Source organism: Amblyomma maculatum, chromosome 3, assembly GCF_055883805.1.
Source record: "Amblyomma maculatum isolate TAMU_Amacu chromosome 3, ASM5588380v1, whole genome shotgun sequence".
Taxonomy (NCBI): Eukaryota; Metazoa; Arthropoda; class Arachnida; order Ixodida; family Ixodidae; genus Amblyomma; species Amblyomma maculatum.
The window spans coordinates 88,093,085-88,165,173 of NC_139346.1; the positions used below are offsets into that span (position 1 = coordinate 88,093,085).

General features: G+C 43.9%; 1 protein-coding gene across 1 annotated transcript; it reads right to left on the minus strand.

Moving 5' to 3' along the window:
• Positions 1–9,533: 9,533 nt before the first annotated feature.
• Positions 9,534–53,067, minus strand: LOC146195210 (uncharacterized). The gene is made up of 4 exons (XM_084596754.1): positions 50,985–53,067; positions 38,350–38,481; positions 12,560–13,010; positions 9,534–9,804 (listed from the first exon to the last, which is right to left on the minus strand). The coding sequence occupies exons 1-4, from the start codon at positions 51,688–51,690 to the stop codon at positions 9,666–9,668; spliced, it is 1,428 nt and encodes a 475-aa protein (XP_084452880.1). The 5' UTR covers positions 51,691–53,067; the 3' UTR covers positions 9,534–9,665.
• Positions 53,068–72,089: the final 19,022 nt, after the last annotated feature.

The following is a 72,089-nucleotide window of genomic DNA, read 5'->3' on the forward strand; positions in this document are numbered from 1 at the left end:
GCGCTTTAAAATCTGACGTGTACTAGTATATGCTGTGCAGGATCGAGTGGCATTGTCACTTTAAAGGACGTAACGTCCAGAAAAGCAACAAAGTCGCGCAGCCACAGCATCGAATTCCAGCCGCGTTTCATCGGAGGCGAAATTAAAAAAAAAAAATGCTCGTGGATCTGTGAACCGGATTTCTAATGCGGTGTCTATTAGGAACCTCAAAGCCAAAATAGTTCAAAACTTCCAATTACAGATTTGGATAAGCATATTTATCTGTAAAAAAGTTCATAAGGTGCTGAAAAAGTCGACGTGGCGGAGTGTGGAGGCCCGTGATACAGTGTACGCGGAGCATGGAGCTTCATTCTATCGTTCCGCACCAAACATTTCTTGCACCAACTGCTCAAGCTGCTGAAGAGTTTCTTGTTCCAGACGATAGACCGTTCCATCATTAACAGCAACAGTAAAAAATCCTAACTCTAACGACTTCATTTACGGAAGCTTTGCCGTTGAGTACCAGCATTTCCCGCCGGCTTTCCCCAAGCTTGTGGTACGGAGGTATAAAATGCATGCCAGTTGTTGTTGTTGTTGTCAAGAACTTTATTTTTCCACTGAAGTAGGAGGCCCCCTACCCCCGCCCCCGACACGCAGGGCTATGGGACGGAGGCCGGGGCCTCCGTGACCAAATGCCAGTTTTCGTTGATGACGCTCGCTACAACCGCACAGTGCTAGCAATCGCTACGACATCATGCCTCCTGTAATTACCTCCGCGGCGCTGTCTAAAGGTGCACCGCGAACAAACGTGTTCGTCATGGCATTAAACTGTAAAGCGCAACCGCGAGAAAATTGTTATGCTGCTGTAATCAAACAGCAAGAACAAAAAAAAGAAGAAACGGCGATTAATCTATTCTCAGGTTCTCCCTGCACTTTCAAGGTTTTCATTCATTTATTCATTTCTTAATTCATCATCACATATCCGACTGATGCCTTAAGGCAATGAATTTCATTACAAAAAAAAAAAAAAAATCTCCGTCTACTCACGCGAAATTCAAAGTTGTGCGCGCGGCTGTTCCGTCGTTCCGTCGCGAGCGGCGCACACTTCCCGGTGACGTCGACACCACGTTCTAAACATGACCATTCTCGAACAGGCGGTGTCCTTTTGCCAGTATTGGTTTTCGGAAGTAGCTCTGAAGGCATTCGATTGCCTTAAAACCGCATAAAATGAGAGCCGAGATGCTTCCCGCCGTACAACGGCGAACGCAACCCGACCGCGCCGGCCGCCTCAGATTAGTCGGCGCCGCCGTTGGCGGCGCTGAACGCTGCACTCCACTAGCGCCGCCTGGCCACTGCAGGTTGCCCATAACGCAGCGCCGAGTTTGAAAGTTGTCGGCACGATTTCTTGAAAGTATTGATGGAACTTTTTAGCGTTAATCTGTTTTTGAATGTTGTGCGCACTGTGTTCAAGTGGCAGAATGGCAGAACCTGTGGTGAGGCGCAAGACGGAATGTTGGTAGGCACTATAGTTCAGCAGATACCTCGGCGTTCAATAATGGCGGCGCGTCCCCTATCTGCCTCCGCACGAATACGCGCGCAATCGCGATTGCCGGTATATATGTGTGCCGATTTTTTGAAGTTGTGGTGGTGTAGCGCTCTTGAAATCGCTTATTTTTCAAGCTGTACCGCATTTTTTTATTTCTTTCAGGTGCCTTAGTATTGGACAGACTACATCATCGGGCCGAAGTCCGCAATTTTGGAATCGAGGACTACCTGCTACCTGGATGCAGTCATTGTTTGGATTATGTGTGCCAGTATGCGTTGCCGCTGTCATTGCGGAATAAAATGTGTATACATGCACCTGCTGCGTAACTCATCCCTAGAAAATGGAACATAGCTGCCCTCTCCCTTCAAGTGTCTGGAGAGGTAAACACACGCAGGTACTCGATGAGACTAATATTCCATAGGGCCTACAAAACCAATAGGAAGCCTACTGGTTGTGTAGGTCTATCAGATTATTGACAGCTACGGGTGTACTAGCATTACAGACCTATCTGTTTTATCGGATGCCATAGGACCGATAAAACCATACCCTATACGACCAGTAAACAATTGACCTATAAAACCAATACTCCAGCAGACCTGTAAAACCAATAGGCTAGGATACCCATACGACGAATACTCTGGCAGACCGATAAAACCAATATCAATAATCTGATAGGCTATTAGTTTTCTATTGGATTTTTTTGCTAGGGTATGTACAAGAGTGACATCACGTCTAGTCTGCCAGCCAAACTGCCACAGCTGGCTATGATATCACGTCATCAGATATGTGGTCTCACTGCAAGGTATACTGCACCATTTTTCTACTGCAGCTCGATGCTTGACCACCACGTGAAGCTGCAAGCAAGTCGACAAGAAGCAAGAGCGGCATCTAATTCAGCTATTGTAAAGGGCACGTCGTATTGATCATTCGGCGCAAAAACCTCTGAAATTGGTAACTGTGCCTGGTTTGTGCCCACAACCATTTTACAAAAATCTTCAGCTACGTCAAATTCATTGCGGCGTTGATAAAGGGCCAGGGCACGAAAAGGGTGCCTTTCTCGCGGAGGTGTGCGCAACCTTCTCGCAACATGCCAGATACGCGACAAGAGCTTACGGGGATCCAGTGACGAGCAGAACTGTCTCCAGCGTTGTCGTCCTAACCTCTCCAGGTGGCGCAAAACTTGTCATTTAGCTCGGCGAGAAAGTGCGAGATCTTGCACGGATTTCATTCTTCTATACTTCCTTTCAGCCCGCCGACGGATCGCGCGAAGCCGCTCGAATTCCACGTCGATGCTTGACACTGACACCGGCGCACAAACATAGCGAGTGTTCTCACAGAGATAGGAAGTAATGAGGCCCTCTATTTGAGATGGTGACTGGACGTCCACGCTGGAAGTCTCCACCGATGCCCTAAAGGCGGGCCAGTCTGTGTATTGCACACGAGGCAAGTGGCAGCTGCAAACCACTTGATGCATATACGTATGTTGGTATGTGATCACTCCCATGTGTTTCAACATCACTACACCAATAAACGGAGGGATAGAGGCTTCTGGAAACAAACGCCACATCCAAGCAGCTGCTGTAGGTTGTTTCGCGTAGAAACGTCGGTCAGTCGTCGTTTATATTGACGAGATCTTGCGTATGCATAAAGTCTGCCAGGTCTCTTCCTCGATCGCTCATTTGGCGCTACCCCACTGAGGGTAGTGAGCATTAAAGTTCCCCACAATAGTACGAGGGGCTGCGCAACACTGGATTGTTGAAACTATAGATATGTGTCGTCCAAGCCATCCCTCGGTGGAATATAAGCGCCAATTACAGAACATACTCGTCCTTTCAGGGTTAATGTCAAACAAATGTAGTGGTGATCGTTTTGTGGGGCTGCAGATCATGACGGACGTGCCCAATGTCTTGGCGTACACACACCAGCACTTTGCTTGTTTCGTCTGCTTCTCGAGACCATAGCAGAACATATCCAGAAAGGCGGAAAGCAGCCGGCATGTTGGGCTCACAGATCACAATCACAGGAAAGCGGTACTTCTGTACCCGCTTCATTCATCTGCACCTGGTCCTGACGGGATTACTTATTCAACCTTATCAAACCTAGGCAAGGATGGTAGAACTGCACTACTTATTTATTTCAATGATATATGGGCTTCTATAGTACTGTTCTTGAACACTGGAAGATTAGCAACCTGGTTGCTTTTCTGAAGCCTGGAAAGCCTCCTCTCGAACTCACCCCATACCGGCCAGTTGCCCTAGCAAGCTGTGTTGGAAAAGTTATGGAGCGCATGGTGCTGGCAAGACTTGAGTGATATCTAGAGAGTAATGATCTTTATCCGAATATGATGACTGGATTTCGCCGCGGACGCTCTTCATTAACAGCGTCATCGACCTTGTGGCTACAGTAGAACACGAAAAGCGTCACCGTCGACTAGTAGTGCTGTCTTTTTAGATATAAAGGGAGCTTACGACAACGTCTTCCATGATGCTATTCTTGATGGACTTGACGACGTGGGAGTTGGTGGCCGGCTGTACTTGTGGATTGTAAGCTATCTCAGTGACCGTTCTGTTTACATGACTACGCCTGAAGGAGGTACTACCCGCTTTCAGGTCGGTCGCGGAGTTCCACAGTGAGGAGTCTTCAGCCCAACTTTATTTAATGTTGCGCTAATTGGCCTGGCGAGTGAGCTGCCAACTAACATCCACATAAGTGCATATGCTGACGACCTCTGCATCTGGGCCTCTGGTTACGCGCCCACAACTACGTGCGAGATTGCAACGAGCTGTGTAATCGACATCCATGTATACTTACGGCGTCAAGGGTTACTTTTAGCGGCAGAAAAGTGTGCAGTGATCGCGTTTACGGGAAAATGTGTCAGCCGCTGCCCGATTACCCTTCATGGAGTCGTAATACCATACGTCTCCAGGCACAGATTCCTGGGAGTAATTATTGACCACCGACTATCTTTGTCCAAACATATTACTATGGTGAAGAAAAGGCTAATTAATATTTGCCATGTACTTCGTTACATAGCTGGCATCAAATGGGGTCCAACTGAGCGCTCCTTAATACGGCTTTACGAGACTCTGTTTGTTGGCTACATCCGGTAAAGTCTCCCAGTACTCTCTAGTATGAGCATTTCATGCTTGCGGACTTTAGAGAGCGTGCAATCGCAGGCACTGAAAATATGCCTTGGACTGCCCAGATGCACCTCTAACAAAGGCACAATTGAAGAGGCACACTCTCGCCCAATATCCATACACTTGTCACACGAACCACTTCGTGTATATTTACGAGCACTTACAAGACACCGTTTTCACCCACTCAGCAAGATTCTGGATAAGAGGCCGGACTCCGCTGCCATCAGTCGCAAGTACCAACAGGATATGCCTTCCCATATCGTCCCGCCCAACCACCATGGACGATGGATAAACCTTTGGTGCACCTTCGTGTTCCCGGAACACTAAAGAAATCAATGGTACCAACTAGTGAACTCAACTTACTCTGGCGCACATCTAGTCAGAATATCCTAATTATATTCACGTATACACCTATGGATCTGTGTCAGCACAGGCATCCGCTGCAGCTGTGGTCATACCAGCTCAGAAAACGACTCTGCATTTCCTTTTGGGGCATACCTCTACATCAACCGCTGCTGAACTTGTGGCCATTCAGGAATCTTCGGGTGGTCCCCACATATGTGGGGAACCACCTCAAAAATGGTGTATATTCACGGACTCAAAGACTGCATTACAAATTTTGGAAAACTTCTTACGCCACACTGCCTATCAGTCGCTGGCACTAAACATTATGGAGCTCCTCACATCTGCCCAGCTGCAAGGCCACAGGATAATGTTTCAATGGATCCTTTTCTACTGCGGGCTCCATGGGAATGAACAGGCCTATGTTGAAGCGAAAAGTGCACTCATCAATGGTTTCCAAACAGATGAGTCTTTTTCAAGAGCGGATACGACGTGCCTTCTTACGAGTTGAATGAATAATGCTACAGCAGGTTACTTGGCCCAGCCAGACGACCGACACATTCGTCTAAGAATTGGCTCGATCGAACATCGAAATTTTATGTTCCGCGTGATATTCCGCGTCATCTGGCATGCTTGCTACATAGACTTCGTTTAAACGTGGCTTTCACGCAAGTACTTACATTTAATTGTACAGATAGACTCGCCGGAATGTTCAACTTGTGGCATCCCAGAAACTGTGGACCATATATTATTGGTGTGCCTAGCGTATGCGTGCGAAAGAAGTGTGCTAGCCACTTCCTTGAAGCGTTTGGAGAAGAGGCCTCTGTCGCAGGAACTACTGCTGGGCGCTTGGCAGTACAAGGGGAAGGGTGTCCAGGCAGTGCGGGCTCCTTGCCGTTTTTTATGCGCCAGCGGACTTGATTCGCGCTTGTAAAACAAGCCACTGTGCCTGTATATGTATTTCATATGCCTTCTCCCACATCGTAACCCATCATGACCTTCTTTCTTCTCTCCTTCCCCTTCCCCAGTGCAGAGTAGCAGGCCAGATTTGAATTATTCCTGCCAACCTCTCTGCCTTTTCCTTTCAATAAATCCATCTCTATCTATGCAAGCAAGTCATATAAACAATTTCCACATTTATAATGCATTTTCATTACCAGGCTACTCAAGAACAAAGATTCTACTGGGGGGACATGAAGTCTAAACTTTTGAAAAGTACACCTCTTGTAATGGCTCAACAGGCTTTGCACATCAAGGCAAAATGAGATGGGTCTGTGCCCGTTTTTTCAGGTCAGCCAAAGCAAATCATCCACTTGAAATAATGTGGCCAATGGCAAAGTTCAGTATCAGGTTTAACGTCTACAAAACGACTCGCGCTATGAGAAACACCCCAACTGAGGACTGTGGAAATTTCAATCACGCGGGGTTATTTATTGTGCACTCATATCGTATAGCACATGAGCGCCTTGCTTTTTGCGTTCCATGAAAAAGCGGCCGACGCGGCCTGGATTCCTTTCGAAATTCTCAGGCACATCAGCCGAGCGCCCCAACCACTGCGTGGCACCCTCTACAGTCGAACAAGATTTATCGAACTCGAAGGAGATCGCGAAATAATTCGATATATCGATAATTCGATATACAGAAATCGACTTGTGACAGCACTTACGAAACGAAAAAACGATACCGTATTTGTCGAGTAATCAACCCACTCGCATAATGAACCCACCCTCTACTTTCGCACCCGAGAATTTGGGGAAAAAAAGCATTAAGGCCAGTTCGCTCACATGTAAGCGATTGAGCGATCTCAGCGACGAGCGGCGGCGACAAAGCGAAAAATTTCCAACTAGTTAGAACTGCGTTCCTCTCGCCGCTCGAGCTACCGCGGCAGTTCAAAACAAGCTTTCTCTGTCGCAGCGGCAGAAATCGTGTGCATTTTCGCTTGCATGTCGATGGCGCGCGCCACTCCGTTTCGGTCGTCTCATCCACAGCTCATTGGCAGCGTGCCAAGATGCTGCGCAGCGATAACGTCGGGCGCGTTTATCTTTTGATAGCTCCTGCGGTGGCGGGGAGCGAACTTGACAGAGTGGCTTGATTGCACAAGCCTGGATCGATTTATTACGCCGCGCTTGGGACGGGCGTAGTTCACTGCCACAAAATCATTGGAAAGCGTGATAGCTGCAAATGCTCTTTGAAGCGGAAAATGCTAAAAGCCGGTGTCATGATCGCAGCTGACCGCGTGCTTTCGTTGATTCGTACATGCAAGGATAAACGACTCCTGTAAAAAAAAAAAAAAAAATGCTTCTTAACGTCCGCAGCCGCCATATCTTACGCTACGCTGCGCGTACAGCACAACGATAAACATTAACAACTGTTGCAAAAGAAATTCTTAACGTCCGCAGGCGCCATAGCCACGTCAGCCGCCGCGCGCAGAGGGTTCGCAACCCACGCTGGAGAAAGCGATCCACGTTCTGTCTGAAAACAGACTAAGCTGGCTTGACGCATGCTACTGCGAACGAAGGCCGGGAGCATGTGGCCGGGAGCACGGTGAGCCGGGAGTGAGGAAGGAGAGATTGCTCGGCAAAAGAATAGACACACACTTGCGCTTCGCTCTATCGCGTTCTTCCCTCTCTTTCCCACCTGTTCTCTCTGGTTCATTCACGCACATGGCTTGCAAACGTTACGTGCTGGCGCGCGGTAAAAGATAACCGCAGATGCGCGCGGGCGCTGCCCTAGAGCAGCCGTCGCCGAACTGTCCCTTCTCATTCCTTCCGCGCGTGGCTTGAAAACTTGCGGCAAACGGCCGAGGGTGATGCGATCGTCTTTGGGGAAGGCACACTTTTCAGTGCGTGGTGCGGGGTTCGATATATCGAACGACCGGTGAAATTGAGTTCGATATATGACGCGGCTTTCCTATACTTTTACATGGGATTTTCAAGGGGATATTTCGTGAGTTCGATATAACCAAAATTCGACATATCCGGGTTCGATTGTAGTGATATAGAAAAACAAATGCAAAAAATCATTCCCATACAAAAATTTGCTGTGCACCGTTGTGCGATTAGTAAGAGAATTCCACTGCAAAAAATGGCTTTATTGTGGGATGCAACATCGATCGCTCATAAAACCATATGGCAGAAAATCTCATCTTGAAATGCAGCATTGTCTTTAGGTACAAGTTTGGGTGTGAGGGGAGGAGGGGCTCAGCGTTCTACAGAATCGATTTCGAGAAAACAGCATTGGTTTTAAATTACATGCACAACAAAAATGATGAAAATGAGAATCGCAAAACTAAAGTGTTGAAATATAGCACAAAAACCATGAAATAAACTAAAATTATCTAAGCAATATGTGGCACTGTATGGAAAAGCATTGCAACACACTTAGAAAAATATACAACTTTTTCATCACCCACAGGAATGCAAGCCTAACAGCCCATTATCCACACAGCAACTGGTGCGAATGAGATATGGGTTCATTAACATTTTTTTGAACTATAACATCACAAAATAATACGAATTTCGAATCCAACACAGTGGCGATTCTTTGAACAGTGGTAATGCAGAGAACTGAACACTCAACATGTTACTTGCAAGGGGTCCAAATTAACCAGGAGATGTTTTCACAAGGACATTTTTTCACTCTGATTACTCCAGCAAACACACAACATAATGACTAAAAGAACATCAAAGGAGCTGGTCTTCTCCATTGCTGTGCATACAACTAGAGGTGATGAGACATTTCCAGAACTGAAATAAATCTAATGCATTCAAAATGCGAAAATAAGCATCTTAAGCTCACTTTAGTTCCCTGACACATTCAAGGGAATACCATTGCTGTGCATACAACTAGAGGTGATGAGACATTTCCAGAACTGAAATAAATCTAATGCATTCAAAATGCGAAAATAAGCATCTTAAGCTCACTTTAGTTTCCTGACACATTCAAGGGAATAGAGCTTTGAAATACAAGTAGCATCAGTAATACATAATACATGTCATTTTTTAAAGCAGTTTATCATAAGAAATTCCAAATATGCATGCCCTGATATTTTAAAATGCAAGTTTGAAAGTGCCACTTTCTCTGATGTCATCTAAATGCTTTTCTAAGCATGTTAATGCCAATGAAAAAAATTCTGCAAATTGAACATTTTTAAAGTAGGTAAAGTAGCAAAACTTATAGGTAGCTTGCATGTTGCTAACTCATAATGATCAGAATAACTAGCAAGCCATTTAGGACTTCACTGAACACTGATCTTCCCCTAATGCTGTTTCTCTTTGTGCTCTTTTAAACTGCCCCCTCTCATGAACGCTTTTGGGCACAAGTCGCACTGAAATGGTTTTTCACCCTTGTGGGATCTCACATGTGTCAGGAGAGTCGAACTCTGCATAAAGGCCATTGGGCACAGCTGGCACTGATACGGCTTTTCACCTGTGTGGGTGCGTATGTGCACCACCAGCACACTTTTTTTTGCAAATTTCCTTTGACAGTAATGACAAAAATATGGACGTTCACCCGTATGAGTTCTGGTGTGTTGCTTCAGGTGGTCGTTTTGTATAAACTTGCTACTGCAATAGTCACAACAGAATGGACGCTCGCCAGTGTGAGTACGAAGGTGCCTAACCAGCAAGGATTTGGAGATGAAGCTCTTGCTGCATTGGCTACATCTGCATAGCTTCTTGCCCTTGGGTTTGCCCAAATGAGTACTGGTAGAATCCGTGCACTGGCTTGTTGGTTGCTTCTGATCTGGTGAACCTTGCCCAGGAAGGGTGGTATACTTGAAGGCTGTGGCACCTTGATCTGCATTTCAAATCGAAAATTATTTCAATAAGAGGAGCGAACACTGGAACATTTCATTTGGTGCTGGGCAGAAATGTTAATGTACGTTAAAACCCATCTCAAAGCTGTGGTTAATGGTCTGATGTTGATTTTTCTTCTTTCTCGAACAGTGTAAAACAGGCAATGATGATATAGAGCCAGAGTGGTCTTTCTGTGCAATATTCACAAGCAAAGCCGGGCGCTTTTTCTTCAAGAAAGTTAAATTCAAGAGGTTATTAAAATTGGCTGGCTGAAATGAAATAATCTCATTCTGAACTGTGCATGTAACTTGAGTGCAAGTAGATTAAGCCTTTTATATCTAAGCGCTGAAAATATTACATAATAGTTTTGAACTACAAGGACTTTATACCTTATTGTTGCTAAAAGGTATGGATATTTCATGTAGAAAAAAAAATTATAGCAGCACAATTAAATTGACCTAGTCTAAATTTTTGGCTTCGAACGAAAAGATCTGCAATATCCTGGCACATGCAACAGACTCAGAGCGAAAGTCAATGCTCCACCTGTAGCATTATGACCAGATAGTTTTCATGCCGTTTTACCACGAAAGCTATTTCTGATTAAATTTCAATTTTAGGGCTCCTGCATTGCCAGTAGAAATATTTTTAAGGCAGTTACTTTAAGTATGCTAGATATTCAAGTATTATATTAGCAAATAGAAAATTGTTCAAATTTTTATGCCCAGCATCGCATTTCATACCCAAGGGATATGAAGTTAAGTTTATGATGGTCAGGATTATAAAGAAAAATTGAGTACCTGTTATCACTCAGTAAAAAACTAGCCTCAATCCACATAAATAAATAAATGCACAATCACCAGCTAAATGACAGATTCAAGTTGATGCAGACTAAAGCACTAATTAGTGGCAGTTATGCTTAGGAATGAAGCTCAACAAAACTTCAGAAAGCTACCTTCTTTGGGGGGTCACGGGTCATTGCGGCCGAAAATCAGATTTTCGATCTCCTCGTTTTCGCGACCCTATCTTTCTGCAGCTACCTCCGAAGTTTTGTTGAAAAATATTGTCTAATTCACGCGCTGCAGCGTTCCAAAGACGAGAATCTGCGGACTTGGCCCTTTAAACTGAGGAAAATAGCGCCAAATTTCGATCGCCCGCAGTTCGAGAAATATACGATCCGCGGGAATAATCTTGGCCTTTTTCGAAAGGACGCGATTCAGGCCATTCCTATATTTCGGTTGGCAACCATGAGCGAGCCCTCCAAAGCGGAAAACAAGAGACAAAATCACGTGAAATGCGCGCTGCTGTTGGTATCCCACCGCACGTGAGCAAAATGGCGAGCTTTGGTTGGTTGGGGGCGTCAACTGCTCGCAGTCTGCCGCCATTTTGAGAAAGTCTTTTCATTAACAGGTGCCTCACAACCAAAGGTTCTACTGAAGGAAATGAAGTCTGAGATTTTAAAAAGTACACCTCTTGTAATGGTTCAACAGGCTTTGCACCTCAAGGTACGATGAGATTAGTTTGTACCCATTTTTTTCACAGAGGTCAGCCAAAGCAAAGCATCCACTTGAAATAATGTGGCCAGTGAAAGAATTTAATTTATCCAAATCCAAATCCAAATCCAAATCCACTTTATTTCCAACCTACAAGTTTATAGGGTTTAACGCCTGAAGGCGACTCAGGCTATGAGAGATGCCCTGTGGAAGACTGCTTAAGTATCAACCACCAGCAGTTCTCTAATGTAAACTGACATTGCACAGCGCATGGGCGGCATGGGTGCCCTGCATTTCGCCTCCATGCAAAAACGGCCGAAGCAACCGAGATTCAATCCCTCATCCTTGGGCAAAGCAATCAAGTGCCATAACCACTGCACCACCTAGAAAGGGGCGCCAATGGAAAAGTGGTTACAAAGGTGCAAGCATGTGCAGTGGAAGTGTCTGTGCATCTTATATTAGTGACTGTGCACAAGGGAGCATGATGCAAAAATATAAAAGTTGGCATCATATCATTTAGTTTACTCTGGTTCTTCCTCCTCTTTAAAGGAATGAAAAATGAAATGCAAAACCTAAGTTGGCATTAGGTGATATAGAAAAACAAATGTGTAAACTTTGTTCCCAAATAAAAATATTTCCTGTGTGCTGTTGTGCCATTAGTAGGAGAATTCCACTGCAAAAAATAGCTTTATCGAGGAATGCAACACCGAGCACTGATAAAACATATGGAAGTCTGTCATTGGCAGAAGCAGCAATGTTTTTAGGTGCAAAAAGTTTGGTTGTGAGGGAGGTAGGAAGCTTAGCTTTCTATGGGACTAACTTAAAGAAGACAGAATTGGTTTTGAATTACACTCAGAACAAAACTAATGAAGATGAGAATCACAAATCCAATATCTTGCAATAAACAACACAATACACAAAATAAACTAAGCAATCTGACATGGAGAAAAGAAAAGGATTGAAGAATACCAGTGGGCAAAATATATTTGCTGCTGCATTGAAATGACTGCATCAACAAGAAGCATAAAAAATACAGTCTCATCACCCACGGCAATACAAATATAATTATTGCAGTGGCCGCAAGCTTAACAACCCATAATGTCGAGAGCAGCTGATGTGAACGAGATATCGGTTCACTAGAGTTAACCTTTTGATGACTTCGCAGAAGACTGCTCTTCACCTAATGTTCTTTCTTTTTGTGCTCTTTTAAATTCTGCATTCTTGTGAATGCCTTTTGGCACAAGTCACAATGAAATGGCTTTTCACCCTTGTGGGATTTCACGTGTCAGGAGAGCTGAATTCTTCACAAAGGTCATTGGGCACAGCTGGCACTGATACGGCTTTTCACCTGTGTGGATACGCATGTGCACCACCAGAACACCTTGGTGAGCAAATCTACTTTGACAGTAGGAACAACAATACGGACGTTCGCCCGTATGAGTCCTGACGTGTCTCTTTAGGTCGCCTTTCTGTGTAAACTTGCTACTGCAGTAGTCGCAATGAAATGGACGCTCGCCCGTGTGGGTACGGAGGTGCACACCCAAAACGTATTTAGAGCTGAAGCTCTTGCTGCATTGGCTGCATTTGTGAAGCTTGCGGCCTGAGGGCTTCCCCATATGAGAACACGTAGAATTGGTGTACTGGCTCGTTGGATGCTTCTGATGTGGTGAACCTTGACCAGGAAGGGTGGTATACTTGAAGACTGTGCCAACTGGATCTGCATTTAAGACCCAAAATTCTTTCAATAAGAGGAGAGAACACTGCAACATTGCATTTAGTGTTGGGCAGAAAAGGTAATGCATGCAAAAATTTAGCTATGACGTTCAGGATTATGAAGAAAAATTGAGTGCGTGTTATAACTTGGTAAGAGAATTGGCCTCAATCCAAGTAAATAAATAAATATGCACAATTACGAGCTGAATGAAGATTCAAGTCGATGCAAATGTAAGCATTAATTAGTGGCAGTTAATTATGCTTAGCAATTAAGCTCTACAAAAATTTGAAATTTACTTCCTTTAAGATTTTCAAAAGAAAGCTAAACACACTTAAAAGCCATTCAAATTACATATCCCTGTCCTTCCTCCTAAAGAACATCCCATTTCCATGATACGCAAATTTTCAGTTTGTGGACAGAAACCGAAAAAAAAAAAGCTCAAGTAAATGCTTCCACATTTCACCTAACAAAATGTCATCAGATGTGAACCAAGGCCTGAAAATGGAATGTAAGAATTCAAGGTGTAGGACAAATGCACTAAGCAATGAATATCTTGAAAGCTTGACAGGGTCATCAAATTTATGCTCATAACAAAAAGATCAATTACTTCTAACTAACCAAAAAGAACCAGAATACCACGATACATAGGTAAATGCACCATGAAAAGGAACAGAGGTGCATGAGGTAATATGTTAGACTGCGTGCCTGTGCCAATTTAAGCACTCATGGCATGCCTTTTCATGCTTTTGAATGACTGCCTTTAGAGTAATGGTGTAGCAGCTATGGGCCTAGTGTGCTGGTATGGAGGCGCCACTGCTCCGGAACAAGTAGCGCCACCTCCCGCCGGCGCACCCATATGTGGTATGTCTGCTCGTCGAAGAGAGGCGGCAGAATGAACGCGAAGTCTACTCTTCTCGGCAGAAACCTTGTGAGAAGAAAACATTTGTCGGTCATTTCCTGCCTCGTGTCACACGCGTACATAACAGACACATGTACCATGTGTGCGTGTTGAAAAATAAACCAAAAACAAAGCGAAGAAAGCCGCTACCCATTCATGCCGTCTGGGAGAAGGCCGCCGGCGCTTGGAGCGCGCCGCAGCGCATCGTCGGCGCGTGAGCGCTTCTGCTGACGGCTCAACGGTTTTTTTTTTCCTTTGAAGTAGGAATTCGGAAACCGAACAATATGGCACTTTGAAAGTAAAGACATAAATAAAACAAAAACTAAGCCAATGTGCAATGCGCAGCACTGGCTTTTCCCCTCGGTGGCAGTGTATGTGGAAACGGCATGCTAGACCCCCCCGAAGCGACAGCCGAGAGCTAGGCTCCGTTGGTCAATAGAAAGGCTCTTAAAAACAAACAAAAAAAAACAAACAAAGAAATCACGTTTTCCCCAGGACAGAACGAGCAGGCTGTATATGGAGATGTACCCTAAGGCGTCGGGCCTTGCGTGCAGGTGCTTTTTCGGCGCTCGGCAGTTCTACCGTAGTTTTTACTTTCTACTCGATGCGTCGAAATAAGTGGTGACGGTTCAGTGCGCGGAAAAACAGCCATAGCTGAGCAAGCTCCACAGCGCGTGCTGTTCGGGGGATTTCGCGTGATCGGGAATGTTGAGACTTGATTTAAGAATAACAGCTTGGTGCGCGGTCAGAAACTGTACGAAGCCAGCACGTGCGTGGAGTGCGCGGGGAACTTCACAGTGCAGAAGTGCCCTCGGATATCTTCAGAAAATGCGCTAACGAAATGAAAACCGCCTTCTACGACGTCAGCTTGGAAGTAAGTTTTATTCAGCCCTTTCGGCGTCTCTTCACCACATATGTAATTCATTTTTTTTTGTATGTAGTTGTTGGCAAACCCACGCAATATCACGGATGCCAGTTGCATCTGAAGGCCGGGTGCCACTGTTAACGATGCGAAACATCGTTTTCGTATGATTTCCAAGGAAACCGCAAAAAAAAAACTTGATTTTCGATTGCCTCCCGATGGTTTTTTTTTTTTATATAACTATTATGACACCCATAAACACAACAGCAGATCGAGCTGTTAGTTTAAAAGGACGTTTTCTCTTTGCGGGGAGCCATGAACGTGTGTCAAGTCAGCAAGCGCGCACTCCTGCAATGTGCTTCGCTCTCCATGTCGTGCTTCTACATCTTTTACGTCAGGCTAGGCTTCCCAAAAGCGAGCACCGAGAACAGCTGGAAACTATCATTCGGAAGTCGTTAGAAAAAAAAAAAAAACAGCTCCCGTTGGGCAGGAAGGCTCCGCGCTCTCTACAACACAGGCTGTGTCCGAAGACCTGAAAGCGCTGGTTACAACAACTTTTAGTAGTTATAAATTTTAGAGCTCGGGTTGGGTCCAGAAGTAAAAAAAAAAAAAAAAAAAGACCCGTGTTTTTTTGTGTGCGTTTTTCGCGTGTTGCGCGCTCGATACAAACAAGCGATCGCTCGTGCATGCTTGAAAGAAACCTAGCGTCACGTACTGTACAAAAAAAAAGTGGGACATGCGCAGCCGAAACGAAAAGCAATGGGTGCGATATGAGATTCGAAATGACTAAGCAAGTACAGGCCCTTGTTTTAGTCGCTGTTTATTTTTTGTTCTTACAGGGAACCAAAAAGAAATCGGAACATAGCGTCGGCGCTACCCACGGTTGCGGATCCAGACAGCCGCCTTTTACAGCGGCGCCTCCCAGACGGCGCCACATGTTCGGCCAAAGCTGCAGCGCACCAGGCCCATAGAGGCCAAAGTCACTCTTCAGTCTAGATTCTGCTTTTAAGATAACAATGCTGCAAAAAAATTTCACCATTTGAAATTTCAAGGTACACCTTATACCTGAGACTTGGCACGTCTCCAATTTTTAGGGCAGGCAGATGCGAATCAAGCCAAATCGCCATGGGCTAGGATATTCCTTTTCATTCTGCCTCTGCCATTTTATATCAAAAGAAAAAAAATACAAAACATATCTGGCTTTCATTCAAAAGCCGCCAACCATTACAGATCAAAGCATCTTAGTATATAACTGCTCTTGCAGAGTCAGTGGCAGGTATAATACAAAACAAAAAATTAAGGAGGAGTCACCGTGCTTAAGCCTCACAGCTAGTGGGCATATCAGCACAAGACATAACATCATAAACAATGCATCAATGGTGAGAGAGACTCGGCCTTGAGAGCGAGCTGACGCGGTTCACCTCGGCTCCGTGTTTTTCGAATTGTGTATGTGGATTTTAGACCCGATATGGCCTGAACCCACTCGAAACGGTCAGTGAAGGTGTTCGGCACCTGTTTGCAACAATTTTACTTTCGGCTCGCTGTTCAATTCGAAGCTTTCAAGGACTAGCGTTTCTGACGGGCTAAGCCTAATCGACGCCCTCAGGGCCCACCACGACCACGGCTGCTCCCGGGCCACAGCCGGGCGGCGCTGCCGCCACAGCGCATCCGGAAGATGTGACCTTCAAAATTTTACGCCCGGCGACCTTCACTCCGTGCCAACCACCGACTACGACCCCAGAGTCAAGCCAAGTTACAAGGCGTTCCGATTATCCGCCATTACCGGCGGGTCACGAGCAGATGGATGCTGCGCCATACTACGTATCCAGCCAAACCCTGACTCCGACACCACAAACGCCACAGGTTACACCGACTACAACCCCACAGTCAAGCCAAGTTACGAGAAGTTGTGATTACCCGCTCTTACCGGCGGGGCATGAAAAGATGGACGCGGCGCCGTACTTCGCATCCAGCCGAACGGTGCCTCCGACGCCACAAACGCCACAAGCTACAGGGAGCGTTGATTACCCGCTATTGCCGACAGTGCACGAGGAAATGGATGCCGCAGCTGTGACTGTCTCTGCAAGCCCTCCTGCTCAGGTTAAGACAACTACAGGATGCAGCATGACTTCAACCTATCGCAAGCGTCAAGTGTCCCCGCAACGTCTGCACACAGAACGGGTGAGTCGTCCTCATTTCACTGTTCTGATCAGGCCACTTAACAAAGTGCATGTCACAAACATCCCGAAACAGGCTATTACCAACGCAATAGAGCAAAGCGCTCCGTCTCAGTATTTTTCGGATATGGCCATTCTCCGCTTTGATTCTGCTGCTAACTGCATCCGCATAACTGTCAGGGACGCTGAGCATTTCAAGAAGCTGTGTACATTGACCCGTTTAATCGCGCGAACGCGGGATTCTGTCCAAGCGTTCGATGTGGACACGTCCCCACTGAAGCAGCCTGCGGTTGGCAGCACGCGAGGTGTGATCAGAATTAGAGAAGGCCTCACGATGGACTATATCATGGCACATCTGCGCTGCGAGACAGCTGAAATCACAGACATACGCATGCTCGGCAAGACAAATTTGCTACTTCTGACCTTCGCATCAGACGCATTACCTTCTCGGCTAGTATTCGACTACGAGATTACACGAATCCGTGAATACCGCCCGCGCCCAGTCGCATGTTATAACTGTCACCGAATCGGCCATGTAGCCAAATACTGCTCGTTTCCCGCCGTTTGTCGGGATTGCGGTAAGAACCCGCACCCTGAGGACCCCGGCTGCAAGCAGTTTCCTCATTGCGTAGCCTGCGGCGCTTCCACGCATATCGCCCTGAGTGCCCAGTGCCCGGCTCGAGCTTATGCAAAGCCTGTCGACAAATCGGCACCTAAGGAGTCGGATGAACCGAATACGCATCAGGTGACATCCTCACATACTGTCTCCAAACATGTATCATATGCTGAAAAGACCTCTTCTCCAGGTTTAGCCGAGGTCATTGAGAGCCTCAGAGCAGAAATATCTGAACTACGCCAGGAAAATCAGCGTCTCCGGGAGATGATAACTAAGGACAAGATAACAATGGACACCCGAACTCGTTCCCAGACTCCGCAACGCAGCCGCTCACAGAAGGGCCGCAAAAGCCGTTCGCCTACCCGCCGGCCGCAACCGGTCACAGCGTCTGATTCCGCCTATACCCACATGCTCGGGCTAATCCGACAGGAACGCGCCCAAGAGACACAGAAGCTGGAAGAAACTCTGCGAAAGGAAGTTAATGCAACTCTTACTGCTGCCCTCACTTCCATGCAGAGCCATCTGCAGACTATGTTTGAGGAGTTCCAACGTACCACACTCACAGACGATAGTAAGCGCCGTAAATCTGTGCCCCTTTCATGAGCACTATGGCTCATGGGATTCAATGGAACTGCAGAAGCTTCAATCAGAACGGTCCTACCCTTCGTACATTTGTGCCTCAGCGCCGTCCTCTTTTCATACTTCTTCAAGAAACGCGCGGTCCTTGTAAAATTCCTGGTTACTGCACTTACCAGACACCTACTATCCAACATAAAAACGGCCGTTCAGAGGGACAGGCGGCCGTCTTAATCCGAAACGATTGTCCTTCCACTCAGCTCTCGCTTCAATCCCTTTGCTCTTCCACTCGTGAGATTGTTGCAGTAAAAATCTTCCCCCCTGGCCAAAAACCTTTCGTCGTAGCATCGGCCTATTTCCGGCCAGGTAACGTCATGGCAGAACCCTGTTCCTGGCTCCCTGACCTTGAAAACGCAGCACACCCTTATCCTATTCTTATTGGCGGAGATTTCAACGCACATCACGCAGCCTGGAGCTCATCTCAGCCTAACCAACGTGGTAAACACCTATATGACGCCCTTGATCAAACTCTTCTTACCCTGTGCAACGAACCTAACGTGCCGACCCGTATCGGTCTCCATCCCTCTCAAGCAGACACTACACTGGACCTTACATTCTCATCACCGCGTCTTATTCGGCGCTGGGAAGTCCTTTCTAATTCTTGGGGTAGTGATCACTTGCCCATCTTGCTCACTCTCAATCGTAAATGTCTTCGCGTTCGGACAACACGTTCGTTTTTCAACTGGGACAAGTTTCGTGCTAATACTACGACCCCCTTCTCGGATATTGACTCCTTTCTGTCTGTACTCCGAGATGCCCGCACTCAAGCTCTCGAATATATCCCCTGTGACGATTCCACAGTTGGCATGGATGCTCACCTGGCTAACCTTTGGCGTCGCGCAGATCACCTCACGCAACGTTTTCGGACACGCGGAAAACGTCACAAAGATCTCGTGCTTCTTCGACGACAATTCAAGCTTATCCGGGCATACCAGCTTCACCTGCAAAGTGAGGCTTGGCACTCTACATGCGACCGTCTTGGACAAGTACCGGGCCTATCACAACTTTGGCGCATCTTTCGTGGCCTAAATGGCAAGGCACGCGGGGCACCACCTCTCGCTGATCTCCTTCTCAATGGCAACCCGGCTGATGTTGAAGATGAAGTTATACGCACCTTTTTCCCACACGCCAGCCTAATGCCTCCACCAGCAGTTTCCATTTTCCCAGTCGGAAACCCTGATCCAGACCTGGATCGCCCATTCTCAAAGGGAGAACTGCAAGCAGCCCTCGGAAGAGGCCGAGCTCGCGCCACACCCGGGCACGACCGAGTTAGTTGGCAGGAGCTTAGCAATCTCGACTCGGCAGCCCAGGATGCCCTTCTCGACATCATTAATTCTTACTGGGAGACCGGAACGGTACCGGATAACCTCAAGCTTTCTCTTATTCTTCCTATCCCTAAACCTGGCAAAAACCCTCGACTTCCTAGTAATTTGCGTCCAATTGCACTGACTTCACATCTCTGTAAACTCATCGAGCGCCTGCTGCATACCCGGATTAGTCACTACATTGAATACGTCAGTCCTGGATTTCATCCAGCTCAAGCCGGCTTCCGCCCTAACCTTGGAACGCATGACTGCCTTTGGCTTTTGCGAAGAGTTCTGAATAGAGCTCATCGTAAAACGCTACCTGACTATCTCCTGGCTGTCGATATACACAAAGCTTTTGACAATGTTCGCCATGAGGTTATCCTGGAGGAACTCGCCAAACGCTTTCCTAGTAATCGTGCCCAAATCAGGATCCGCAATTTTTTGACATCTAGACCCATTCAGCTACATGGCAAAGCTCCGGGATGGGTGCCCAAAACCTATTACTTGGATAGGGGTGTACCTCAGGGCTCCATTCTCGGACCCATATTGTTCAACTTGGCCATGACACGCGTCGCCGAGAATCTGGAAATCAGCACAAGCGCAAGATTCGCTATATATGCCGATGATATTACCGTCTGGACTGAGGCAGCGGATTACGTAGACAAATATTCTATGGAGACTGAACTTCAGGCGGCCCTTCTTTGTCTTGAAGATACACTAACCAAAATTGGCCTCGAACTCGCACCACATAAAACAGAATTGATTAGTATCGACGGAAAACATAAAACCAACCCCAGTATGCAGATCCATCTTCACATCGGAGGCAACACCATCACCTCCTCAAATGGGCAAATCCGCATTCTTGGCCTGCCCATATCAAGCTGCAACAGCCCCCAGAAATGGGTTCGTCAGTTACAACGCCTTTGGCCAGCACTGCTACATACTATTCGTCGCCTGTCCAACCGGCATGGCGGTGCGCGGCAGCATGCCTGCCGTGCGATGGCCAGAGCAGCGGCGGTCGGAAAAATCCTCTATGGTACACCGGTCCTCCAACTGTCGAAGACTGACTTCGCTAAGGTCGAACGCCTTCATCGCGCTACACTGCGCACTATTACCGGTCTACCTAAGCACACTCCTATAGCCGAACTTGAGCGTTTGGCCGCTCTTCCACCGCTCACTACCATCGTTACCGAGTCACAGACGCGTCATCGAATACGTCTAGAGAACACTGTCCAGGGGCGTCGCCTGCTGGCCTGGGATGAACAGCGTAACGACAAAACACCAGCCCTATATGCATCACTTCCCCCTTGGGAGATGCCAGTAGTCACACGCGTCCATCGCCGACCTATAAACCGCGATTTTGTCATTCCCCGGGAGCTCCTAGCTGCCCATCACCGACAAGAGCGAATCCCCGATACGACTGACATATACACCGACGCATCCATTACAAGCGAATTCGCATCTATGGCCTGGGTATGCGATGACAACCCTTCCCTTTCAGGCGCTTATGCCTGCCATCTACCTCAGGGTACCCCTCTTCACGCTGAACTCCTCGCGATTTGGGGAGCCTTGTCAGGAGTGCCTTGCACCGGAACTGGGTCACTACGTATTCTTACTGATTCCTTTGAAGCTTACAAGGAAATCGCTACTCCGGGTTCACAAGATGCAACAGCTACGGCTATACAGCGCCTCCTTAAACGCCACCAACTCGCGACCAGAACTGTCGCTATTCACTGGACCCCAGGTCACTCGGACGAATCAGGGGGCAATGCGGCGGCACACGCCGCGGCTGCCTTGGCAGGTGGGATGTCCACATTTACTTCCCCACCCCCCTTGCTTCATCCTTATTCGACCTTGGGCGGGCAACTCACCCCTTCTCTTGCCCTTATGCACTATACTCGGACCAGTCTTCGTAGCCTCAGTCAGCATCGCATGCAGGTGGCCACACCAGACCCACCTTTTACGAGAAGAACCCACCTCACCCGAAGTCAAGAAGTCTTTTTGAATAAGCTCATCGCCCATGCGGCTTACACGCCACATATTATGGCCCGCTGGCGTCAGTATAAAGAGAAAATGATTACGTGCCCCCACTGTACGACTCTAACCTGCGGCGGCATATCTCATTTACTTTGGGAATGCCCTGCTTTTTCTACTGGACGCCCCGAGATCGAACCCTACCGCCTGAACTACCGTTCCCTTCTAGAAACTGATGCAAACACACAGATGATATTTGCCAAGTATGGCTCGCTTAGTGGCCTGGTTAGAGCAATGTGATTCGAGTGACGACCTAAATAAACAATGAAGATTATGTCTACTCCCCTTTATCCCCATCCATGGCCATGAGCCTTCCCATTCAATAAAGGACATTCAATCAATCAATCAATGGTGAAGGCTACTAATTTATGTGCACTTTCTTCTAGCGACTCCAGTGAAACCGGATAATTATGGCTTCACTCGTATGGTTCTAAAAATAAAAATGATTAGTACAATGGCATTCTTGTCCAACATGTCATGATGCCACACACAAAATCTCTCAGTGGCTATCACTCGAGCTTCATAGCTATTGCTTTATATTCAGGAGGACAATTTCACATCAAGAGGAAATGCTTGAAGGCAGAGTTTTTAGCACAGGAAAAAAAATTAAAAAATACCGAACATACTTAAGGCATCAGTAGGATTCTCCAGTTCCGTTCAAATGAACCTAATGTAAAGCCTTTGTCAAAAGTGTAGAGCCCAGGGAGTCTGCTTATGAGTCAGTGTAGTGGCGCTGAATTAGCATTAGTGAGAGTCCTTCCCACTGGAAAGGGTAAGACAAAAAAAAACAAATCTTACCACCAAGATTTGGAGCACTAGAAAATCAAATACAATCCACACAAAGTGGCTCAAAAGCAGACTCCCTGTGCTCTATGCTTTTGGCAGACTGCGCCTGCTCGCACACATATAAAACCTGTGCCTGTAATTGCCATCACCATCATATTAAAAATTCCCAACACTTAAAACCTGTCACTTCCTTTAGCTCTTTAGGCATAATTATTAATAATTAAGAAAAAGACACTGATTCCTTCAACTCATCATGTAAAACAGAGGTAGGTACTATACTGATATTGAAGCATTCAATGTCCAACAAAGTGCATAAAGCTCTAGCATCGAGATCACTGGACATGCAATGCTTTGAACATGATGCAATTGAAACAGCAATGGTTGGCAGGTGTGGTACTGAACGTTTCTTCCCATGAAACCTTTCACTCCTTCGTTCAGGAGCAACGGCCTGCAAAATAAAGCACAGCAAAGAAGTGTCAGTACAAAGAACTGATGCCATGAACGGCACTGCTAATGTGCTTCCTGTATCAATATACATGCACAAAGAATATTGCACCAGACGAATCACATTCCGTGAGGCAAAAAATTGCTACAGAACATGAAGAACACACTAGTAATAGTGTGCTCCGTAATATGACTGCACAGATTCTAAAATGATTATCATACACACTCAAAACACAATACTGCTAAATGGTATCTTATAATAATTTCATTTCTTTTTGCCCTCCCTGAAGGCATCAACAAAAGGGTACAACTGCAGAGGTTGACAGCAGTAGCTTCAATGTGTTGTTCAGTGGGCAAGCTATATTCTGTGTATTCTATACATGTTGCCTACAAAACAGAACATAGCAAAATTAGCCAAAGCAACAGGAAAACACAAAAGCTGCAAGAAAATTCTGCATATATATTTGGGTACATGACACATATGAGGGCAATGGGCAACCATGTGCCCAACACAGGGTTGGAAAATCTCAAGTATTGTGCAGAAGGAGATGTTTAAATTCAATTGTCAATCTATGTAAAGCATTTTTTTTTTGAAGGAACCTCAAAGCAAAATAAATCTGCTGTTGCATTTTCTCTTAGGAGTAAGTTTACATGGAAAAAAATGTGCCTGGTATAAAATATTATGACATGCTTTCTTACTCCAAACGCCCTCTCAAATCAGATAAAGTACAGTTACTATCAGCCCTTAGCCACACAGTTGGCAAACAGGCTTTCTTCAGTTTGTGAATCTAAGGGCATGCGTCAGGTCTTTAGGTCCTATGAAAAGGCAGCACAGGTCAATCACTAAAGCATACCTGGTGCCAATAAAACTGCCCTTAACAAAATACTGATTTGACCAGATGCATTTTATAGCTGACTAAAAACTCAAATAGCTTTGTGGTTTTCAGTTAGTTACCATCGACAGCAACAACAGACTTTTCCTTTTATGCCCACCCAACAATACCTGCTTCATTGGGCAAGGCAGCACTGTTAGCATGTGGCCACAAAGTAACCAGTTCTATGTACTGTAGGTTGGTAAATGAACCTTCCTATGCTCAGTTCAAAACTAGTTTTGCTCTTTGGTGGTGCAACCTTGTGAAGAGGCTTTTTTAAAATCTTGAGTGCATTAATGTCCCATGCATGCGTGTACTGCTCCTTAGCAGTTACACAGAACTGAATACAGGCCCAGACACTTCGCAAAATATGTTCAGATCACGTACACATGCAACCAACAATACTTAGTACAGAAAATTAAAATCTAAATTGTCGATGTCGTGAGCACTCGTTAGCATGTCTGGTTGATTGCAAAAAGTATTATACGACCAAAACTTGTCAAAACTTCAAATGCAGTAACCAGGAAATATTGCCCCGCTACGACGGTGCAGTGGTTAAGATGCACGACTACTGTGCCAGAGTACCCGGGTTCAATCCCGACCGCTGCCGCCGGCGTTTCGATGGAGGCGAAACGAACAGGCATCCGTGTGCTGTCACCACACATTAAAGACCACCAGGTGGTCAAAATTTCTTAGACGTCCACTACGACTCCTTTTTCCCTCTTTCCACTTTCAATCCCATCTCCCTCCCTTCCTATACGGCATGGTTCAGGTGTGCACAGAAACAAGTGTGACAGATACTGCGCCTATCCCTTTTTGTGAACCAATTATTATTATTATTATTATTATTATTATTATTATTATTATTATTATTATTATTATTATTATTATTAACCAGGAAATTGTTTTTTCAGGGAACATATTAACCGGGAGAAAAATAGCGTAACTCTATGGGAAGTTTTTACTGCCCGCAATTTTCAGTGTATGAAAGAGGGAATTGCATAAACTTAACAGGTACCAACTAGGTTCTACTGCACTTGTCCGGCTGTGTCCGAAGAATAACAAAATGCCAGATCCAAAAGCTCCACGTCGCAGTAATACACTTTGGGATGTTCAAACATCATTGTGCTTATGAAACACAGATGTAGAAAACGATACAAGACACAGCAGTGCTCCTGTGTCTCGTGTCATTTTCTACGTCTGGTTTTCATAAGCGCAACGATGTTTGAACAAGTAATTCACCAGCTAGCCCAACTAGAAATCTTTTTGACACTTTGAGGCAATGCCTCAGAGTTGAAATGTTGCCATGAAAAGCAGAACATGACACCCAAGAGGAAGAATTACAATTTGATCCTCGCATTTGCACTCCTTTTTGTTCAATTACGCCATGACAAGCACCTTTTGTAATATACCAAGTCTTGCCCATCGAGTCCTCGCCCACCCTCCCATTTAGGCAAAATACTTATTATATAAAAACTACCTAGTCACCTACCAACCCTTGGAAACAAAAACTGGGCAGCAAAAAGTCAAAGCATTTCACGCACATGACAAATGATAGAGATAATGAAGGTTAGCACTTTTTTGTTTGCAGCCGCAAGGAAGCCTGTGCCTACGCCAGAGCCGGAGGTCACGACCTTTTTGTATTGTGAGATGCAGTGGCGATACAGATGTTGCCTTAATTTGACATACGACCCCTTCCAAATGATGATAGACCTTGTTGCAGTTGTGTGGAGCTGCCCTCTCTCAATGCAAGCAGTTGATTTTGCAGACAGTAAAATGTTGCTTTAAAGTCAAGCAAGCAGGTTAATATCACATGATTAAGTTCAGTGTGTCTCTTCTAAAGCCATGCTAGAGGCAAAAAAAAAAGATGGTTACTTTTGTAGCTTTTTTGACCGACTGGTTGGCTTTAGAAGAGTGAGCTCGTAGATCCACACAGATAATATAGTGGTACTCGAAAGTTTTAGAGGCAAATGAAAAAGGTCAAGCACATGTGTAATAAACTACCTTTGTGTTCTTCCTCAACATTTTTAACCACTTATATCTCACGGCCCACAATGTCCAAATATTAAAGCGTCCATGCAGTCAGTGGAATGACACGTTTGTGGACACAATTTCACCGGTTGATTCCGCGGCAAAACTAGACACCTTTCACGCAGCCGAAAAGCAAAACAGCATGCGCACGTGCAAAGGTGATTCAAGCAACGAGGGAAACTGCAGAGGGCTCCAATCATTAATGTCGACTGCGTGAGGTTTTCAACATGAATGAATGCCATGCTTTCTGGAATAAGGTAATAAGTAAACCTTGGCTTTTCCTGAGCACGAAGTGCGGCTTTATTTCATCCGTGTTGCCGCTGTAATTCCCCAAGTGCACCTCATGCTACAATAGCGAATCAAAGGTTGGACACTGGTCCTCTATGTAAGAGCCTAGGCTCAACCCAGGCTCACAGCAATAAAGCAGTGCATGGCCCTAGCCTGGAAACAGCTTATGTCTCAACCCAAGATCATCCGGTGCTCTAGTTCCAGTTGGCTATCGTTTCAAGTGTTGGTTGTATCCAAATGGTAAGCTTAATATTAGCTGCTTTAGTCTAGCATGGGCTGCCAGTGCTAGGGGTCGGCAGCGATGGAAACACTTCGATAAGTTGCCAACTGAACGCTTGGATGGCTATAAACTTGGTGCTTTCTCCTGACAGCTGCATTTTTGGAGCAGCTAAGGTGAAATACTGATTTAATTACGTTCTTTGGAGCAGGATGACATAGGAAAATGAAGCAAAATGGTGCAAGCACGCTTCACCTCAGTGGAATCAGTCTGCCATGACATTTGAATTCACATTACCTCTATGCCCGGACAGGAGCTGGCAACTGAGGTCGCTCCTTTTATATGGGAGGGTGATATCAGAATCAGCCTGCCAGAACTGTTTGCATTCTAGTTACCCCTACGACACGCAGGCACGTTCATACGGCTTGGTTGAAGTGTGACTTTATATGTGGGTAGCTTACGCTCTCGTGTCAGACCCTTAAAGGATGAGCTTAAGTGTCCCCAATAATGTAGCAACTTACACTGACAGGGCGCGATAGGGGAATAATGTAGCAGGCAAAAGAAGCTTCCGCCGTTGCTTTCACAATTCAACTAGGGTTAACCAGAGCTAAACCCCAACTAATTTTTTTACCAAAGGTTCGTTTTTTCGACATCACACAGACGAGGGCAGGCATATATTTGGCGTAAACAATCGGTTTTGTGCAGCCATGAAAGCTGCGAAAGGCAGTCATTCAGACAGAGTAGCTTTGCTCTGTTCATTGTTGCCATTTGAAGCAGTGGCAGTAAAGGAACGCTCGTCATTGTCATTGCAGCAGCCTAAAAACAGGGCACAATAAGACTGAAAATGGAATGTGAGCACCATCTACCGCCCGTGGAGAAAAAAAAGAAGGAGGAGGACTCTCACGATTTTCGCTACTGTCGTTAACCATGGAAACTGAATGTTATTGCTTTGCAAAGTATGAGCACTTATTCGTAACATGAGCATGACCCTCAGTTGTGTCACAGTATTGTCGTAAAGTGGCATGGACATGACAAAACCATGACTGGCCAAGATACCCTCACCAGGAGTGTTATAGTGCTTACAGCAAGCATGGTCCACTTCTGCAGGGCCCCAACGTGCATGTGGTGATTGCCTTGAATGAGCTGCATGTTTCCTGGCAGCACACATGCCGTGAAGCATGTCACCAACCAGCACGCATGCACTGGCCACCAAGCTCGCCATATTGGATCACGCTAGCGAATGGGCAGCACGTGGAAGCAGATTACAATAGCAAACCGCATTATGCTCTAACTCCCTATTACCATCATATAAGCAAAACATCGGGGTGGCGAAGGTCGTGATTTGCAAAGCTGATTTTTGGCAGAGAAGTGAATTTCTTAAAGGTCCACGGATTTTTCGCATTGTTCGATTATTTAGACCATTTCCCAGGTACCGCCGACTATGAAGAAGCAGCCGGCGACTGTCCACTTGGAATAGGAACGGTTAGTAATAAGGGTCAACTGACACCAAATGTTCTGCGATTTGATACCACTGCCTTGCTAAGTGACTAAGGGGCAAATTACAAAAGAGAAGGCAAGTGTAGCAAGGGCAGCAGAAGGTCAGGTGGGCGGGAGATTAAAAAGTTTGTGGGGGTCAAATGGACGCAGCAAGCACAGAACCAGGTTAATTGGAAGGATCTGGGAGAGTCCTTTGTCCTGCAGTGGGTATAGTCCAACTGATAATGATTGCAAAAAAAAGCAATCTGCACTGACCCCAATGGGTGAATTAGTACACTAGAAGAAAAAGCAGTTACAGAGGATGCACTCAGCTTTAAAAGAAGGATGGAGGGTGTTCCCATTTTTCTTTTGAGGGTGTTTTTTTTGGCAGAAAGACTGAATGAAGTGCTAGTATGGAGAAACACCACCTTAACGAATTCCAGCTAAACTTTGATAAGAGGAATGCTATGGACACAAAGATAATGCAGAAATACTTGATACGCTATGTGCACGGCGTGGTACAATACAAGATCGCACTGGCTTGGTGGCGTTTTCGTTTGGCATCCATGTCCGATTTTCCTTTTGCTTGTTATTTGGAGCGCTCTTTGGCTCCGAATGTCTGTGCACTGCCTACATCTCCCCGTGGGCCTTGTCTGCTGCCACAAGACTGCTTGATACATTAATATGCATTTTCTGGTTGTAGATATGCTAATAGACAGCTCCGCCATTGTGGCTCAGTTGTGATGGACACGAAGTGCAAGGAGCCCATGCACTATGTGGCTAGAGTTCGATTTTGGCCGTGTTTCATGGATGCAAAACCTATGTAGTACTGTGCAATGTTAACCCAAGTTCAACCTCAGGCACTACTGCCATGTTTCTATGGATGCAAAATGCTAGGTGTCCCTGTTCTGTTGCTATGTTGGCCATTTTAAGGACTCCCAATTTGACGGTGTGGTGTCACGGAGATGCAGCAGTGTTTTCCTTCCATTACGACAAACATCGCAGTGAAGTGGAGTGCTCCTATAACTTCAACCACCTTAAGTTCTTCAAACAGCACTGACAATGTGCAGCGCCCAAGGATGCCATATTAGCTTTTCTCTTCCATCAAAAAGACACCGCTACGGTCGGTATAACGCCTTTGTAATTGGGATCAGTAGTCAAACGCCATAACCACTGAGACACTGGTATGGTGCACAAGAAAGCAGCATATATGGTTCCACAAGTTTTTTCCATTCGGAGGAGGGTCAAAAGCAATGGGCAGCGGCAGTTCAGTAGGAAAAGCTCCGTGATGGGGCAACAGACTGGCACTGTGACTATATACTGCACTTGTGCGTGCAAATTGTTTTTTATGTAAATATAAGAATGAATGATGCGTGGAACCTTTTCACTTTCTGTCCCTACTCTCGAAGTGAGTTACACAATGTACACACCACACCAACTGCACTTGCCGATGCGGCTTCATGTGACCAGTGGCCCCTGTCATCTTATGAAGAAGCCAAAACCTAATGCGTTGCTACCTTATAGCTGCTTAGACAATAAGCTTTTGTTGAGGAAGCCTACGACCGTGCTCGTGTGCGGCGATGGCTGGTGAGTGGGAAAGCGTACCCTATGGTCACACTACTTAAAGAGTTCCAAAATTCTTGAACAGCCTTACTCAAAGTGAGGCAGAAGATGACAAACCATAAAAAAATAAAAGCAAAGTGATGTGCTCATCAATAGTAACGCACAGAAGATGGATGCATATGCATGAAGAATTAGTGTAATGAAAGGAAGGGGTCATCGCCCGCAAATAAAGACCCCATACAATGTTCACATCACTAATGAGAACACAGTTATACATTAACATTACCAAGTGAGTAAAATACACAATTTATTAAGTAAATGTATGATTAAAAAATCGAAATTTATCTCTTTACATGCAGAAAACACTTCAGAATATTTCACTGCCTATTTCGAGAGAAAACCTTTACAGTAATTGAGGTGGAAGTGGACGGTACGCACGTAATGAGAATGCGGCTGTATAGTTCTAGTTTAACCATCATTGTCACCATTCTGAAGTGTGAACCCCGATCATAGCATGCATACAACAACCAGTTCAGCCTCTAATGTAGCTGCGTGGGAAGCAGCCATGGAAGTGAAGGCCGGCAGGGATGAACAAGGCAGATTTTCCTGCCTCACTTGCTCTACGTCAGTGGCATCAAGAACAGTGTCCTCCACCAAACACGATGAAGTGAAACCCAGTCCACGTTGATCACTGCATTGTGCCATGCACAAGTGCGAGCATGCCCACCTGTGATGCTGTCAGGCAGGCAGGTGTGCCTAACATTCCGGTTCTTTTACGGAACCTTATGGGAATAAAACGCAGCAACCGCAGTGCGGTTCACTTTGAACAAAGGCACCGCAATTGGTGCTCATTTGGTGCGAGCTTGTGCCCGACTGCAACATACCGCAAGAGCTGCGTCTGCCCTTGCTGGCTGCGCATTGCCAGAGTTGTGCAGGTGCTCATACTGCCTAGTGGATTCCAGCAACACTATGTTTGCTAACCTCTTTTGTACTACCTCAGGTGGCACAAAAGACAGGATGGTCCGCCATCACCCACTTTAAAATCATGCATGTGCTCTTTACCTGTCTTACAGGCAGCACCCACATTCACATACTCTGGTGGGCTCTTCGATACAAGCCTCACTTGTCCCTTCAAGCTGTGGCACAATTCTGCCTCGGGTCCGTTTCGAGCCAGCAACAAAATTTCACTAAGTACGGTAAAATAAGCATGGTACTAAGTATGGCAGTACGTTAAAATTAACTTTGTTATACTGAGGTAAAAAAATACACTGTTCTATGATCACAAAGTTGTGAAAAAGCAAAATATTTGATACATTGAGGATTTCATCACACTTAAGTTCATTATTTAAAGGTTAAACTGTAGTGCTGCATAATCAAAGTACAGCCGAGAAGGCGCGACACGAGCAAAAATGAAGAAAATGTGTGTCAAGGTTTCTTAACGATTAAAAAAGATCAAAAAGTTCAGCATTGTACACTTACTTCAAAAAAAAAAAAATAAACAGTGCAAGACCTCAGGCGCATTTGCAAGACCTGTAGAAAATAGGCCCTATTAGGCTACAGTAGCAAGTTTAGAAACTTTCAGGGAATGTGTTACACTAGGAAGGTTAATTATAGGCTTAGCCCCAACTAAACAGGCATGGTCAGTGGCACTGCTCACATATGATCTGAATAGCGCTGAACCAAGGTAATCTTAAATATTAAAATGATATTTGTACAATTCGGTGCTAGTGTGCTCTTGATTGCCACTTGGAAACGCCACATAAATAATGCATTTAGAAGCATGCACTACGGTTGCATTGGTCCACAGTAAGATCCACCAGCTTCTTCGCGACCTGCGTGGAGAAGCCTAAAAGCACTTTGCAGCAGATGACGATGGCGTGACCAGCCAGCATCTCCAAGCCGATCATCAATATACAGCTGTCATGCATGACGCCACATAGTGGCATCTTAATTAGTTTGTTATTGGTTTCAAATTGTCAAAGCTCATGCCTACAGCATGCTTGCTCACCCATTGGCTAAACGCACGATTTGTGCATGTAAAACCGGAAATAGCTCCAGGCTCATTTTCTGCCCGCAGAATCGCCCTTCTGACAATATGTCTAGCTTCAAATTTCACTGAATCGAAATAGGTGAGAGGAACTCATATTGATTAAGCTATTTATAAATAGCTTATAGACAGAAACAGTGGTTCCAATTGCACTTTTCAACTAAATTATTTCTCTCAACGCATGACAGCATAAAGGCGGCACTGGAATGGTCTGTACACTAATACCACAGTGTAAGAGGTTTGATTTCTGTGTCAGCTGTCATGTGGCCCAGCTGCAATCAGAAGAGGCATTTCCGTATAGGTGCAGAACAATGCTGCAGAGTTGCTCCTTTATGTAACTGCTACTCCAGTGGCCACTGCTATAAAAAGGCAGCAAGGCAGCTCATGTAGACCTCAAGATCACCTTTCAGATGGAATGCCATTGGGAACATCCTGCCACATTCAATGCAATAGAGCAGATATTTGCCTGCATATTACCCAGGCTATATCGCATGTTACAACCAACGCTTCCCACATGCAGCCACGAACCGTCCAGCTAACGTGCTGGTTTTGTTCAGGAGGCATGGGATTATCAATCCTACATTTAGCATGAGACATTATTTGCGAAGAAACTAAGTACTGAGTCGCAAACTGGTTGGCTTTGCAGCCAGGCACTTTAGTGAATGCCAAAATGCTTTCATTGTCGCCGACATTACAGTGGTGCTAAAGCCTACTTGAGCCAAAACTATATTTCGAGAAATAATTAGTGATACTTTTACCACAGCTCACTGTCACATCTTGCACAAACTTTCTGTGTAATAAAGCGCCCATGAGAAATGGCAACAAAAAAGAAAGAATCGGAAATCTGGTGCTAGCCCTAACGTGGAATTTTCTCATAAGCCAAATGCCAACTGCATGCTAAGGTGGCACATGAGATAACCAAAGAATTCGGTAACGTAACACAGGACAGCTCTTTACCAAGTAATCAGCATCGCATGTCGCTCTGCATACTGCACCATATCTGCAAAACAATGCTTTCAAGCTTACGGTCATGGCTGTATACAATTGTGACTGCTTGCACTGATAAAATGTGCAACTGCCCAGCAGCTTAACAGAACCTGCTCTCTTCAGACGATATCTCACTGAGGCAAACAGGATTTCTTTACCCAAAGTTTGCCCATGGTTTACACTACCGTTTCGGGTTCCAATAGATATATTATCTCAAACACATATCCAAGATTTTAAAATTCAGCTAAAAGAAATAAAGTACAAGGGCAACACTCAATCATATTAAGTGCAGAAACAAGACTTTACGTCGGCTATTGGTGAGCAGAAAGTATGGCATTCATTCTTAGCTTTATCCACTGAATTTGTAAGGATATGAGCTGATGATCTGTGTCGTCTGGCAGTAGTCCTTTTTGGAAAGTTGTTCTCCTGTGTAACCACTGTGCCACCATGGTGGAGCGAATACATTTTGTCTCTATAAGAAACCCGAAGACAAATTCCACTGCACAAATGCTTAACAGTACTTCTTGTCACAAATCTTCATTGCTAACTCGTGGTTGCTGTAGGCTGTATCCCTTCCACCCATAGGTACAGGATGCATTCACAAGATGTCATCAGTGCAGTTTTCTGACACATTAACCAACTAATTTCTGCGCTGCAGGCAGGTGTAGATGGAAATGAGCTAATTATGTATATGCACGTTATACATCAGCACGCCTTACAGCACAAGCATAGCACCCAGTTTGATGTTGGTGCAAGCTCCCTTAAAGTCTAAAGAGAGTGTTGTGTTGTGTTGGGTTTTTGGCGCATAAGCAACTAAGGCTATCATGCATCAAAAGCAAGGTTATTTTTTGTGTGTGAAAAAAAGAGGGAGAACGCGTGTGTTCTAACTAGAGTTTGTTTAGAAAGTCTCCTGTTACGAAACGGGTTGTGTTGGTTTTTATGGCGCATAAGCTGCTAATGCAATGATGTGGAAAGCTTGAGGTTTTAATTTGTTTGCTGCTGCATACTTGATTTATTCTACAGTTTGTATAAGAGATTTGCTTCTTTTAGAAAACTGAAAACACAAGACAAATCAACAAGTCCATCTTCGCCTAAAATCAGTTTTGGGTGAAAAGGAATGTGTTGTTTGTAAAATGGGGCAAAATACTTTTTCTTACTGTTTCGAGACCTATGCATGATAGTAAGATGCGGTTAATAGTTAACTGTTCTCCACATTTTTCTCATTGAGGTTTGTCTTTTTTTGTCAGCAGAAAATTGTGTGTCAGGTGTGTGTGCCCAATGCGGAGGCGGCATAATATTACTTCTATGAAACGTTCCTGATGCCGGCACGACATCCATTATCCCAAAATGGGCTCTACTAGGTTTAGTTTGTTATCCACTTTACTATTCCAGGAAGACTGCCATTTTTCTTTTAGTTTGTGATGTACAAGTTTCATACAGTCTTTGTAGGATATGTTTACACTCTTCATTGGCTTGTCACGGGCTTTAGCCGCACATGTGTCTGCTCTCTTGTTGCCTTTAATGCCCATGTGACTCGGGACTCAACAAAATTTTATGTTATATCCTCGAGCAATGGCTGTTTTTATATTGTGTATTATGTCTCCGAGTAAAGGAGCGGCTGCATTTCTTGGATTTAGAGCTGTGAGGACGGCTAGGGAGTCTGTGTAAATAATGCTGTTTGTAACATTTTCTTTAATTATTTTCTATACGGCAACAGAAATGGCGCGGGATTCAGCAGTGAAAATAGATGCGCAGCGTGGAAGTCTTATTTCCTCTGAATCTCCTCGCACAACTGCACTTCTCGTGTACACAGCTGTTTTCAATCCATCAGTATAGAACTCTGTGAAGCTTCTGTATTCTTCCTGAAGTTTAAGGAATTCCTGAATAATAAGCTCCTGTGGGGTTTTAGTCTTTGGAAACTGTGTGAGAGTTAGATCACAGATTGTGGGAAGACTGTACCATGGCGGTAGAGGGCTGCTGTTTTTTGAGCGATATCCAGTAATGTGTCCAGAATATGGAGTTTGCAACATATCTCTTCAAACCGCATTATCAATGGCATCGTTGACTGAGGCCTATTTGTGAAAATGACTCTGGAGGAGCAAGTTGTGACTATTGAATAGCACAGGTGTTTTTTTTGTGACTTTATTCTGAGGACATATGCACATGTAAGTAAAGCTCGTCTATCTTTCAGTGAAGGCTTGTTAGTTTCCACATAGAGGCTATGCACAGGAGACGTTCTGTATGCACCACAAGCAAGGCGGAGGCCTAAGTTATGCACTGGGTCTAATTTCTTTAAATATGATTGCCTAGCTGATCCATAAACTATGCTTCCATGGACCAAGGAAGAGCGCACAACAGAGCAATATATATGCAAAAGGCATGCCCTATCAGATCCCCAATGTTTGCGTGAAAGGATTTTTAGGATGTTAAGGGATTTGGACGCTTTCTACTTTAGTGCTTGTATGTGGGGGAGAAAAGTGAGTTTATTGTCAAAAGTTATGCAAAGAATTTGTGGTTATCGTTTACGGGCAATTTGATTTCATTTAGGTGTAAGGTAGGATTGGGCTGTATGCCTCGTTTGAGCAAGAACATAACTGCCACTGTCTTCTGCAGAGAAAATTTAAACCCATTTTCACTGGCCCATTTTGTTAGCTTATTTATTGTTAATTGGATCTGTCTCTCACATGTGGACATGCTGCATGATGTGTAGGCTATTTGAAGGTCGTCTACATGAGTGAATACATTATGGAATTTGGTATTACTTTACTAATCATATTCATTTTAAAGTCTAAGGAGATAGTCATGAATATGCTCCCACAGGTCACAGTAGAAATGATGCTGCCAAAGTTCCTTGTATGGGCACAGTCATTGACCCAACCACAGACATGCTAGCTATGAAATCGATGGCAAAGGCAATGTTGCCATAAGGTAATCTCGCACAGCTGAATAATGGTTTTTCTGGAGTAGATTTTCTCTATATGGCTTATTAAATCCTATACTGTATTCAAAATATTATTTCAGTACATTATCTGACCTTTACAATTGAAACAAGGAAACTAGACTGATAAGAGTCATACAAAAAAAAAGTGCAGTCAGGAATATGTACTGCTTGGCTACATGGCCCAGCAATACGCAGCCTGTAGTGTGGTCATTAAAATGGATGCCAAAGTGAAATCAGTATACTGATATAATGGGAACTAAAGAGAAGATTATGCACAAAAACCCAAATAACTAAGACTCTAAAATGTGGCAAAAGAGCTGAAAGGAACTAAAAAAGAGATTTTTTTATTTATGAAATACTATGCATATATGGATCTCCAAGAAGTACTAAGAAATTACACAAAAGAATACCAATGGACATACATAGGAGAATGCAAACAAATCGGCTAGTGTAACGACATAAGGAATAATATGACAAAAATATACTACAATAATATGTAACTACAATAATATGTAATCACCCTTCTTACAAGTGTATTCAGCATTGCATGCACTTCTGAATGTTAGCGTCTCTGTTCGTAGACAGCATGCCTCAAAACTGCCTCTGCCGGCACACTCCTTTTTTGAGTGTTCCGGCGTCACCTTCTATTTATGTGCGCCCTGCTGTGCAAAAAGGCAATACAAGTGCCGTTTTGCATGTTTCAAAACACGCCAAACTCGAGAAGTCAACAAGCTCAACTTCCTTATGTCACTATACCCACTTAGGTCAAGAGCCTGAAAGTGGCTGTTGAGGGTAATCTCTCACTTTCTATCTTTTGCACTGTGAAAAAGCTGGATAGAGTACCTGTGAGACGCAAGTGCTGAGAAGCTAGAGTATAAGAACAGTGCTGCCAATGCACCCAGGTGCATAGAAATGTGCAATGCATTAAAAAAAAAAAGCAGAGGTTTAAAAATGGCTTGAACCTAGTGATAGAGTGAAAGGTATGAGTGTTGCGGGGATAACTCCTGTAACACCACCTATTCAATCCGCAGGTTTATAATTTTTCTTTAAGTTAGGTTTCGGGGAAAGGAAGGTGGCTTATACTTTGGGATAGTAACCACAAAGTTGTGGATAGCTACACCTAATCAGGTCAAAGTGATGTTTTCATATTTTTTTTTTGTAGATTGTTTATTGATTTATAAGAAAGGAAACATTCAGTATCTGTCAGGCATGAGAGAAGGGAGGAAGGTGAAAGTGATGAAAGCGAAAAGAGTTAAAGAGGTCCCACAGTGGAGGGTTACACAAATTTCAACCATCTGGAAGCCTTTAACATCAGCTGGCATCACGAAACACAGAGCTGCCTCTCCATTTACAATGGAAGAACTGATAGAAGCCACGAATATCGCGAGGTACGGAAGGCTAGCGAGGGTGGAAACCAATATGCATATTTTAGCCAAAATGCAAAAACTGCACACATCCAAGGGAGAACACTCCGGTGCACATTAAAAATAAAATCAGGATTGTCTCACTTTCGAAGAACATGCACGCTGACAGAGTGCAATGGCTGAAATAAGATGTGTAGCAATTTATGGAGCAGCAAAATCTTAGTTTTGGAGCAGTAAAATCCATATTTGGAGCAGCTTGGAGGAAAAAAAAAACTGCACTCCACAGCATGAATTCAAATTTTGGAGGCGTTAAACAGAGAGGAAACCTTAATTTTGGCACGAAACACGAAGAGATATGAATATTGGAGCATATAAATGTGACCCAAAGGCAATCTAGCAAAGGCCACCAATCACTGGCACTTAGCATATTTCGCGCACACACACACACGCGCACACACGCACACGCGCGCACACACACACACGCACAAAATAAAGATTGTGAGCCACGTGAGCCATAAAACCGAGGAGGTTCATTTTGAGGAGGTTCATTTTTCAAACTTCCGGGACTGAGAAATGGAAAAAGCTTGAAAATCTAGTCCGGTTTGACAATCTATAGTCACGCGGGATCATATATTGCTTGCAAGACTAAACAATGATTTACTGTCTACGAAATCCACAGCTTGTGTCATGCGGGGGCAGCTCCAGAAGAGCCCAAATCGAAGCCGTGACTGCGATCAGCCTGTGCCCAAAAGCGAGTGCAGTACAAAAACAAAACAAAATGTTAAATCAGAAGTAGATACAAAAAAAAAAGATAAAAAGAAAAGAAAAACAGCGACCAATAGGAGAAAGGGCAAATGTCGAAAGCAGATATGAAGTCATAAGTAATGCAAACGGACGAGCAAGCACATCTTCGGAAAGCTCTCTAGGTGCTGTCGATGACTTGGTGGTTCTGAATGGATATTTTGACTAAGGGGAGGTAGGCGATGACTCAAGATGTTAGGTTATATATTTCATGCACAGAGAAGAGCCCTCCGCTTATAATGCGTTTAAGTTTTGATTCTGCTTGCCACCCTGCCGCAGCCCAACCCACGCAGATCTATCATGACGCCATCACGTAGTATATCACCTGATTCAGCCACTCCTATTTGCGCCACTGTACTATTTTCGCAATTTCACGTTGAAAACCGTATCAACTTCGATTTGGTCACATCTGGTTACTGCTACTGCTACGACAAATACGTCACGGCAACGACGTCGCGTGATGAACATACATTTTGGACGCACGGGTAAAACTGTTCAGAAAATTAGTTGTCCGCGCATACTAGAAAAATATTTCCCGCATCTATACGGCTTTTCCTGTGTATACCGGTGAAAAACGCACCGGGTCCACCAGAGGTATGTAGATGGTAAGTACATTTAAAACTACAGCCCGTTCGACGAACCTTTCGAGTGACAACGCAAGCACATCAACGGCGGCTACGGTGAAATGTTCAGGATTACAGTTTCTCACCAGATCGAACGTGGTATCTGTGCCACGAGTATCGCAATGAACGTGGTGTAATGTGTAAGGTCTTTTCACTGCAGAATATCTTCAAGTTCCACCCTAGCTCTGCTGTCAAACTATGAAGTTAGGCCCGCACATGGATCCAAGAGCCCGAACCACCATGTCTGCACAAGACGCTTTGCGAACCGCACGTAACATCTTCTCGGCTAGATTTTCCGCTCTTATGTTTTGGCAAAGAAAGATAAAGTCGAAAACATCAAGCATTCATTTGCGTAACGCATAATAAACATACCGTTTGCCGCCACTGGTTCGGAAGTAGTTATTTTTGTACACCTCCCGTCTTTGTTTTCCCACGTGATTTTCCACATGACACTATTGATGCGCCCCGCAATGCTGCTTGCTACATCAATAAAGCACGGCCGGTCTCGGGGGAGAGCGCGCGAGAAGAGAAGCGCTCCAGCGCTCTCTCCCTCGAGACCGACCGTGAATAATGTTTACAATTTTTTTATGTAACATTCTGTTCAAAACAAGCAATAAAACGCTAGTATAAAGTATGTAGTTAATATCAGGCGCCACATTCAGCAAATTTGTAGCTGTGCACAACATAAAAATCTGAAAATCGCTTGTTAGTTGCAACCTTCCAACAGTTCAGCACAATCAAAACCGAAACGCTTCGTTGGTTGCGCAAGTAGTAGTAATGACTTTATTGAAACAAAGAGTTTGGGGCATGCATTCCCCTTGGGCCCCCGCACTACCCGCACGGCCCCATACACTCAAACGCAAGGTTACTAGAACAAACTCAGTTCTGGCCAACGTTCTGGCCACCATTTCACAGCTCCGCCCGGACCCGGAGAGCGGGAGAATGTTTTTGCAGATCGACGATGCGCAATCACGTGACACATGGGTGACGTAGCCTACACGTCACGCACGCGTCTCTCGCGGAGTCTTTCTTTTTTTTTTTTTTTTTTTCCTTGTAAGAGGAAGCGCTCGCGGCAGTTTTGTTGAGGGCATAGAGTTAATACAAAGAGTCTTTGTATTAACTCTATGGTTGAGGGGTTTAGTTTTGTCCACGCCATGGCTCCTCCTTCAACACAGTCTTCTCCCCTCCCCCATGGCTTCAAGCAGTAAACAGAATTTTAAGCTTGGCCATCTCGATGACTTAAAACTAAGCATCTACGCGGACGATGTGACCGTCTGGATGTGCGAAGGGAACGACTCGTACATTACATCCAGGCTCCAAGAGGCAGCAGATATAATCAGCAATCACGCAGAGGACGTAGGTCTATGCTGTTCGCCAGAAAAATCGGAGCTCCTGGTAATGACCAGCAGTAGTGGGAAGATAACTCCAGATATCAAAATTAAAGTCAACGGAAACGAAGTCCCGAAAGTAGATGAAATTAGAATATTAGGTATGATTATCAACCGCAGGGGTAGTAACAAAAGCCTGATTAAGAAATTAAAAGATCAGGCGGAGCTCGAGTATTTAAGAAGACGTCCAACAGAAGGAATGGTCTCACGGAGGCTAGTAGACTCAGACTCGTACAAGCTTTTGTCACGAGCAGAATGTGCTACGCGACTCCATTCATAAATATCAACAAGACCGAAGAACACAAATTAAACACCATAAAGAGATGCACGAAGTGCGCTCTAGGACTCCCCATAACTACTTCTAACGACATTCTAGAGAAAATGGAGTTGCATAATGAGTGGAAAGAGCTGGCTGCGGCGGGTAGGCAAATCCTCGACTGGGTAAACCTACTAGCGCCCGGGGAAGGCGAAAGTGTCAGAGAAAGCATAGATCGAGAAATCAGAAAGCATCTATACGTCTCGCCCATACCGAAGAACATGCACCCCGTACACGACGAGGGGAGGAGGAAAAGCAGAGCTAAGCACCTCGCTAACAAACTGGACAAACTCCCGCCGGGATCGGTCGCCTACACCGATGCAGCGATCGGGGAAGAAGGCGACGTAACCTCGGCCGCCCTATTAGACACTGGGATCACCATAGGAATAAAAAGAAACCGAGATCTACCGCCGGTAGAGGCGGAGGAGATTGCATGCAATAGCCACTGCCATTGCACGACCAGGCGTGAAGCACATCATCAGCGATAGCAAAGCGGCGGTTAGAAATTTTAGCAAGGGTAGAGTCAGCAATCGTGCTGCAAAACTTCTGAACGAGTCATCTCTCGCCGAAAGCGTGACCGTAATCTGGACCCCAGCACACGCCGGTCTCGCCGGTAACGAGGCTGCCCACATGCTCGCCCGCTCCTCGCTACCTCGGGGTGCTGCGGACGCCTCCACAACATCTAAAACCAAAGAATGTATTGGTACCTTTAGGGATGTAACCGACAACCTGAAGAAAGACCGGAGGATATATCCGCCACCGGTTAGATCCCCGAGTAAGAAGGAATCGTACGACTGGAGAAGACTCCAAGCTCGAAATTTCTTTTCGCCCCTGTGGAGGAGTTGGACGGGTGCCAGAGGGCGGAAGAGGGACGGTGCAGAAACCGAAATTTGTAAATTTTGCGGCCATGTGGCAACATTAGATCATATAATATGGAGATGCGTTCGCGCCCCAGGGCGCAACGCGATTAAAACTAGCGATGAATGGGAGACCACGCTAAGAAGCTCCGACGAAAAAACGCAGCGATTCGCCGTCCGCCTGGCGGCCGAGGCTGAAGACCTCTTCTCCTAGACGAGGCCGTGTGTCCTCTGGCCGCGGTGTGACAGACTGCCTCCCCGGACGCCTGCGTGCGGACCCGTAGGTGGCTGCTGCACCATATTCGGCGGAAATAAATGTTCTTCCTCCTCCTCCTCCTCCCCCGGGGGAATGAGTGAGCGCAGATTTTGTGCGTTCGCAGTCTTTTGCTTTCGTTCTCTTTCTTCCGGTGGTCTGGCGGGGTTAGAGCTGGTATTCGAAGCGACGCAGGGACTTCCGAGTCGCGAGTCTGCTTCTTTGCAGCGCGCTGCAGGGATTGTGATTGCTTCCTCACTACAATGAAAACGTGCAAGAGTACTGATCTTATGCGGGGCCTCAAATATATTGAGTACCTGCGCATCAGTTATTTGCACACACGCGTGCCCACACACATGCAGCTTTTTAGTGGCAAAAAGCAAATACCTTTACAGCATCTTGCGGCGCGTAAACTTTGATGTTTGGAATTAAGCTGTGAAATTATACAAGATGTTACTTAGCTTACGGATACGTCACTACATTTATATATATATATATATATATATATATATATATATATATATATATATATATATATATATATATATATAATGTAGTGTAATAATGTAATAATGTAAGCGGCTCATTGAGCCAGGTAAACGACAGCAAATCTTCAGCAATCCCTCCGCTGCCTCTCAAGCCAAACCAGCCCATACCTCACAGCTAGCGAAAAAGAAAAAAGGAAGCAAGCGTGCATACTGCTTTACCGAGGGCAGCTCCAAGCCGTCACTCGTTTGAAACCACGCTGTCTACATTGTCTAGCCTGCCCGCCCCTAAAGCCCCTTTATTGAGGGGCTTTACCTGCCCCTCCTTTCAACCTCAATAGGAAAACAAAATACAGAAGAAAGCGTGCGGACGGCTAGATGCTCTCCCTCCGCCAGCTCGAAGCCGCGCTCCGACGGCCAAGAGCTTTTCTCGCTGCCCCAGTAGAATAAAAAAACAAAACAAAAAAAAAAAAAAAAACGTCGACAGGACACGCAGAAGTGACGTAGAAGCTCTACGTCACTTTTGTGTCACGTGATCGCGCGTTCACGACCGGCAAAAATACCCTCCCACGGAGGGGAGTCCCCGGTGGTGGTCGCGTGAACTAGTGGCGCTGCAGCACTTCCGGTCTGGAGAAGCGCGCTCTCCCTGGAGACCGGCCGTGGCTCTTGGTCGGACGCGTCGTCTGCTACGCGCGGCGGGGAAGCATGGAGCGCCCGGCGTACACGTAGCTGTTACGTGCTGCCGTTCCACTCTACACGGCTGAAAACAATATGACGTAACTATTCATTGCACAGCGTTCAGCGTGCTGTCATACAATGTTTCGCTTCTTATTTAGCACCCACCTTCTTTTCCAGTTTGAGTCCAATTTTTGACAGGGAAAAATTCGCCGCCATGTGTGCCTCTGTGCCTCCAATTCTATGCCATTCACTGCAAACGTAGGGTGTGCGTCAAGATGCTGCGTCTTTACCCTAAAATCAAAAACAAATAGACGTACGCTTTGTCAATTACGTACCAGCCTTTAGATGCCTAAAAGTAACGGAATGAAGAGACGGCGTTAAAGGTGCTATCGCGTCCTCTCTTAAGACGAAGCTTTCTGCTATATATATATATTTTTTAACATAAGGCCTCTTTATGCTGGTCTGCATGCTTTGCACCGTGCGCAACGAAGCCTATCGAAATGAATTGGAAGTCTGTCATTTGTTCGTGCCCCTGATAGACTTCCTCTAGATTAAAATGTGGGCACTAGCTCTGCACATAAGAGATATAACTTACTTCGAAATGGACAATTTCTGATCTGCATTTAGAAAAGGAACTATACTCTCGTGATAATTCGTGCTGGCACATATTTCAAACGCAAAAAGCATTATATACCGAAGAGAGAGCACCCTAATAATCGCGCTGCCCCATGTGTTTCGCCAGCAGTGCCAGTAGAGAACATGCAAGATTCTAGAAACCTATCAGCATACATAGCGCAAATCGGACAGCTGAGCTGCACAAACGGATTCTGATTTAGATAATTTTGAGTTCGTCGCAGTACCAGCAATTCGAAGGAAATTTGTATATATTTCGCGACGAGGAAATAGACGAGCTATGAGGGTGAGGAATTTTGCTTGTTGAGAATACTTTTGTCATTGAGCGGTTAATAGTCACGGCAATGATATGTTGCGCATAAAGTTCTTATATTATGTGAATTGAGCATTGATTACAGCTCTTCTGAAGCATGTCATTGAAGCGAAATTGTGCACGGAGCTTCCAACTTAGAGCTAATGTGAAGAGAGAAGGCATCTAAGAGCTGCAGAGAAATACAAAACAAGATGGTCACAAAAATTAAAACATCTTCAAAATAACTGAGCATGCATGCGGCGCAGAAAACGCAGCGAGCTGCGGCAGGTGACAAGAAAATGAAAAAAAAAAAGATAATGAATGAATTAAGCCTTTATTTGATTGAAGGGATTACTTTCGGCCGCTGTTGGGGTAATTAGGGAGTCAGGAGGGATGGGAATGTAGGTTATCGCCTCTTCACGGTTCTTCAAGCTATTTCCCGTTGTTAAAAGGTAAGCATCTAAAAAGCCCAGAAGGTGATCTATATCTGCATCAAAAAAGCTAGGCCTTCCAGACTTCCAATGGCTGGTACGTCAAGCTCCTGCCTGAACTAAAGTATGATATGTCGAATGACAATTCCGTAACTGCATTTTTGTGAGGCGGGGAAGCACAAAAGCTTTTAAGCTTCTGAATGAGCTCAAGATATGCTGCCAACCAAGCATACGATCTCATTAATGCATGCATTGAAGTGAATTCACTGGAAATATGGTTTTTGCTGTTGAAGGAATACAAATCACATGCTAAAAAATCAGAAGGTGGTCAGGGGAAGTTAGGAACGCCAACGTTCATTTCCCACTAGACACACACACCCACACCCACAAAGGATTATGCTGCCCACTCAAATATTTCCCAAAAGAGGTATAATATTCTCCTCTTAATTGCGTGTAACCTTGCAATGTTTGTCTATGTTGATGAAGTCAAGCTCTGGTTGTTTGCTGCATTTCATTAGCATTCGACATAAGTGCTGTAAACAATATTGCATTTTTTGTCATTTTTTTTTTCGCGCTAATAAATAACTTAGGTTCATGTAATTCACTTCTAATGCCCTTTCCGGCGCTTGAATATACCTTGAATATTGTACGTGTTTTAAAACTGCAGTCCAGTGCTAGTTTGAAATTGCATTAACTTCCCCCACAAACAGTAAAATTATGTTGTTCTTTTTTCTGTGTGTGTGTGTAAAGGAGGAGGGGAATCTATCAGGGGCGCGACTTGATTACTCGCAATATAAGTTTTTTATAAGACTCATGCACTTCTTCTGTCATTTCCTTTCGCAGTGCACACGCCCATTCTCATTGATTTCTCTTATAGTGAACTCATTCACATCTGACGTTGTTTTAGACGACAAAGGAATATATATTTTTTTTTACATATTGCTATATACGGGAGTGCGAGAGTGCCGATCCGGAACTATGTTCCACGGCATACCTCGAAAGTGAGACATTAGGAAAAGCGCTTCTGATTAGGCTACGACGGAGGCCGTTTATGCGTAATCTGTGTTCACTATATCTTTTGACGCGAGTAGCCAGGCTTCATGCACTACATGAACAGACTGCCCAGACTAGCAGATTTCTGCGTGTAATTGAGGCAATCTGCGCAGCGCAGTAGTAAACGTGACACCCACTGTGCGTTACCTTCTAAGGTTAGAATGCTCCTATGCACTGAAAAGTTGGATAATTTTTTTGCATGACAGGATCTTTGCCATGAAAGAACATACCACAAAACACAGTTATAATTAGTTATAGTTATACTGCAGCCATGCACAGTGCAACGGCAGCACGCAAAAGCCACGTGTGTGCTGGCCGCTCCATACTTTCACGCCACGTGTAGCAAACGACGCGCTCGGCAAGGAAAAAGAGTAGGGTGCCTCGATATCAGCGCCCTAAGCAAGAGTTGACTGCAGCGTAGTTCTCGCGACCGCCACTTGGGACACTCTCCTCCGCTGGGTGGTATGGGGAGCTGTGAAACTGAGTTTGTTCTAGTAACGTTGCTCAAACGTTCATGTTTCTATGGTCCATGACGATGGCAGCCCAGTCTCTCGCTATCTTCTGCTGGTCATGAGGGTTTATGTCCATTTTCACCACAGGGTCGGCTGTGGTCTGTATGGCTATAAAAAAATAAATATTCACAGCATCCAGAATAACATAATTTACACTGAACATCTACTCACCTTAAGTAACCCAAGAAACGCAGTAAGACCATTAATTGGATACCTTATACACAACACAAGAAGAGCCACAACACATGCAGTTCCAAGCAATGTTGGAATAGGTGGAAATGAAAAAGCAGATGCGTGTCCTGCACGAGCCCAGACTCTAGAGATTAAAAAATTTTTCAGCCAAAGGCTCAATGACGTTCAAGAGCAAACTGCCAGTTTAAATTGAACTCTGAAGTAAATAAGTTACACTTAGTAAAAACTGTAATAATGGAATGGGAGTCATGCTCACACCAAGAATGCTTGATTGAAATCATTTTATGTTGTCTTCGCATTGGACAAACACAGCTCACTCATGGTTTATTGTTGGAAAAGAAAACACACCAAAATGTGATTTGTGTGGAACACCACATACTAATTCACATATTATTTGCAAACATAAGACTAGACAACTACGGCAAAAACACTTTGCGCTGTTATCCCGAGTACATACCATTTCACCCTTGTTTACACATAGGAGAAAATTCACTTGTGGAAATATCTTGTGTGTTTACATTTTAATAAGAGGCCTGAGATTAAAATTAGCTGTGATTTAGCTTTGTTAAACCTGGAATTACACGAGAGTAATCTACATGGCTATGCTTAGGTTCGCCTTGAAAGGAAAGACATGGCTTTTACACATAGTAGCTTACTCCATGATTTCAGCTTTATTTATGTGAGGGGAATCACCTCACATATGAGCACCCTTTGCTCATATGTTGTTGACCATTCTCATTCAGGTGTAGAAGACGTCGAACTTTGGGGCACACTGCCGTCAAAACGTTCACACCAACCTTCTGTCCTAACAACTCGCTGTTGTCGTTCGCCTCTACCAACTACAGAGTTACCTGTCTTTTTCTTCTTCCTTTGCTCTTCAGACAGGCATGGCGAAATGGCGAGACTGTGGCCAATGTACCTCTCGCTACAGTAAGAAGCGATGAGATTTTAAACATACTTTAAACATTTGTTAGAAAGCAAATTTCTACCTTGCATTTGGGACATGATAGTCTTAGTTGCTTATGCACCATAAAATATAACACAGCACAAGATGCCAGACCTCAAATATGCTGCTCAACATTGAGCTGGGACAGCTCCTTTTGCAATGTGTGCAAGGCAGTGTTGACTGGCCGAGAATTTAACCAGTGATGGCTTCTCGGACACGACTGCAGAAGTATAACTGCTAAATTTCCAGTTTCACATTTTGTCCACTGTGCTTGAAGCACAGTGAAAAATTGCAAACCAACTTTGAAAATTAGACCTCTGCTTTCCACTTACAATGTAAATGTTCTCTAAAGAAACCATTCCACCTTTGCTGTATAGTCAAATGCCAATCTCAAAAGAGTAGGTCAAGGTGGTGCACAGAAACTGGGATAGCTATAAGGAGTAATGCCTAAATAATGCAAAACAACTCAATAACAAGCTTAAAGAGCAGCCACTAATGTATCTCAGCTGGTTTAGTATATTTCTTCCGTGAGTATTTCAAAGTGTGCAGAAGCATTCACAGTTGCTTCCTCTAATGTAGGCCCATTGGATGAATGCTTATGTCTGACATCCAGACGAATCATCACTAAGGGCACCACCAGTGTCTGTCACGAAAAAAGAAACAAACAACCGTTCCGATGACAACTTGTACTGAACTGTCTACTATTTTAGCAGCTTCTTACCAGTTGTCTGTCTAGTCAAGAGTTGCATACTTCCTGCCGCTGCTAATGATTGCATGAGGAGCTGCAATGCCTGCAGCCCAGCTCACACAAAGGAGTGTCACACTTTGTGCGCAGCCCTTGTACACTACAAAGCACCTTTTGACGCGACGACTTCCAGATGCCCATATCTATTTATGTACAAGAGTGGCTACATAGCGTCCAGTCTGCAAGACAAGCTGACACAAATGCCATATAGCCGGCTGTGATATCACATAGTCCGATAAGTGGTCCCACTGCAAAGTCCCTGCTGTGATATCACATAATCCGATAAGTGGTCCCCCTGCAAAGTCCCTGCACCATCCTTCTAGTGCAGCTGGATGCTTGGCCACCAAGTGAAATTGCCAGCAGGTCATATAAACAATCTGCTATGTTTATAATGCCTTTTCATTAACATACCGCTCAAAGCCAGATTTCACCTGGGGCACTAGTTTGAAATTGTGAAAAAATGCACCCCTCGTAACGGCTCAACAGGCTTTGCACCTAAATGCAAAATGAGATGGTTAGTTAGATATGTGGGTTTAATGGTGCAAAAGCAGCTGCAGCGATGCTGCGCTAAACACAAGGTTATACGAGTTGTTACGTGAGGTGCTTAGAATTATGATACTCGTATTTGATTTGAAACACCTTGGCCTTCTTAAGGAATGCACAAACAAGATAAAAATCGATGAATGCTTGTTTGCCTAAAGGCAATGCAGGGTGAAATGAAATGTGTTCATTATAAAACACTGTAAAATATGCTTTCCCAGCGGATATGAGATTAAAATGTGATTGACAGTGAGCTCACCACCACCCATTTCACACAATTGTTTGTCTTTTTTTGTCACGAGGAAATTATGTGTTATGTGAGTGTATCCTATGCGTAGACGACATAAAATAACTTCATTAAAACGCTCTTGGTGTCGGCATGATTTCCATTCCCCTAAAAAGGGCATTACAGAATACAGCTTGTTTGTTTCATTTGCCCAAGCAGCTTGCCACTTAGCTCTTAGTTTGCTACGTACCAACTTTTTGCAATCCCTGTGGGGTATGCTCTCATGCGTTATATTCATGGATTTGGCCTGTGCAGAGCATATGTCTGCTCTTTCGTTTCCCCTAATCCCTACATGATGGGGGCCCAGCGGAATTTTATATTATGTTTTCGGGACGTTATCTGTACTATGCTGTGTTTTATGTATCCAATCAGTGGTTCGACGACTTTTTTATAGTTTAATGCAGTTAGGACGCTTAAAGAATCTTTGTAGATGATGCTATTTTTAATGTTTTCATTCCTTACTTTCTCCACAGCAGCATAAACAGCGTAACAATCTGCCGTGAAAACTGATGCACAATGAGGTAGCCTTGTTATTTCTGTTTTATTTTGAACTATACCACGTCCATTGAATTGACCTGTCTGCAGACTGAAACTGAAGGCAGTGGTGGTCCCCGGGTTACTGCATCAGAGTATGTACCCTTCTGTTGAAAGAAGAGTCATTTTCTTGCCTGAGGGTCTGTCAGATTTTCTGTTGTTTTCAGGGCGATGATTTTTTTTTTTCTGTCTTCCACATTGGGCATGACCTAGAGTATGCGCTATTTGCACCATTGCAGTTTACACATTTCAGTGTGCGCTCACGTCTGTCATCAGTGTGCTTGTTTTCTACACATGTGACACAAGTCGGTTTGATCCGGCAAGCCAAGGAGCTGTGTCCAAAGCGCTGGCATTTGAAACACCGCCTGGGGTTAGGAATGTAGGGTCGGACTTTACAATTTAGGTATGCTGCATGAATGGACCCAGGCAGGATCGCACTATTGAATGTTAGGACTATGTGTTTGGTCTTGATTTCTGCATTATTTCTTCGGATGGTTATGCGGCGGGCTGCTATTACTTCTTGTTTAGCTAGTTCTTCTTCGATTTCCCCATCAGTACTTTGTAACAGCTCGTATTCAGAGATGACCCCCTTTGTCTGGTTAAGGGTGCGGTGCTGAGTTACTGTGACGTTCATTTTGCCGATATTTTGAAGAGAGAACAGTTTGTTCTTCTGTTCTTTGGTCTCTACTTGTAGTTTTTGCCTACACAGTTCTTCAGGGTTTTAGCAATGACGAAAACTGACAAGTTCGCTACTGGTTCGTCATTCATCGAGTGGATCAAAAAGAACTTATGAAATGCTTCTGGTTTGTGTGGCACAAATTCCTTTGCATCGGTGCGACCCCTTTTCAGGTGACGATCATGTTTTTTAGAAGATTATTTGTCCACATGGCATGTATGAGCTAAGAGTTCCTAATGTTGTCACCTCTGGTTTACCATCATAGACAGAAGAAGGTCCTGGAGCCAAATGAGGAGCCCATCGGTAGAGACTTGACCACAGCCTCGACCGTCACCGTTCAAGGTTTCTTTCCTTCACCTTCTAACTTATCACCACGGTACGGATAACAGCTTCGGTATGGGGGCTAGGGGTCCGTGGTGGCGCCAAGCACCAACGCTTAGTTTACACAAGGTGCCCCTGCAGAGAAAACGAGATGAGTCTGTGCCCGTTTTTCAAATAGGTCAACCAAAGCAAAGCATCCACTTGAAATATTGTGGCCAGAGGAAAAGTTTAGTTTATGGAGTTTAACGTCTCAAGGCGACTCGCGCTATGAGAGATGTCTTGTGGAAGACTGTGGAAATTTCGACCACCTGCAGTTCTTTAACGTGAACTGACATCACACAGCACACGGGCGCCCCATGGAAAAGCGGATGATGCGAGCGGGATTCAAGTCTACATTCTTGGGCATATCAATACCACCGTAACCACTGCATCACCTCGGCAGAGCGCCAACGGAAATGTGGCCACAAAGGTGCAAGCATGTGCAGTGGAAATGTCTGTCCATCTTATACTAGGGCTAACTGTGCACAAGCCAGCACGATGCAAAAATATAAAAGTCTGCATCATATCGTTTAGTTTACTCAGATTTTGCCTCCTCTTCAAAAAACCGAAAAATGAAATGGCATGCCTTAGTAGACATATGATGATACTGCAAAACAAATGTACAAAATTTGTTCCCAAACAAAAAATTTCCTCCACACTGTTGTGCCATTAGTAGGAAAATTCCACTGCAAAAAAGTAGCTTAATTGTGGGATGCAGAACTGAGAACTGATAAAGCATGAGGTAGAAAATCTCCGCAAAAAAATTGGCTGTGAGGGAGGTAGGGAGCATAGCCTTCTACAGGACTAACTTAGAGAAGACAGAGTTGGTTTTGAATTACACACAGAACAAGTGATGAAAATGAGAATCACAAAACCGACATGTTGCAATAAACTACATAATACATGAAATAAACTAAAATTAATTAAGCAATATGGCATAGAAAACAGACAAGGAATGAAGAATAAGAATAGACAAAATATATTTGGCACTGCATTGAAATGAATGCATCACTAAGAACCTTAGAAGAATACAATGTTTCATCACCCATTGCAATGCAAGTATAATTTACTACAGTGTCCGCAAGCCTAACAATCCATTATCTACACAGAAGCTGGTGTGAATGAGATGGGTCAATCAGAGTTCATTGAAACATCATAATACCACAAAAAATACTAAATTTAAATCAAGGACAGTGGCAGTTCTTTGAGGAATGGCAATATAAAGAACTGAACACTCAAGATTTTTTTTGTTAACACTATTTAACAGGTTTCCTGCAAAGGGTCCAAATTAAGAAAGAAATATTTTCATGGCATGATTTTTTCACTACAGTTAACACAGAAAACATCAAAGGAGCAGGTGTCTTCCATTGTCATGCCTACAACTAGACATGATGTGATATCTCCGGAACTGACGTAAAATGCGAAATCAAAACGCAAAAAAAATGTTACAATCTCCTTAGCTTCTCTGAAACTCTCAAGGCAAGCATGCTCTGAAATACAAGTTGCATCAGTAAATAATAATAGGTCATTGTTCAAAGTAAGGAATTCCAAATAAGAATGTCATGATATAATTTAAAATGGAAGTTTGAGAGCTCAATAGTCTTCTACATTTTGAGAAAACATTTAGAAGACAGTTTGTGCCATGGTGTCTGATATCATCAAAATACCTTTTTAAATATGTTAGCGCAAATGAAAAAATCCTACAAGTTGAAAACCTCTGATGTAGGTCAAGTCGCTAAACTTGTATAGTAGTTTGTATGTAGTTAGTTTGCAAAGAACAAGATAACTATCAAACCATTTGAGGGCTGCAGAGACGACGGCTCTTCCCCTAATGTTCATTCCCTTTGTGCTCTTTTAAATTGTGCATTCTTGCGAATGCCTTTGGGCACAAGTCACAATGAAAGGGCTTTTCACCCTTGTGGGATCTCACATGATTCAGGAGAGCCGAATTTTTCACAAAGGCCATTGGGCACAGCTGGCACTGATACGGCTTTTCACCTGTGTGGGTGCGCACGTGCACCACCAGCACACTTTTTTTTGCAAATTTCCTTTGACAGTAGATGCAAGAATATGGACGCTCTCCCGTGTGAGTCCTGATGTGTCTCTTCAGGTCGCTTTTCTGTGTAAACTTGCTACTGCAGTAGTCACAATGGAATGGACGCTCTCCCATGTGAGTCTTGATGTGGGTCTTTAGGTGACCTTTCTGTGTAAACTTGCTAGTGCAGTAGTCACAATGAAATGGACGCTCGCCCGTGTGGATACGGAGGTGCACACCCAAAACGTATTTAGAGCTGAAGCTTTTGCTGCATTGACTGCATTTGTGAAGCTTGCGGCCCGAGGGTTTCCCCATATGAGAACACGTAGAATTGGTGCACTGGCTCATTGGATGCTTCTGATGTGGTGAACCTTGACCAGGAAGGGTGGTATACTTGAAGACTGTGCCAACTGGATCTGCATTTAAGACCCAAAATGCTTTCAATAAGAGGAGAGAACACTGCAACATTCCATTTAGTGTTGGGCAGAAAAGGTAATGCATGCAAAAATTTAGCTATGACGTTCAAGATTATGAAGAAAATTGAGTGCTTGTTATAACTTGGTAAGGAAACTGGCCTCAATCCAAGTAAATAAATAAATATGCACAATTACGAGCTGAATGACAGATTCAAGTTGATGCAAATGTAAGCATTAATTAGTGGCAGTTAATTATGCTTAGCAATTAAGCTCTACAAAAATTTGAAATTTACTTTCTTTAAATATTTTCAAAAGAAAGCTAAACACACCTAAAAGCCATTCAAATTAGATATCACTGTCCTTCCTCCTAAAGAACATCCTGTTTATACATACAGTTTCAGTTTGTGGACAGAAACTGAAAAAAAAAAAAGCGCAAGCAAATGCTTCGACATTTCACCTAACAAAATGTCCTCAGATGTGAACCAAGGCCTGAAAATGGAATGTAAGTATTCAAGGTCTAGGACAAATGCGCTAAGCTTGAGAGGGTCATCAAATTTATGCCCATAACAAAGAGATCAATTACTTCTAACTAACCAAAAAGAACCAAAATACCGCGATGCATAGGTAAATGCACCATGAAAAGGAACAGAGGTGCATGACGTAGTATGTTAGACTGCTTGCCAGTGCCAATTTAAGCACTCATGGCACGCATTTTCATGCTTTTGAATGACTGCCTTTAGAGTAATGGTGCAGCAGCTATAGAGGCCAAAGTTGCTCTTCAGTCCAGATTCTGCTTTTAAGATGACAATGCTGCAAAAAAACTTTCACCATTTGAAATCTCAAGGTACACCTTATTATGCCTGAGACTGGGCACGTCTCCAATTTTTAGAGCAGGCAGAAGCGGATCAAGCCAAATCGCCATGGGCTAGGATATTCCTTTTCATTCTGCCTCTGCCATTTTATATCAAAAGAAAAAAACAAAAACAAAACATGTCTGGCTTTCATTCAAAAGCAGCCAACCACTACAGATCAAAGCATCTAAGTATATAACTGCTTTTGCATAGTCAGTGGCAGGTATAATACGAAACAAAAAATTAAGGAAAAGTCGCAGTGCTTAAGCCTCACAGCTAGACATTTAAAATGAGTGTGGGCATATTAGCACAAGACATACCATCATAAACAGTGCACCAATGGTGAAGGCTACTAATTTATGTGCACTTTTTTCTAGAGACTCCAGTGAAACCGGATAATTATGGCTTCACTCGTATGGTTCTAAAAATAATAATGTTTAGTACAATGGCATTCCTGTACAACATGTCATGATGTCACACACAAAATCTCTCAGTGGCTATCACTCAAGCTTCATAGCTATTGCTTTATCTTCAGGAGCACAATTTCACATCAAGAGAAAATGCTTGAAGGCAGAGTTTTCAGCACAGGAAAAAAAAATTAAGAAATACAGAACATACTTAAGGCATCACTAGGATTCTCCACTTCCGTTCACATGAACCTAATGTAAAGCCTTTGTCAAAAGTGTAGAGCCCGGGGAGTCTGCTTATGATAGTGAGAGTCCTTCCCACTGGAGAGGGTAAGACAAAAAAAAAAAAAACAAATCTTACCACCAAGATTTGGAGCACTGGAAAATCAAATACAATCCACACAAAGTGGCTCAAAAGCAGACTCCCTGTGCTCTATGCTTTTGGCAGACTGTGCCTGCTCCCACACACAATAAAACCTGTACCAGTAATTGCCATCACCATTATATTAAAAATTCCCAACACTTAAAACCTGTCACTTCCTTTAGCTCTTTAGGCATAATTAAATATAAATTAAGAAAAAGACACTGATTCCTTCAATTTATTATGTAAAACAGAGGTAGGTAATATATTGATATCGAAGCATTCAATGTCCAACAACGTGCATAAACCTCTAGCATCGAGATCACTGGACATGCAATGCTTTGAACATGATGCCATTGAAACAGCAATGGTTGGCAGGTGTGGTACTGAACGTTTCTTCCCATGAAACCTTTCACTCCTTTGTTTTGTTTAGGAGACGCGACCTGCAAAATAAAGCACAGCAAAGAAGTGTCAGTACAAGGAACCGATGCCATGAACGGCACTGCTAATGTGCTTCCTGTATCAACACACATGCACAAAGAATATTGCACCTGACGAATCACATTCCGCGAGGCAGAAAATTGCTACAGAACATGAAGAACACACTAGTAATAGTGTGCTCTGTAATATGACCACACAGATTCTAAATTGATTATCATATACGCTCAAAACACAATACTGCAAAATGGTATCTTATATTAGTTTCATTTCTTTTTGCCCTCTCTGAAGGCATCAACGAAAGGATACAACTGCAGAGGTTGACAGCAGTCGCTTCAATGCGTTGTTCAGTGGGCAAGCTGTATTCTGTGCACTCAATACATGTTGCCTACAAAACAGAACATAGCAAAATTAGACAAAGCCCCAGGAAAACACAAAAGCTGCAAGAAAATTCTGCATATATGTTTGGGTACATGACACATATGAGGGCAAGGGGCAACCATGTGCCCAACACAGGGTTGGCAAATCTCAAGTATTGTGCAGAAGGAGATGTTTAAATTCAATTGTCAATCTATGTAAAGCATTTTCTTTCTTCGTTGGAATCTCAAAGCAAAATAAATCTACTGTTGCATTTTCTCTTAAGAGTAAGTTTACATGGAAAAGAATGTGCCTGGTATAAAATATTATGACATGCTTTCTTATTCCAAAAGTCCTCTCAAATCAGATAAAGTAGTTACTATCAGCCCTTAGCCACACAGTTGGCAAGGCAAACAAGCATTCTTCAGTTTGTGAATCTAAGGGCATGTGTCAGGTCTTTAGGTCCTATGAAAAGGTAGCACAGGTCAATCACTAAAGCATACCTGGTGCTAATAAACCTGCCATTAACAAAATGCTGATTTGACCAGATGCATTTTATAGCTGGCTAAAAACTCAAATAGCTTTGCGGTTTATATTTAGTTACCATCGACAGCAACAACTTTTCTTTTTATGCCTTCCCAACCTGCTTCATTGGGCAAGGCAGCACTGTTAGCATGTGGCCACAAAGTAACCAGTTCTATGTATTCTAGGTTGGTAAATGAACCTTCCTATGCTCAGCTCAAAACTAGGTTTTGCTGTTTGGTGGTGCTACCTTGTGAAAAGGCTTTTTTAAAATGTTGAGTGCATTATAGTCACATGCGTGCGTGTACCGCTCCTTAGCGGTTACACAGAACTAAATCCAGGCCCACACACTTCACAAAGTATGTTCACATCACATACACATGCAAGCAACAATACTTAGTACAGAAAATTAAAATCTAAATTTTCAATGTCGTGAGCACTCGTTCGTATGTCTGGTTGACTGCGAAAAGTATTATACGACCAGAACTTGTCAAAATTTCGAATGCAGTAACTAGGAAATAGTGCCCCGCCACGGCGGTGCAGTGGTTAAGATGCCCGACTACGAGTACCCAGGTTCGATTCCGACCGCCACCGCCGGCGTTTTGATGGAGACGAAACGAAGAGGCATCCGTGTGCTGTCACCACACATTAAAGATCCCCAGGTGGTAAAAATTTCTTAGACGTCCACTACGGCTGCTTTTTCCCTCTTTCCACTTTCAATCCCATTTTTCTCCCTTCCTATACAGCACGGTTCAGGTGTGCACAGAAACAAGTGTGACAGATACTGCGCCTATCCCTTTTTGTGAACCAATTATTATTATTATTATTATTATTATTATTATTATTATTATTATTATTATTATTATTATTATTATTATTAATCAGGAAATTGTTTTATCAGGGAACATATTACCCGGGAGAAATATAGTCTAACTCTATGGGAGATTTCTACTGCCCACGATTTTCAGTGTATGAAAGAGGAAATTGCATAAAGTTGGCAGATATCAACTAGGTTCTACTGCACTTGTCTGGCTGTGTCCGAAGAATGACAAAATGCCAGATCCAAAAGCTGCACGTAGCAGTAATACACTTTGGGATGTTGAAACCTCGTTGTGCTTATGAAAAACTGATGTAGAAAACGATACGAGACATAGGAGTGCTCCTGTGTCTCGTATTATTTTCTACGCCTGTTTTTCATAAGCGCAACGATGTTTGAACAAGTCAGTCACCAACTAGCCCAACTAGAAATCTTTTTGACACTTTGGCACAATGCCTCAGAGTTGAAATGTTGCCAAGAAAAGCAGAAAGTGACACCCAATAGGAAGAATTACAATTTGATTCTTGCATTTGCACTCCTTTTTGTTCAATTCCGCCATGACATGCACCTTTTGCAATATACCAAGTCTTTCCCATCGAGACATCGCCTACCCTCCCATTTAGGCAAAATACTCATTATATAAAAACCACCTAGCCACCTACCAATCCTTGGAAACAAAAACTGAGGGTCTCGCAATTCCCCAAAAATACCCTCCGAAATGTTGCTACTGTAAAAGGAAAGCAGCGACAGAAAGGAAAGAAAGACATTTTATTTTTCGCCCATCCTTCCAATCTTTTGTGGCCTCTAATTTATTTACATATACAGCAGGCAACAGCGCTGCATAATCAGGGGAGGGAAGAAATTACATTTGTTACAATAACAGCCCAACAAAATGTCAAAGCATTTCACGCACATGGAAAATGATCGAGATAATGAAGGTAAGCACTTTTTTGTTTGCCTTTGACAAGACAACTTTGACAAAAGGAATGCTATGGACACAAAGATGATGCAGAAATGTGCACGGCGTGGTACAATACACGATCGCGCTGGCTTGGTGGCGTTTTCGTTTGGCATCCATGTCCGATTTTCCTTTTGCTTGTTATTTGGAGCGCTCTTTGGCTCCGAATGTCTGTGCACTGCCTACATCTCCTCGTGGGCCTTGTCTGCTGCCACAAGGCTGCTTGAAACATTAATATGCATTTTCTGGTTGTAGATATGCTAATAGACAGCTCCGCCATTGTGGCTCAGTTGTGATGGACACAAAGTGCAAGGAGCCCATGCGCTATGTGGCTAGAGTTCGATTTTGGCCGTGTTTCATGGATGCAAAACCTATGTAGTACTGTGCAATGTTAACCCAAGTTCGATCTCAGCCACTACTGCCATGTTTCTATGGATGCAAAATGCAAGGTGTCCCTGTTCTATTGCTATGTTAGTCATTTTAAGGACTCCGAAGTTGACCGTGTGGTGTCACGAAGATGCAGCAGTGTTTTCCTTCCATTACGACAAACATCGCAGTGAAGTGGAGTGCTCCTATAACTTCAACCATCTTAAGTTCTTCAAAAAACACTGACAATGTGCAGCGCCCAAGGATGCCATTTTAGCTTTTCTCCTCCATCAAACAGATGCCACTACGGTCGGTATAACGCCTTTGTAATTGGGATCAGTAGTCAAGCGCCCTAACCACTGAGGCACTGAGGTATGGTGCACAAGGAAGCGGCATATATGTTCCACAAGTTTCTTGCACTCGGAGGGGGGCCAAAGCGATGGTCAGCAGCAGGTCAGTAGGAAATGCTCGGTGATGGGGCAACAGACTGCCACTGTGAGTATATACTACTGCACTTGTGCGTGCAAATAGTTTTTTTTTTATTCGGTCAGCCAGCGAACAATGTAAGAATGAATGACATGTGGAACATTTTCACTTTCTGTCCCTACCCTCGAAGTGAATTACATAATGTACACACCACACCGACTGCACTTGCCAATGCGGCTTCATGTGACCAGTGGCCCCTGTCATCTTATGAAGAGGCCAAAACCTAATGCGTTGCTACCTTATAGCTGCTTAGACAATAAGCTTTTGTTGAGGAAACCTATGACCGTGCTCGTGTGCGGCGATGGCTGGTGAGTGGGAAAGCGTGCCCTATGGTCACACAACTTAAAGAGTTCCAAAATTCTTGAACAGCCTTTTTCAAAGTGAGGCAGAAGATGACAAACCATGAAACCAATAAAAAAAAAAATAAAAGCAAAGTGATGTGCTCATCAACAGTAACGCACAGAAGATGGATGCATATGCATGAATAATTAGTGTTATGAAAGGAAGGGGTCATTGCCTGCAAATAAAGGCCCCATACAATGTTCACATCACTAATAAGAACACAGTTATGCATCAACACAATCAAGTGAGTAAAACACACAATTTATTTAGTAAAATTACGGTTAAAAAAATAAAAATTCATCTCTTTACATGCAGAAAACACTTCAGAACATTTCACTGCCTATTCCGAAAGAAAACCTTAACAGTAATTGAGGCGGAAGTGGACGGTACGCACGGGATGAGAATGCGGCTGTATAGTCATAGTTTAACCATGACTGTCACCATTCTGAAGTGTGAACCCCGATCATAGAATGCATACAATGACCAGTTTAGCCTCCAATGTAGCTGCGTGGGAAGCAGCCAGGGAAATAAAGGCCGGCAGGGATGGGCAAGGCAGGTTTTTCCGCCTAACTTGCTCTACGCCAGCAGCGTCAAGAACAGTGTCCACCATCAAACACGATGAAGCGAAACCCAGTCCACGTTGATCACTGCTTTGCGCCATGCACAAGTGCGAGCATGCCCACCTGTGCTGCTGTCAGGCAGGTAGGTGTGCCTAACATTCCAGTTCTTTTACGGAACCTTATGGGAATAAAACGCAGTAACCGCAGCGCGGTTCACTTTGAACAAAGGCACTGCAATTGGTGCTCATTTTGTGCAAGATTGTGCCTGACTGCAACATACCGCAAGAGCTGCGTCTGCCCTTGCTGGTTGCGCATTGCCAGAGTTGTGCAGGTGCTCGTAATGCCTAGTGGATTCCAGCAACACTATGTTTGCTAACCTCTTTTGTACTACCTCAGGTGGCACAAAGACAGAATGGTCCGCCATCACCCACTTTTAAATCATGCATGTGCTCTTCACCTGTCTTACAAGTAGCACCCACATTCACATACTCTGGTGGGCTCTTCGATACATGCCTCACTTGTCCCTTCAAGCTTGTGGCACTATTTTGCCTCAGGTCCGTTTCGAGCCACCAACAAAATTTCACTAAGTACGGTAAAATAAGTATGGTACTAAGTATGGTGTACGTTAAAATTAACTTTGTTATACTGAGGTAAAAAAATACACTGTTCTATGGTCACAAAGTTGTGAAAAACCAAAATAATTGCTACATTGAGGATTTCATCACACTGAAGTTCATTATTTAAAAGCTAAACTGTAGTGCTGCATTCAAAGTACAGCCGAGAGAGCGCAACACGAGCAAAAATGAAGAAAATGTGTGTCAAGGTTTCTTAAAGATTAAGAAAGTTCAAAAAGTTCAGCATTGTACACTTATTTCAGAAAGCAAGCTGCACAAAAAAAAACAGTGAAAGAGCTCAGGCGCACTTGCAAGACCCGTAGAAAATAGATGGGCCCTATTAGGCTGCAGCAGCAAGTTTAGAAACTTTCAGGGAATGTGTTACACCTGCAAGGTTCATTATAGGCTGAGCCCCAAATAAACAGGCATGGTCATGTGGCACTGCTCACGTATGAGCTGAATAGCGCTGAACCAAGGTAATCTTAAATATTAAAATGATATTTGTACAATTCAATTCGGTGCTGGTGTGCTCTTGATTGCCACTTGCAAACGCCACATAAACAATGCATTTAGAAGCATGCACTCCAGTTGCTTTGGTCCACAGTCAGATCCACCAGCTTCTTCGCGAGCTGCGTGGAGAAGCCTAACAGCGCTTTGCAGCAGATGACGATGGTGCAACCAGCCAGCATCTCTAAGCCTATCATTAATATACAGCTGTCATGCATGACACCTCATAGTGACATCTCAATTAGTTTGTTGTTGGTTTCAAATTGCCAAAGCTCATGCATACTGCATGCTTTTTCACCTGCTGGCTACATGCATAAATTGTGCATGTGAAACCGGAAATAGCTCCAGGCTCATTTTGTGCCCGCAGAATCGCCCTTCTGACAAATGTCTACCTTGAAATTTCACTGAATCGAAATAGGTCAGAGGCACTTATATTGATCAAGCTATTTATATATAGCTTATAGATAGAAACAGTGGTTACAATTGCACTTTTTAACTAAATTATTCCTCGCAACGCATGACTGCATAAAGGTGGCACTGGAATGGTCTGTACACTAATACCACAGTGTAAGAGGTTTGATTTCTGTGTCACTGTCATGTGACCCAGCTGCAATCAGAAGAGGCATTTCCGTATAGATGCAGGATAGTGCTGCAGAGTTGCTCCTTTATGTATCTGCTACTACAGTGGCCACTGCTAAAAAATGGCAGCAAGGCAGCTCATGTAGACCTAAAGATCACCTTTCAGGTGGAACGCCATTGGGAACATCCTGCCACATTCAATGCAATAGAGCAGATATTTGCCTGCATATTACCCAGGCTATATCGCATGTTACAACCAACACTTCCCACATGCAGCCACGAACCGTCCAGCTAACATGCTGGTTCTGTTCAGGAGGCATGGTATTATCAATCCTACATTTAGAATGAGACATTATTTGCGAAGAAACAGAAAGTACTGAGCCACCAACTGGTTGGCTTTGCAGCCAGGCACTTTAGTTAGTGCCAAAATGCTTTCATTGTCGCTGACATTACAGTGGTGCTAAAGCCTGCTTGAGCCAAAACTATATTTAAAGAAATAATTAGTGATACTTTACCACAGCTCACTGTCACATCTTGCACAGACTTTCTGTGTAATAAAGCGCCCATGAGAAATGGCAACAAAAAAGAAAGAATCGGAAATCTGGTGCTAGCCCAAACGTAGAATTTTCTCATAAAGGGACACTGCAGCGCTTTTTGCAACAGTTGGGCTTTCAGCAGAAAGCCATAGTTTTTCATGCTGCGAACTCTACTATCAGATGAAAATAAGGCAGAAGAAGGCAGAAATAGCCTTTTTTCAGCAGAAATATGCAGCCCGCGCGACGGAGCTCACCGCGGGTCGCGCCGCCGCCTGTGATTGGCCAAGACGTCACGTGACGGCATTCTGAAGACCGGGGAAGCTGCCGATGCGGCTCCTTCACTGCACTGGGTTGATCGCAGCTCTCTGTGGCTTTGTCAATGTCATTATGGCATGCCATTTCCACACGAATGACCAGCGGGATTTTTACCGAATGTATCCGTACCAGATACGCCCACAAACGATGCAGCACTTCCGTTGTGGGGAGTGTAGATTTGGCATGAAAACTTGCTTTGGTTACAGTGAGGCGTTTTGAAAAGTAGTGTGTGTCATTATTAACAGAAACTACATGGCCCTGAGCGAAGCCTCGTCCCGCATATTCCTGGGAAGGAAGGGCAGCGAACAATGAATGCCCTAGCCGACTACCTCCGTCTCAGGCCTTTCGCCCCGCCCGGAAGGTCATTGCTGTGAAAAATGAACCCAAAGCTTAATGTACCAAATCCTGCGTTGAATGCCAGTCGTGGCACCTTGGGGAAACGAAGAATTTTATAGAAAGGGTGAAGCAATACACAGTTACCACCAGACAAATGAACAATAAGCGAAGCGCGGTTGCGGAGCTCTGCGATGTAACGAGGCATTGACGGGGCAATTGTGCTGGGAAGCCAAGTCAAATGCGCGCAGAATGCTGCTTGAGTCATACGACATTTAGTAGACGTTGAAAGCCTTTCCTTTTTATCGTACTGTCACAATGAACGTTTAGTGAATTGACAGCTGACGTATGTTGAAAGCCAAGCTGCAGCTCCTCCGCACCCCTACCTTCATGAGAAAACCGTGTTCCAAAATGAATTTTCTTAAAAGAGCTTCGTCGTTTTCATTTCCAACAATGGGCATCCCCAAACAAGACAGGACTATGTAAAATGACAAGGCAGCAACGGGTGCAAAATCGCAAGGCCATGTATGAACAACTTCGATGATTGATTGCTTGGACGCACCGAAGGAAACCTCTCTCTTTGTGCTCCTTACCTGAATGCACCTATACCCAGCTGAGCAGTACACTCCTTATCTTCTACTAATGCTCCTGTAAGGGTTCCACGAACATATCAGACACGTGCCGTGCTGGAAAAGATATCGCAGTCTTCACAATCTAGCTTCGACACAGCAGTGGACTCTTCTCAATCATCTGCTAGTTCGCAAACATCATCAGTGCGTACTACTGATGAGTTGTCCCTGTTTAGCACAGAAGCCGTTGCGCGAAGCTTTTGCGCAAAAAAAAAAAAAAAAGAAAAAAGAAAAGAAGAAGAAGAAGAAAAAGAGATACGGAATACAACCACGCGCCGATGCTGTCTGACCGTTCCATCATGCGATTGCAGTCTATGAACGGATCGCAGATGACTGTCCCGACTGTTTTGTACTAGGAAACAGAAGGAGCCGCGTCATGGTTCAGCCATGCCTTTTTGTCAAAGCCCTATAGAAATCGCATTAGAAACAAACTGCATGTAGTCACTGTTACGAAAATGCTTCGAGTAGAATGTTTCTTTTGGTCTGCTTGAATTTATCTCTCTTCTCAGCAACGCCGCATTGCGCCGCGAGCTTTTAATACAATGGAAGATCGCATCGTCGCGTCCACAGCTGTTCATGCATCCGAACACATGCAGAACTGTGTTGCATCAGGTGCACAACACTAAGTTGGCGTGTTTTGTACGTCCACAACGCACGCAAAATGAGGAACAGCGCACGCCGAAAACCTCCTCCTTTGGCTCTGAATGCCTCCGGCTCCTCACGGTGACGTCACGACGGACGGAGAAGCGAGGTTTCTCCCTCCCCTTTCCTCCTCTGTAGCTGTCGCGCGGGGCGCAGGAAATTTGAATTGCGCGCTTTCAGTCGGAGATTGCGCAGGAGTTTTATGCCTAATCGAAAAAATAACTTCACAGGCAAGATCAACAAATAATCTACTTCAAAAGCCTATAGTATTGGTACATTTGAAAACCGCTGCAGTGTCCCTTTAAGCCATATGCCAACTGCATGCTAACATGGCACATGCGATAACCAAAGAATTCGGTAAGTAACGTAACACAGGACAGCTCTTTACCAAGTAATCAGCATCGCACCTCGCTCTGCATACTGCACCATATCTACAAAACAATGCTTTTAAGCTCACGTTCATGGCTGTATAAAATTGTGACAGCTTGCACTGATAAAATATGCAACTGCCCAGCAGCTTAACAGAACCTGCTCTCTTCAGACGAGATCTCACTGAGGCAAACAAGATTTCTTTACCCAAAGTTTGGCCATGGTTTATACTACCATTTCCGGTTCCAATAGATATATTATCTCAATCACATATCCGAGATTTTAAAATTCAGCTAAAAGAAATAAAGAGCAAGGGCAACACTAAATCATATTAAATGCAGAAACAAGACTTTACATCGGCTATTGGTGTATAAGGTGGCATTCATTCTTAGCTTTATCCGCTGGATTTGCAAGGATACGAGCTGATGATCTGTGTGGTCTGGCAGTAGTCCTTTTTGGAAAGTTGTTCTCCTGGAAATTTGCACTCTTTGTCCAGTCAGCACTAATTTTGACACCTGTGAAAAGAAACAAAGAAATACATTTTTGGCATCATAAAAAAAAAAAAAAGAAAACTTGAGAGGCATAAACACATTTCGTAGTATGATTGATTGATGATTTGTGGGGTTTAATGTCCCAAAGCGACTCAGGCTATGAGAGACGCCGTAGTGGAGGACTCCAGAAATTTTGACCACCTGGGGTTCTTTAACGTGCACTGACATCGCACAGCACATGGACGCCACTCCGTTTCGCCTCCATCAAAACGCAGCCGCCACATTTCGTAGTAGGGCTACTACATTTCGTAGTAGGGCTATAGCCATTTTCACCAGGAAAGGCAACCAAAGGGCAACAAAGGCATCTAATGATTCGAGGCTGGCAAATTACAACAGAATACATTTCGGTTTGGATGATGGAGTGTAATATCACAAAGCGACTGAGGCTATGAGAAACACCGTAGTGGAGGGCTCCAGAAATTTCGGCCAACCGGGGCTCTTTAACGCGCACCGACATCACACAACACATGGAAACCTAGCTTTTCGTCTACAATAAAAAGCTGCAGCCGAGTCCGGGGATTCGATCCCGCATCCTAGGGCACAGTTCTCGAGTGCCACCATGGTGGTGCAAATACATTTTGTCTCTATAAGAAATCAGAGGACGACTCGTCACAAATCTTCGTTGCTAACTCCTGGTTGCTGTAGGCTGTATCCCTTCCACCCATAAGTACAGGATGCATTCACATGATGTCATCAGTGCAGTATTCTGACACATTAACCAACTAATTTCTGCGTTGCAGGCAGGTGTAGATGAAAATGAGCTGATTATATATATGCATGTCATACATCAGCACTCCTTACAGCACAAGCATAGCACCCAGTTTGATGTTGGTGCAAGCTCCCTTGAAGTCTAAAGAAAGAGTCATGAATATGCTCCCACAGGTCACAGCAGAAATGATGCTGCCAAACATTTGTTCCAGAATTACATGCTTAAATTTTTAGGCACTTGAAAAAAAAAAAAAAAAACGGCTATTTGCAAGCGTACCTTATAAACATAAATGCCTTTCTGATGAAGAAGTTCCTTGTATGGGCACAATCATTGACCCAACCACAGACATGTTAGCTATGAAATGGATGGCAAAAGCAATGTTGCCATAAGGTAATCTTGCACAGCTGAATAATATTTTTCCTGGAGTAGATTTTCTCTACATGGCATATAAATCCTATACTCTATTCAAAATATTATTTCAGTATATTATCTGACCTTTACAACTGAAACAAGGAAACTAGACTGATGACAATCATACCAAAAAAAAAAAAAAAAGTGCAGTCAGAAATATGTACTCCTCATCACAATGGCAAGAATGTGGGCCCACATCATATTTGTGTTCTGTTCTGTCTGTGATTACAGTGCTTGTTATTGCACTGCTTATTGTGATTAATGTGGGTGAAATGCGTATGCTCTGTGCCTGGCACAGAGCATATATGTACTGCTTGGCTACATGGCCCAGCAATACGCAGCCTGTAGTGTGGTCATCAAAATGGATACCAAAGTGAAATCAGTATACTGATATAATGGGAACTAAAGAGAAGATTATGCACAAAAACCCAAATAACTAATACTCAAAAATGTGGAAAAAGAGCTGAAAAGAGCTGAAAAAGAGGTTTTTTTATTTATGAAATACTGTGGAAATATGGATCTCCAAGAAGTACTAAGAAAATACACAAAAGAATACTAGTGGACATACATAGGAGAATGCAAACAAATCGGCTAGTGTAATGACATAAGGAATAATATGCCAAAATATACTACAATAATATGTAACTCAACACAAGAATACAATGCCATTACATTAAACAGCTCCTGAGCTAGAAGACTTCAATGAAGGACAGCAAAGAAATCTGGGGACACTTAAACTTCCCTTTGGGAGTATGACAATTTGACAATACTGGTTTTCATCTGTTGCTCCCCCTTGCAGAATCATGTTTCAGTACATCCACAGTGCTGCTTGCTTAATCACTAATCCCTTAATTTGTGTCTATTACCTCATACATACTCATTAGCATACAGTACTAGGCTGAAAAAATATATGTATGACTGTCCAACACAGATATTCCCTTTAGGCGCCGCGTCCCCATATGGGGATGTGAAATTTGTCTGGCCAGCTGTGCAAAAGAGTAATAAAAAAGCCGTTTTGAATGTTTCAAAACACGAGCCCTGATCTAATTTATTGGACAATTGGCATTATCACACGCGAAGTAAAAGAAACCCTGCTGGAAAAGCACGGCTACGTTCTACGGAACTCACAGTAATTGCTTGTTGTTTTTGTCATATTAGACTGTTAGGAATCTGCGCCGACAAAAATATTAGCATTTATTTATTGAAGCAAGGGCCCGTGACTGTGAAATAATGCCTATCACCCTTGTTACAAGTGTATTCAGCATTGCATGCACTTCTGAATGTTAGCGTCTCTGTTCGTAGACAGCATGCCTCAAAACTGCCTCTGCCGGCACACTCCTTTTTTGAGTGTTCCGGCCTCACCTTCTATTTATGTGCGCCCTGCTGTGCAAAGAGGCAATACACGTGCCGTTTTGCATGTTTCAAAACACGCCAAACTCGAGAAGTCAACAAGCTCAACTTCCTTATGTCACTATACCCACTTTGGTCAAGAACCTGAAAGTGGCTGTTGAGGGTAATCTCTCACTTTCTGTCTTTTGCACTATGAAAAAGCTGGATAGAGTACCTGTGAGACACAAGTGCTGAGAAGCTAGAGTATAAGAACAGTGCTGCCAATGCACCCGGTTGCATAGAAATGGGCAATACATTTAAAAAAAAAAAAAAAAAGGCACAGGTTTAAAAATGGCTTGAACCTAGTGATAGAGTGAAAGGTGTGAGTGTTGCGGGGATAACTCTTGTAACACCACCTATTCAATCCGCAGGTTTATAATTTTTCTTTAAGTCAGGTTTCGGGGAAAGGAAGGCAGCTTATACTTTTGGATAGTCACCACGGAGTAGTGGATACCTACACCTAATCAGGTCAAGGTGATGTTTTCATATTTTTTTTTGTAGATTGTGCTTTGATTTATAAGAAAGGAAACATTCAGTATCTGTCAGGCATGAGGGAAGGGAGGAAGGTGAAAGTGATGAAAGCGAAAAGAGTTAAAGAGGTCCCACAGTGGAGGGTTACACAAATTTCAACCATCTGGAAGCCTTTAACATCAGCTGACATCACGAAACACATAGCTGCCTCTCCATTTACAATGGAAGAACTGATAGAAGCCATGAATATCGCGAGGTACGGAAGGCTAGCGAGGGTGGAAACCAATATGCATATTCTAGCCAAAATGCAAAAACTGCGCACATCCAAGGGAGAAAACTCCGGTGCACATTAAAAATAAAATCAGGATTCTCTCACTTTCAAAGAACATGCACCCTGACAGAGTGCAATGGCAGAAATAAGATGTGTAGCAATTTTTGGAGCAGCAAAATCTTAGTTTTGGAGCAGTAAGATGCATATTTGGAGCAGCTTGGAGGAAAAAAGAAGCTGCATTCTACAGCATGAATTCAAATTTTGGAGGCGTTAAACAGAGAGGAAACCTTACTTTTGGTATGAAACACGAAGAGTTATGAATATTGGAGCATATAAATGTGACCCAAAGGCAATCTAGCAAAGGCCACCAATCACTGGCACTTAGCATATTTCGCGCACGCACGCACGCACGCACGCACGCACGCGCGCGCGCGCACACACACACACACACACACACACACACACACACACACACACACACACACACACACACACACACACACACACACACACACACACACACACACACACACACACACACACACACACACACACACACACACACACACACACACACACACACACACACACACACACACACACACACACACACACACACACACACACACACACACACACACACACACACACACACACACAAAATAAAGATTGTGAGCCACGTGAGCCATAAAACCGAGGAGGTTCATTTTGAGGAGGTTCATTTTTCAAACTTCCGGGACTCAGAAATGGAAAAAGCTTGAAAATCTAGTCCGGTTTGACAATCTATAGTCACGCGGGATCATATCTTGCTCGCAAGACTAAACAATGATTTACTGTCTACGAAATCCACAGCTTGTGTCATGCGGGGGCAGCTCCAGAAGAGCCCAATTGGAAGCCGTGATTGCGATCAGCCTGTGCCCAAAAGCGAGTGCAGTACAAAAACAAAACAAAATGTTAAATCAGAAGTAGACACACAAAAAAAAATGAAAATAAAAACAGCGACCAATAGGAGAAAGAGCAAATGCCGAAAGCAGATATGAAGTCATAAGTAATGCAAACGGACGAGCAAGCACATCTTCGGAAAGCTTTCTAGGTGCTGTCGATTACTTGGTGGTTCTGAATGGATATTTTGATTAAGGGGAGGAAGGCGGTGACTCAAGGTGTTAGGTTATACATTTCATGCACAGAGCAGAGCACTCTGCTTATAATGCGTTTACGTTTTGATTGTGCTTGCCACCCTGCCGCAGCTCAACCCACGCAGATCTATCATATGACGCCATCACGTAGTATATCACCTGATTCAGCCACTCCTATTTGCGCCACTGTACTATTTTCGCAATTTCACGTTGCAAAACCGTATCAACTTCGATTTGGTCACATCTGGCTGCTACGACAAATACGTCACGGCAACGACGTCGCGTGATGAACATACATTTTGGACGGACGGGTAAAACTGTTTAGGAAATTAGTCGTCCCGCGCATACTAGAAAAATATTTCCCGCATCTGTCCGGCTTTTCCTGTGTATACCGGTGAAAAACGCCCCGGGTCCACCAGAGGTATGTAGATGGTAAGTACATTTAAACTACAGCCCGTTCGACGAACCTTTCGAGTGACAACGCAAAGACATCAACGGCGGCTATGGTGAAATGTTCAGGAGAACAGTTTCTCACCAGATCGATCGTGGTATCTGTGCCACGAGTATCGCAATGAACGTGGTGAAGTGGTGTAATGTGTAAGGTCTTTTCACTTTAGAATATCTTTAAGTTCCACCCTAGCTCTGCTGTCAAACTATGAAGTTAGGCCCGCACATGGATCCAAGAGCCCGAACCACCATGTCTGCACAAGACGCTTTGCGAACCGCACGTAACATCTTCTCGGCTAGACTTTCCGCTTTTATGTTTTGGCAAAAAAAGATAAAGTCGAAAACATCAAGCATTCATTTGCGTAACGCATAACAAACATACCGTTTACCGCCACCGGTTCGGAAGTGGGTGATGCTACATTCACACCAATTCGGTCTAGGGGCGGGGCCTCCAATTTCACGTGATCAGTGACGTCATGGCGTCGGCAAGAAATACATACCATAAAAAAGCGCGCTCCGCGCGTTCCTTCGGGCCGTCGATCCTCGCGACCATGAGTGACGCTCCTGAACGTCCAGAGCTCATTTTGCGACGCTACCTCAGCGACATACATGAGGAGGAAGGCTACTGACATTGATACCTGAAATGCGAAGAAGATTGTAAAAAGTCGGAGAGATCTCGGCTGACAACGTAAAGTATAGCTGTGCGGACTTCACGAGAGTTCGATACGTCACCCAAAGGTAAGTTCCTTTCACAGTGACGGCGCTTCTAGCCAGTAATATATGTATGTGTATACGCATGCAAGCATTACTCTGCAGCACGGCAGCATTAAGGCGAACTGTGCAATGCTGTAGTGAACTTTATACTGTACATAAGAGCAATAGTTTCGCTTTTCAATTGTAGCAAGGATTGCGCGAAATTTATTTGCGTGCGCGCGAAAGAGAGAGAGAGAGAGTGTATGTGTGTGTGTGTGTGTCATTTATACGAACCTGATAAATGCGTACCTCTTTACATGTTCTCCATGATTCATCATATGACGGAAAAATTGTTATGGACGTGCCTTTCCGGGTAGAGAAAGAAGTTGTAAAAATCTGCATCCTCGGCGAAGAATACTGGAAGAATGACAACTCGGTATGTGCAAGATTTGAAATTGATGATGGTTATACCTAGCTGATTTTCTTTTTCTTTTTTCATTAGGAATTTAGCCTCTCTGCAACCGCCTGTAACTACATATACAAATCTGCATCCACATGCATATAGATTCAAGAATGATATCAGGGGCCGTGTGTGTGTGTGTGTGTGTGTGTGTGTGTGTGTGTGTGTGTGTGTGTGTGTGTGTGTGTGTGTGTGTGTGTGTGTGTGTGTGCGCGTGCGTGCGTGCGCGCGCGCGCGCGCGCGTATGCATACGCACTCGCTATTTCGCGGTATTTCGGAAGTACTCAGTATTTCTTTGTTGAAGCGCGCGAGAAGAAAATATTAAAAATGGTGTTGACGGCAGCTTAATAATGTTAATCGAATTTGCTGTTACAATATATATGTTGTAAAAGCCGTATTATGCATATATTCATCGGCGGCAAAAATTTGCAGGACATGATAACATGTTTTTTTTTTTTCTGTAAAATGCCGCATATATGTCACAGCATATATGCGGGTCCAACTTTTATCTGTTTGACGCCAGCTACATATTTGTCTTCGATTCCATGACGCGTCCTGAAAAGTTTCGCCCCCTTTAGTATAACGAACAGAGCTTGATGCGAAGGCATCGATCGCGTCAACATTCCATGACCATAAACAGTTAAAGACTCAACAGAAACCTCTGGGGCTGCAGTGTCTGAGCCAGCAGTTCCTACAGGGCCTTCAGAAATGCATAGAAAAATTGTGGGAGGTTGGGAAAAGTGCACTTCAATTTTTTATCATTGTCATAATGAGGAAGTTCTCTCCGAAACGAATTATTTTTTTTTTTACTATGCTTTCAGAAGGCTGGTCAGTTCTGTTCCAGAGAGTTCTGGCTTGCATGTACAAAGTTCACCAGTAAAGGAATGTTCATCTCTGAAGCCTCTCCCTAAACGAAGGCAACTGCATGACAAATGACCCCATTACAATCATTGACTTAGAAAGGCACAGTTTTGCCCTATCTCTCATTTCACCAAATAATTCAGCTTTTTTTTTTTTCTTTTTCTTTTTTTTTTTTACTGAAGGGTATAGGATGATGCCTCAGTAACCTGTGATTCATTGATAATGGTGCCTTGCAAAGTAACTCAGGGGACGAATTTAGACAGGCAAGGTAGAGCAATAGGGCTAAAATTTTATATGGAGAAAATGAAAGTAACACTTAACAGGCTAGGATAGCAACTAGGAGTTTACAATAGGTAGCAAGGACCTGGAAGTGGTTAGGAAATATGTCTTATAAGTACAGGTATAGCAACCGCCTGTCTCTTCGATGGCAGTCAAATAATTAGAAAAATAAAATTGGCTTGGAGTACATTTGGCAGGTACTAGCTCTCAGATCATGAATGGCAGCTGCCCAGTAGTATATCTCAAAAGTAAATAGTATATGTGACAGCTGTATCTTTTCGGTACTGCCTATTGGGCAGCAATGAGAAGGCTACAAAAAAGGTTTCAGCAGAACTTTTAGACAATGCAGACAGTTTTGATATAGAAAACGATAGGTTTAACACTAAGAGACAGTAAGTGAGCAGAGAGAGTGGTCAGGAATAAACGGGAGCTATTAACATTCTAGCTGAAACCAAGAAGAATTGGACATGGCAGGGCATTTATATTCAGGCAAGCTAGCCGATGGTTGCTATAAGGTAACTTCACTGCATTTCAAGAGAAGGTAAACTTCACAGAGGGAGGCAGAAAGGTGGGCGGATGGGATCAGGAAGTTTGTGAGGACTAGGCGGGTGCAGCTGGCACAAGAAACGGTTAATTAGCTGATATATACGGCACAGGTCTTTGCCCTGCACACCTGATGGCAATGGTGTGCATTGAAAAGCACTCCATAATACTTCCCCCCCCCCCCCCCCCAAAAAAAAAGAGAGTTTACCATGTTATGCTATTATTGCTATGCATACACCTGAGTCACACGCACTGTATGCCATGTGCGAATTATCCTTTCTTTAGCTGGTTTTTACAGACAGTGCAGACTATATATCCGTAAATTAGAGTATGTTTCTGGCGCATTTTTTATTGCATGCATAGCTCATCTCTGTCTTTAATTCCTGCATATGGCTTCATTTTTTGTTCTATGTAATGAAATTGTGTTCATTTCAATGTAAATAATGTACATAATAAATAAACTTGAATTTTTAATGACTTCGAAGTCTTCCCTGCATATCATGCCTTCTTCGAGAAAATGAATGCATCGATTGCTTTTACTTGCATAGAAAAGTTGATGCATGATGTGAAAGCTACACAGGTACTGTATGTTCTGCTAAATTTATGAATGGCATGGGGTTATGCTTGCAGTTCTGAGATTTTGTTTTTAATTATATCAAGCAGAAATCTTTACCATTTAGGGTATAGTTTATGGGAAAATCCTCAGTTGGTTCCAGCTAGAGCCAGTTAGGTCCAGAATAGCCCCACGAGCTTAACTAGCTGGTCAAGATTTTTGTCCCGTTAAAAAAAAATTGAATTGTTTAAATTAGAACGGTACGATCGAATGAGAGCAGGCATATAATAAAAATACAGCTTTGATGAATGCTGCTGTGAGAGACATGGCAAACATTACTGTTATAATCAGCTTATTTTCTTTATTTCTTTTTCTTAACGGTTTAATTAATATTGTTAATAAGTGGAAGCAAACCAGTTTTCTTGCCCCAGGATATGGTATTGAAGACTGCATGAAACAACTGAGCTGCAGCTAGAAGAAAATTTGATGAGCACAGCATAAGAACGGACAAGGGGTATTAGGTATAGGACCATATACATATGTATAAAATGAAATAAAGTAAGATCCCGAGAGTAAAATGGATATATATATATATATATATATATATTGAAAGGAGGTTTTTACTGTGCTTTAACAGGGATAGTAGCCCTGTCGAAGTTTCACGGCGAACCACACAAGAACACAGCCAGTCTCAGTCTCCACAAGCGAGCACGAGCAGCAC

Bases quoted from the DNA above. Each gene is read 5' to 3' on its own strand.
- LOC146195210 (XM_084596754.1), bottom strand. From the start codon at position 51,690: ATGCATTACCTTTTCTGCCCAACACTAAATGGAATGTTGCAGTGTTCT. The intron at 38,482-50,984 runs AGGGGAAGAGCC...CTCTCCCCCGAG, and splicing joins GCACAAAGGGAATGAACATT to ACCGGCCGTGCTTTATTGAT. The intron at 9,805-12,559 runs GTGAAAAGCCAT...TTTGAAATGCAG, and splicing joins ACACGTGAAATCCCACAAGG to ATCAAGGTGCCACAGCCTTC.